Below are 71289 nucleotides of genomic sequence, written 5' to 3'. Positions count from 1 at the left end.
TTTTTCAGACTTTTACGTGCAGATACCGTCCTAAACCTCTCCGATGGAAACGCGCCGTCAGTTTTGCCCTCCCCCCGCGACTTTCACTGCCTTCCCCTGAGACTTTCAGCCCTCAGGTTTAACCTCCGCGGCCGCCCCCCCCTCAGCTCGGGTTCGGCCAGGACCCGCGGGGTCCCGGCGCCTCGCCCCCCGCCCGCCCGCCGCCGGGTCCCGCATGGCGCAGGAAGGAGCCTGGAAAGCCCCGGGGCGGAGCGGGAAGCACGCCGACCTCGGGGCTTTCCCCGCCCGCTAGGAAAGTACCGAGCGTTCCCGCTCACCCCGGCGGGGACCGAGCCCCGCTCCGGGGGGCTGAGACGGGGCCGAGGGGCGCTGAGGACCCGCAGCTCGGCGCCTTCCCCCGGACACCACCACACAGAGGGAGGCGCAGGAAGCCCCCCGCCGCCATCTCAGGCGGGCGGGACGAAGGAGGAGGAGGCGGTGGCCGCCCTCTCCCTTCGGGCAACGCATGCGCTCCGCCGATCCCGGGGCTTTACCAGCGTCGCCACTGCCGTGGACGGAGTTCCCCGGGCCGGGGCGGTGCCCGAGGGGGCTCCGCTCCCCCTGAGCCCCGTGGCCGGGCGCCCCATATAGGCTGGGGCGCGCAGCCCGGCCGCCTGCTGCGAGGGGCCCGAGCGGAGGCTGTGAGTGAGGGGCTGCGGGCTCGGGGGTGCGGGACGCGGCCTGCTGCGGGGCTGGCGGGGAGCTGGGGAGCCGGGGAGACGCCTCACGGAGCGGGGAGGACGGGGACAGGGACGGGGACAGGGGCAGGGGGGAAAGGAGAGGTCCTGAGGGGGCTCCGGGGCTGTGTGGCAGCTCCCCCCTGCTGCGTGTCCCCGCTCGGTGCCGGCAGCGCCTGAGACAGCTCGCTTTCCCCTTGTGTGGTGTTGGGCTCGTTAAATATTGCTTATTTGGGCTTAATTAACTTATCGGTGTCGCTGCGGGGTAACCGGGGGGACACATGCGGTTTGGTGGCCGGGAGGTTGTGGGCATCGAGGCTATGTAGGGATATAACGCACGGTAATACTAGAGGAGTGTTATCAGGTAACAGCCCGAGCAGTCAGTGATTCCTAGGGATACATCATCGTGCTGTGATATAACTCGCTTATTTTGGCTTTTCCCAGTCGGGAGACGTTTTGGACTAGCGTTGTGCACAGACCTTGACATCTCAGTCCCAGCTGCACGTGGCCTTTGTGCCATTGTTAATCGCTTCCTCGGGATTAGGAAATTAGTGGGAGCACTAACAGGGTGGGTGACCGTGGTAAGCGCTAGAAAATGCAGTTTTCCTGTAGGGGACTTTTCTAAGGCTGTGTTATTGTGACATATACATCCATTTTGAGTCTTTCCTGGAAGAACTTGCAATAAATTGATACTGCAGAACAGGTTACTATATATATATTTATATAATTATAATATATATATATATTTAAGAACGTGTGAACTTTGTTCTTGACTGAAATTTTTGGTGAAGTTCCAAATTTTGCTGAAGTTACCCTTTAAATATAGTCAGATCTAGCTAAATAAGAAATTTCAATAGCTGTAATATAAGCCAGTGTAATAAAATGGGATCTTTATTGGTTGAGATTCTGCAGCCTTAAGCAAATTTAAAGGGGTGTACCATCTTCTGTACAAGATTTTCCCTCTATTTATGCTGATACAGCTTGTGATCGTGCAGCCTGATTCATCCATCTGCCAAATGCTTCTGCCTGTGGATTAAACAGTTTTGCATATGTGTCAGTAGCAGGGAAGTTGTGTAAAATCCATTCCATGTGACAGTACATAAAGTTGACTTCCTGAAACTAACTAGCTGACATCTCAAAAAAGCTTCCTCTGCGATTTTAGTGCTTCAGTTTGTGTAGTTCGTTTATGTAGATATTACGTGCACATCGCTTTGCGTTTTTTGAAACACTACTCTTTCTTCTTTACAGGTTTTGTTCCACCCAGAGGAGTTCATTGAGGCTATAGACATTTACAGTTTCTTCTTGTGAACAGTCATTATCAAATATGGAGACGTAGGCACCTTAGAAGGGACTTCAGTCTGAACTCTGGGAGGTAGTTCTGTGCACAATAAAGAAACTAAAACTTTATTTTTTTCCTTTGTTTGAGGTTTGCTTGTTTTATAAATATGGCATACAGCAAAAATTTAATTTATTGGTATAAAGCATTAGAATGTCCTGACACAAAACAATTTATTTATGTTAAATGCGATAAGTGCATACTTGTAACTAAGGCACCAGGTTAAAACTGAAATGCTCCGTTCAGCCTTTGCTGACAGTGTTACAGACAGAAAAGCCTGAGGCTCATTAAGGCAGTATGTTCTTGTCAGAGGCAATGCATGGGATTTATGCATCTCATAGCTGAATATTTGATACACTTGAAGTTGAGTAGAAACTGACTTCTTAAGTCTTAACAATCGCTACAACAATATGCAGATGTTAAGGGTGTTTTTGTCAGTTCAGTAGTAGCAGATACACCAGATCAATCGGGTAATGTCAGTTCAGGGGCTCTTTTGAGCGTAAGAAGCTGTTACTTTCAGTTTCCTAATGAGAGTTAAAAACTAAAAGTTTGCATGTGTATAGTTGTCTAGGGCACAGTAGATCCTAAAGCACTTGACATCATTTTGAACTGTAACATACTATTTCATTTTATTTGAAGCTTCCCCCTCCACCCTCCAGTTTTAGTTTCTTTATTGACAAAGGATTTTGATAAACCCATCTGAGGTTTTGCCCTCTGGACCCAGCCTCTACTAGCCTGAGTAATTGGCGCTGCTCTCCCAGATACAAAGAACAAGGAAAGCATGTGATGCATGTGTAGTTCAAGGGGCAGTCCTTGTCCTTTTAAACATGCTTTCTTTAATTGTTGATGGGATAGATCAGCTTTTGTGCAAAAGCAGTTGTGTAGACACAAGTACAAGAACTCAGCAAATGTTTGAAGTCTATTAATCGTGGCTAATTCTATTCGTACCTGTATTGAAAGTTGCACATAAATATTTCATTTTCAGGTTCTTACTTTTGCACAGGCAGGGGTTATTCAGAATTGCCTTTAATGCACACAGCTACCTCCCAGAGGAAGACTTGTCCCATTTTTCCAACAATACTCCATTATGAACATAATGGAAAATAGCCCTCTCTTGGCTAGCATGATGAAGCAGAGCGCTCTGTGTGGTGAACTGAAATACGACGTATCCTGTGAACTCTACAGAATGTCAACGTTTTCTACTTTCCCTGTCAATGTGCCAGTGTCAGAACGGAGTCTTGCCCGGGCTGGGTTTTATTACACAGGTGTGCAAGATAAAGTTAAATGCTTCAGTTGTGGCTTGGTGTTGGACAACTGGCAGCCAGGAGATAATGCTATGGAAAAGCACAAACAGCGGTATCCTAGCTGCAGTTTTGTTCAGGACATGATTTCAGTGAACCACCTCGGGCTGTCCTCTCATTCTGCCTTTTCACCTCTGGTCACAAGCGGTCTCTCATCATCTCTACATTCCATGACGCTTTCTCCAAGCTTTGAACAAGTTGGCTATTTCAGTGGCTCTTTTTCCAGTTTTCCTCAAGACCCAGTAACTACTAGGGCTGTTGAAGACCTCTCACACTTAAGACCTAAGCCTCACAATCCTTCAATGAGTACTGAAGAGGCTAGGCTACGCACTTTTCATGCATGGCCCCTGATGTTTCTCTTGCCCGCTGATCTGGCAAAGGCTGGACTTTACTACCTGGGGACAGGAGACAAAGTTGCTTGTTTCTCCTGTGGTGGTCAGTTGAGTAACTGGGAACCAAAAGATAATGCCTTGTCAGAGCATCGGAGACACTTTCCTAACTGCCCTTTTGTGGAAAATCTCACCCGAGACCAAACAAGTTTCAATGTTTCAAATGTGAGCATGCAGACTCATGAAGCACGTGTTAAAACATTCATAAATTGGCCAACTAGGATTACAGTTCAACCAGAACAGCTTGCAGATGCTGGCTTTTACTATGTAGGTAAGTAAGAAAACCTGGTATCTCTGATTTTATTCATACTGCTGTTTCAACATTTGTTTTAAAGTAACCTGTGTAAATGTTTGCTAGATATTTCGCCTTGTTTTTTAAAGGCCGCAACGATGATGTGAAGTGTTTCTGCTGTGATGGTGGGTTAAGGTGCTGGGAATCTGGAGATGATCCATGGATTGAGCATGCAAAATGGTTTCCAAGGTAACTTGCAAACTCTTTATCACAATTTGTTCATATCCTTACTGCTTAAGTACTTTTAATTTTGGCAGCTATATGCTGCGCTGAATGTTCTTAATTTTGCCATATAGTGTACAAATTCATTCTATCACTTGGATGTATTTCATGTTCATCTTTTTGAAAGCTCTGAAGTGCTAAAGGTGTCTTAAAATGCTTCTTCGTTAAGCATGATACTTAAGTCTTTCCCCTTCATAACTAAAAGCTGTGTGCATCCCCAAATCACTGTTAGCAAGTGATACTGCATTCTTAGTGAGCATATGCAGATAAGGGAAGCACTCAGAAAGCAGGCGGAGGAGAAAAAAAGCTTCTGAGCACTGAGGTAGAAAGAACTTAGAACTTCAGTCTAGTTCTGTGCACACACTGAATGTTCTTTAAGGAGCCTTTCGGCAGGTGTGGTTTAGTCTCCTAGGTGTAGGAAGGATTGTGTAGAAGGTTTCAGTGACTGTTAACACATCTCTATTGGAAAAATGACAGAAATAACTTATGGATACATTCCCTATAATTAAATGGCAGTTGCATACCTGACTGCTGTCTGAGCCTGTGGAAATCTCCATGTTCATTAATGACAGAAATAGCTGCACTTAATTTCAGGGAAGTGAATAATTATTCTTTATGCTCCAACTAATCTTACAAAGGCAATTTACCAGCTCCTGTTGGATACAGGATGTTTTTACAGTTAAATGACACCTTTGTTTCCCTCTGTTATGCCTGGTCAATAAATGTACTTAAAAAGAGATAAAACTCTGCGTTCATGAAGCAGATCTGGCTTTGGTAGTGGTGTTGAATTTTGATAATTTTTTTAAAATGATTTGAGTAAGAGAGAGAACAATAAGAAGTTGAGTTACAAACTTTGTCACTGCACTTTGCAACGAAGCTGACATAGTATTTATGATGTGTCGTTTTGATTAAAAGTGGTAGCAGAATGTAAAGCTGCTGCATTTATGTACGTAAGACTACTGACTGCTGAACATCGTGGAAAAGCTTTATCGAAGTGTTACCAGGTACTAGGCTATATCAAGCTTCCAGTTAAGAAAACTCATCTCTTCCTTCACTCAGCATGAAATGTGCATTTAAATTACTTTGTGCTATTGTAGATGGTTTCATTCTTTGTTTTTCTTCTTATTGGGAAATAGAAGGTATAATTGAATACATTTTTGCCAATGTTTCAGGTGTGAGTATCTGCTTCGTGTAAAAGGAAGAGAGTTTGTAAGTCAGATTCAGGCCAGGTTTCCCCATCTGCTTGAACAGGTAAACCTTACTGTTTGTTTTGCAACTTTCCTTTTTCCCATGTTGAAGAGTGCTGTGTTCTTTTGGGGAGTTCCATACATCCTTCTGCCTTACTTCTATATATATTTCTACTAAGTTTCTCACATGGTAAATGCTCTTTATGGGCACAAAAAAATAAACTCGGTGCTGAACGATGGCTAAAGGAACTGAAATATTGGAACTTACCCTGTACAGGTTACTCGTGGTAGGAGTTTCACGAGAAATTATTAAGTAGGTGGTATAATATTATAGTAGTAATTCAGGGGTTATAACACCCAGTCATTTAGAGACAAACCTTTGCTCCTCATTATGAGGCAACGAGATCCTTTGAGCCTCCGTGTCAGGAGAAGGAAGTTATGATTATGTAAGTTTTGGTGAACAGTGCAGATCAGCAATTGGTATTTCAGAAACCAGTCACAGGGAGTTCTTAATTGTCTGTGCAGCTCCTCACAGCTGAATTATCGTTATCCATACAAGATATGATAAGAATAAGCCAAAACTCTCTTAATAGAAGTAGTCAGCACTAACTTTATATTGGTTATGTAGTTGAAGAAATTGAGACTTGTGTAACCATACGTAAAAATACTTAACTGATATCATTCAGATAAAAAGCTCAGCCCAACTTCTTGAGACAAGAAGTAGCTAGAAAGGTATGTAGAAGGAAAAGCAATTCGTGGATACTAATGCAATTCCATTGCATTTTACAGCTCTTGTCAACTTCTGATACACCTGTAGATGAAAACATCGATCCTCCAAGTATGTATATTAATATAACATGAAAAGCATATTTGTGAAGACCCTCAGCACTTTGCAGACTTAATGATAAACTCTCCAAAACTAATTTATTTAGCGAATCTTAGGCTTTCTTGGGAACAACAATACTATAACTGTCTATGTAACATTAAAGAACAGACTTTACGGAAGCTCCTTTGAGACATATCAGCTTTCATTTTCCGTATTTACATACTGCCATATCCTGCTTAGATTTTAGTTTTGAATGCTTGGCACTTCCTTTATTTTTTGTTTCATTGTTGGGTTAAACAGAAACAAGTCAAGCTGGAGTTTGCTAAATCGATCTGTGGTATCGACCTTGGTGGAGTAGTTGCTGAAGGTGTCATGCAGTTAATGCAACTCCATTTTTAGGCACAGAGCTAGGTAAATTGTGAGTTGAGTGGCAGTAGTTGGAGAAAGGGTAGGACAAGCTGTTAAAGTGAAGTCTTTGAGTTCCATTGTGAGTGGAGCTCCAGTTACGGTGGCAATAAACTCCTCCCACAGGCTAAGTAGGAGATAATATCGTAGTCCCTGCTGGTTGAGGATGATGAGTCAGTCTCATGTGCCTGGTGCTTAGTAAGATGGATGGATTGATCAAGAGCTGAAATAGAGCAATTGCTTGCACTAGAAGCCCCGAATTTTGAGTTTCTAACTCGAGATTCAATCAAGATGCTTTTTAAGGCTAAAGTTAAACATGACTATAAGTGTGTGTGTATGGGAGGGGGGAACGACAACCTGAAGACACAATGGGAGTCTCTGATCTTTCTCTGGATTATCCTAGACTTTTTTTTTTTGTGAAACCTGACATGGGTCAAAGTTTATCATGGATTCAATCCAACTGAATGCAAGTAACTAGTTTTAAAAATGGAAACCAATTACTAAAAAAAAATCTCTTTAACCATTGAAATTACCTAGCTTTTTAGTGTTAGGTATTGCGTGTAGATAATGTTGATGTGTTGACTTGTAGGTTGTATGAGTATTCTGTTCTTTACCTTATACACAGTGATTTTCTTCTTTGATTAGTCATTCGTTTTGAACCTGGAGAGAATCATTCAGAAGATGCAATCATGATGAACACACCTGTAGTTAAAGCTGCCTTGGAGATGGGATTCAGCAGACGGCTAATAAAGCAAACAGTGCAAAGTAAAATCTTGGCCACTGAAGAAAACTACAAGACTGTTAATGATCTTGTGTCCGATTTGCTCACTGCTGAAGATGAGAAGAGGGAAGAAGAGAAAGAGAGACAGTTTGAAGAAGTGGCATCAGGTATGCATAAGGCATGAATAAAAATGAAAGCAGAAGTGGTTTGTATTGTTCTGCTTTCTGGCGTGATTTTTATAATTGTTTTTATTCACAAAGTGATTTAATTTACGTGCTCTTAGGATCAACTTCTTTAAGAGCATTATTTGGCAATCTGTATAGCTAGCAGTCTCGTAATTATTTCTTTCCCTTTCTGGAAGATGATTCATAGAGGTTCCAAGAGTTTAGAATCACCTTATTCTTTCCACAGGAACAAAGCCATATTTTTTTAATAACTGTGTGCCTTTATATCACTACTAATTAAATAAATTGAAACAAAATACTTTAACATACTTTTTTTCCTTTTCCTTCTAAATTTGCCTGCTTTTTAAGGTACTTGAACTGGTGAGCCAACATTTTCCTGTTCTAGGAGCTGGCTAGCTTTTACAAATTTAGGTTCTGTAAGATTGTCAAAGGTCAGCTTTTCTGTCTGAAACCACCATGTAGGTCAGACATTGAATGGTGTTTATTTGATGCACCTTTTGTGTTCCCTATTGCTACAAGACTATGTACATTTTTTGAAGACACCCCTTTCCCCCCCCGTGTTTTTAGAGTCTTTAAAGCAGTAATGAAACTTCTCAATTACAAGTTGAAATAAAATGGCTTCCTTCCTATTTGTATATTCTGCCACAAAAACAGAGATGGATTCAGCCATTAAATCTTCAAGAGACTTTGTTTTTAAAATTGTGATAGACTATATTTAAAAACTGAATCTAGTTGTGCTATGCTTCTGGCTTGCTTGCATATAATTCTGTTGGACACCTCTTAGAAAAGCTTGATCCCATCTGCACCTCAGTCATGGTTTTGACCGTCACTGACTGAAGTTAACCTGTCAATTGTCAGTGGGTTAGTATTTCTGTTATGCAGAGCTGTTCCACTTCTTTTCTTTGCAGTTCCGCAGAGAGCATGACCCGTATGAAGTTAGACAAGATCCCCTCAAACCATTTAATGTAGACATGGGAGCAGGAGGCCTTGTAGATGAAAAGGCTTCAGCTCCAAAGCTGCTTGTATGTGGTTTTCTTACGTATGTTCTTTATGTAAGTACCGCTAAAACTTCTTGAGGTCTTTTTAATGCTCTTTAGTAAGTGAACATTTCAAGTAGAGTTTATAATGTGTCGGTTACTAAGCAAAAATGCAGCTTGGAGTACTGTGTTCCTAACAAACACCCAATCCCTTTTCTATTCCAGATGATTTGACCTTAATCCGGAAGAACCGAATGGCTTTATTCCAGCGTTTAACATGTGTACTTCCAATCCTTGGTAGTTTATTGTCAGCTAAAGTGATAACGGAACTTGAGCATGACGTTATTAAACAAAAGACTCAGACAGCATTGCAAGCAAGGGAGCTGATAGACACAGTTCTAGTGAAAGGAAACGCAGCAGCCAGCATATTCAGAAACTGTCTACGAGATTGTGACCCTGTACTCTACAAAGATTTATTTGGTATGTCATTTTCCTTAAAAGGATGTAAGTTTATCAAAGACTAATTAGTGCTGTCTTTGCCATCTAAAGATAAAAGTCAGATGCTGTTGGAATGTAGATTAGTGAAATGACTTGGTTGTTCGTTTTCTTTTATTTTAGTGGAGAAGAGCATGAAGTATGTTCCCACGGAAGATGTGTCAGGTATCTTAAACTCCACTTTCTTACTTTAAAGGGTATTTTGGGACAATTGACTAACATCCTAAAAAGAGATTAACTTTGGTTAAGAAATTGATTTTTTTTTTTTTTTTTAATGCTTGACCCTCTCCCTGATTTATGTTGGCAGTTTTGAGATAAGCACATCTTAAGTTCATGCGCAGGCTTGCACGCAAGTCTATATGCCTTAAGCTATACATTGTGCCTTACACAGGACCCTTTGCACTAGGAGGTTGAGTTTTCTGGAGCTCGAGAAATTCAGATACATGCTGGGCTTGGTCCTGGTACAAGTTCTCACGAAGGCATTTGGTAGGGATCAAGCAGTGAATAATAGGCTAGCATTTCATAGGAGGTACCGTGATTTTTACTTTTCCAAAGTGGGTTATAGCTGTCCTAAGTTCTTGCTTGGCCAACAGCTGGATGGATAAACTTGTCAGACTTGAGTTTGAGTTAGCTCTGATTCTTACTCTTGTAGTTCAGATGCATATGAAACTTAATATGTTAACAGACTTGTGGAAAAGTACACAAATCTGAATATAGCTCACTTCCACCAGTCGTTGTGCTCTGTGCTTCTAATATCCAAACACAAAAAGTACAGCATATGCTGAAATATAAACATAAGTCTCAAGAACTATAGCTGGTCTCCAGTCCCTGAGCTGTTTGTTGTCCCTTAGAAATGGAAAGTACAGACTGGTTCCTTGCACGCTGGTTTCTGAGCTCTGGAAAGTGTGCTTATTTTCTCACTGCCATCTATATTTAGTGAACGTAGTCACATTCAGTTTCACCCTTTATTTTCCAATCTACTTTCTAAGTAGAATGCACATATATTCAGGCTGCTTAAAAGGTTAACTTTTTTCCAGGTTTACCTATGGAAGAACAACTGAGGAGACTGCAGGAAGAAAGAACGTGTAAAGTTTGCATGGACAAAGAAGTTTCCATTGTTTTTATTCCATGTGGTCACCTAGTAGTATGCAAAGAATGTGCACCATCCCTCAGAAAATGCCCTATTTGCAGGGGAACGATAAAGGGCACAGTTCGTACATTTCTTTCATAAGGAAGGAAACTTGCAAAAAGTCATCCGCCAGGCACTGAAGCTTAAGCCAGCAAAGTCTTGAGAATGGAAAATTGTGTTAAAGAAGATGATTAATCAGCTACCTAACACTGTTGTGTAATGAAGTATATCAACATTATGAATATACTGGGTCTTCCTTGCCAAAGACAATTTCTATTTATAAAACTAACTCACTACTAAGGTGATGTTTCTGTAGCTTTCCTTTCTAAGGAAAGCGACTTGATTAGTATGCCCTTATCTGTTTGAATAAAAAAAAAAAGGACCTTTCTTGTCAAGTTCCTAAAATGGAGCTTGGCATAGCTCGTCATGGGTTTCTTTCATCTGGATGTGGGGTGAGCTAACCTTGGCTGCTTGCCACGTGCCCAGCAGGCTGCACTTTCACTTACCCTCAGCAACATGAGGCAAGAAAATATGGAAAAGCCTGTTGAATCAAGATAAAGTCAGGGACATTGCTCAAACATCACTGTCATGGGTGAAACAGACTTGACAGGGAGCAAGACTAAATTAATTTATTGCCTATTAATAAGAGTAGGACAGTGAGAACTCAAAAGTGAAAAAAATACCTGCCTCGTCTTCCCAGGTTCAGCTTTACTTGTAACTCTTCTACCTCTTTCCTGCCCTTAGTGGGAGTGGGGGTTGCAGTCAGTTTGTACCACTTGTCTCTGCTGCTCCTGCCTACTTACGCTTCTCACCTGCTCCAGCATGGGTCGTTCCTGTGGGCTCCAGTTCTTCAAGAACTGTTCCGGCACAGGTCTGTACTGCGTTTCCTGGCAGAGGACTCGCACCAGTACGTGTTCCTTTCTAGGGTGACAGCTCCTGGTGGGAGCCTTCCTCAGTGGGTGTTCCATGGGCTGCAGCTTCCTTCAGGGTGCATTCACCTGCTGGGGCGTGGTGTCTGCCGCAAGCTGCAGGAAGGGTGGCTGCTCTCATGTGGTCTTCCACGGGCTGCAGGAGGACAGCCTGCTCCACCATGGTCTTTTCCACAGGCTGCAGGGCTACCTCTGCTCTGGTACCTGGAGCTCCTCCTCCCTTTCACTCCCTGACCTTGGTGGGCTGTTTAGTTCGTTTTCTCGTTTGTCTCTCACTTAGGTGCTGCTGTGCAGTTTTTTCCCTTTAATATGCCATCAGAGGTGCAACCAGGGTTGCTCACTGGCTCAGTTTTGGCCAGCAGTGAGTCCATTCTGGAACTGGCTAGGTCTCACAGAGGCCACCCCTGCAAGCCACCAAGATCCTTGTCTTGTACAGGATGTGAGGAAATAGTTAAGATGGCTGTTTATTAACAGTAAACTTCAGCTACCCGTACAGTTCTGTTTTGGCTTTCTTGTGGACAGGGTGGAGAAAAGAGGCTAACTGTTGCAGGAACAGTGAGACTTTTAAATTTTGTGTTAAGATATTTGTGTAATGTGTGTTGATAATAGTTTATATGAAGGCTGAATTAAAATATTTCTACTTCGCAAATGAGTGCTTGTTCATTCTGTTCTGATTGTTGGATATTCTCTTCAGGCTGCAGTGACTAAACTCTTCCTGTTAGAAGCGGTGGTATTTTTTTTTCCTGTGCTCTTTGGAAACAGAAACAGCATCTGGTACTTCCTTCTGTCTTGATTTTTTCAAAGAATAGAAATCCTGGTGAGATCTCAGGATCTTAGAGATGAAATGATGAAATGGAGGGTAGCTATGCAGCCACGTAACCTTTACGCTGAGGATTAAAATGTAAAAGCTACTTTTCTGTATTTGGAAGTTGACACTGATTGTGCAAATAAATAGTAGGATCTTCCAACCTCCTATGAAGTCTTGGGGCTTGTGTTATAAACTGGTAATCCAATGACTCCGGTTTCCTTAATGATTGGTTCTTTACCCTTTTCTGCTCTGGATACATGGACTTGTATATTAGATACCTACAGGGGGAAAGGTGCATCGGTATTTTTCAAGGACGTAGCGTCAAACAGTGGGAGAAGAATACTGCTGGGATAACTCCATCAAGTCACGGAGCATTGTCAATTTGTCAGACTTTGCGAAACCAGTCTTTCCAAGTCATGTTAATGCCCAAGTACAGGCTTCTCAATCTTCAGACCTTCCAGCAATAAGATGCGCTTATCGGTACTTCAGTGTCTTATACTCTAGTGTGATGTGAAAATGCTGAACCTCAGGTTCCAGGATGAGTGTGCACATGTAACTGGTTCTCATCACATCATGTGTGGCTTTTATCTGCACCCATTATCTTTTGTAAAAGGAGCACCTTGTGTATGAAGGTAGTAAGAAAGAACGTGTGCAGGCGATGCACGTTGTGCTGGTTGTAGCGCCTTACCCTGCGAAACGGTTGCTTGGTGTTTAGAGCAAGACGTACATTAAACAGGGAGGTGCTTGTCACTAGCAAATAAATTTCCATTCATAGTTAGAGATGTCACGTGGTTGGCACCTGTACACATCTTTCCTATTGTACATCTGCACTGTAATTTAATGAAAGCATCCCATCTAAGTCTCGAAAAGAAACCTCCGGATCTCCTGGCTTAACCAGCTGCTGTCTTGGGAAAGCTTCCTGTTGAGTTTGGAATTTAGGCTGCGTGGAGCTACCACTATGTTAACAATCGCAGCCACAGCATTGAATCGGAGTTCTGGCTAGCTAAAAAGGGAAACAAACAAACAAACAAACAAAAAAAAACAAAAGCCATGTCATTTTGTTTGAGTTAATGATGCAAATGAGACTGATTTTAGCAGACTGTGTGTTATTACACCAGTAGTCCTGTAAATCACTAAATTTAGTGGGGCAATTCTGCAAAGGAAGATACAAATGCATTTTGGTTTTCATCTGCTGGTCTTTGCCCTGCCTCCAAGCAGTTTGTAGAGTCCCTTTTAGGGCAATACTGGAGATAAGATCTTTGAAGTACCCTTGCTTTGCTGTCTGGGGGATTGAGGAGAGGGGACGAATCGATTGGTTCTCTGTTTTTAGTGTGAAATCGGTGACACTGACTTGTGGCTTCATCCATTCTTCCGTAATTTCTGCAGTGTTGTGCTTAATGCTGTGCAGTAGTTGGCACCCTGCTTCCTGTAATGCTTTGACATACATACCTTGCAGTACATAGGATTCTTTAACTGTACATTTATCCAGCTGTATTATATGTACATAACCTTCTTTTAATTTTGCAGTTTAAAAGTGAAAATATTTCAAGCATTGCATGTAGTTTTAAGCAGCTTTGATTAACATCCTTTCGCTTTTCTGCTTTTGAAGTTTCTAAAGGCACTTTTGTATTATGCAGCAACTTAAGTTGCAAAGGATTATAAAAAGCTTGATAAAGCGTAATGTGCATGATTTGAAATTTATGTTCAAATTTATGTTCATTTATTGCTCAGAAAGCAATAATAGTAGTACCATGTAAACTTTCTACCAATTAAGATGAGAGTTGGTAGGAGAACTGGAGGGGTCAGGCTCACATGAAGTGTTACCATGTAAGCCCTGTGCTTGAACAGGGAGCTGGGGAAGACTAAAACGTGATGCGTGGTGCCAGGACAAGAAGCAGTGGGCACAAACTGGCACACGGGAGGCTCCCTCTGACCACCAGGCTGTACTCCTGTGCTGTTTGAGTGATGGAGCCCTGGCACAGGCTGCCCAGAGGCTGTGGGGTTTCCTCCTCCACCAAGCACCCGAACCACTTTCTGAGAAGTGGAAGAACTTGACCTAGAAACTGCTGGGTAAAATCCGTTGACCTAGTTTTTGGCAGGGAGGCTAATGTAGGTTGCAGCTTTCCATTACTCCCTGCTGTGATGGTTGTGGTTGCCCTGATGGGTAATGCTCTACACTTGAGCAGTTACACTTGTAACTAGCAGTTACGCTCATAACTAGCTAGTTGTGAACTACTTGACCATGCTCACACTTCTTTCTGTGTCCATCTCCTTTGAAAGCATTTTCCAAAGCTTCCACTGGGAAAGCTCAAGAGCTGTGTCTTTTTGGCAGTGCTGATACAGTAAACGTTCGGTGACCAGCAGCTCACAGGAGTCTTCCAGGAGGCAGCAGCCAGCAGCCCTTCCACCCGCCTGGCTCCCTGCTGCCAGATGTCAGCGCTCCACATCCACCACGTGGCTCGAGCTGGCAGCAGGCATTCATATGGCTTACAGGTGGAAGGTGAGACCTTCAGCGTCACTGGTGTTCGGTGGCCAGGTCTGCGCTAAGATCAAGCTAGAAGGCAATATTCCCAGCTGCTATAAATGAGCAGTGGCTTTACTTGAGTGAAGCCACTTATCTGCAAAGGCTCTAGCCCAGAGCAGTTGCAGTTTACGATACTGGCTTGAGATACTGCAAGGCACAACAGCACAAGTAGCAGCTGGCTCTTTTGTAAAGCTAGTGCTAAGAAATGTTATAATTATTTAGGAGTTTCCTGCTGTTTTTTGTTTTTGGACTGGATGTGTATCTGTCTTTACTTGTTTTTAAGCATTGACCAGGAAGCAGAGCTCTCTTCAAATTGAAGATAGCATGCGGTCCTAGTATCCTAGAACTTGCCAAAGCTTTCTGTGCTCGTGTGCTTTCAGTTAGTATATGGACCTCTTCAGAACAAAGACCTCTTCCTTTCAGATCTGCACAGTTTGCCTTACCGATGCTCTACTCTTTCCACAGAAAGAGAAATGAGAAATACTGGGTAGTTATGGAGAATAGGATATTAGTTAGGGTTGTGATTTGGCCACGATAGCTTCAATTGTCGGTGAAAAATAAAGTCTTTAGAAAAGATTTTCAAGTATGCAACAATAGTAGTAAGAAAGTACCCCATTTGCACAGATGCTTGTTGGTTTTCTACTTTTATGAACCCTGTCTTCCTCAGTTTTTCTTCTAAAACTTCAGAAGCATCCTTCAACTGATTGCTGGCCAGATTCAATGCCATGGTTTCGAAGCTGCTTGAAACTTTCCATTGATAAGGTCAGAACAAATAACAGACAAATTCTTTTAAGTATCAGAGTGAGATTATATTACTCATTGGTCTTCTAAACAGGTTCTTAAGAACCTCCAGAACTTAGTCCCTCTTATTCTTTCAATTTTTGGAGTTACTGGATATGACATTTTGAAGTGTAGCGATGACCTGGCATTGAAGGATAAGGTTTGTCATTGTTCAAAGTGCCTTACAGTGACACAAACACTATAAATTCTAATTCAGGCCCACGCTTATACACTAGGATGAACACAAGGAATTGGCAGGCCCGCTCTGTGCTCTCTGTGAGAACAGTTGAATGCAGACCTAAATTCATTTAGGTTTCCTGTCTTTAAGACTGCCATCTCTGTCACGCACGTCAGGGTTTGCTGGTTTGCTCTAAATGGCTGAGTGTCATACAGAGAATGTTTATGTTCTCCCCAGGTCTGTTTTCATTCTTATCCGCTCCTGTAGACACTTACCTGTATTCTCCTTATTTTGCTTTTGGCAATACTTGATTTATAAGAAATTGTCATCTTGTTGCTTGTATCTTTTTCAATAAAGCATGTTAAGAATGCTAGGTCTTCAGGGCAAAAACTGAGAGTGGCATGAGACTGTAAGAGCTTTAACAGCCTCTGAACATGAAGGAAAATGTATGGAAGCAGGTTTACAAAGGGATGCAAGATCATGTTACTCAGATAATCTTAATAGACTTTTTTTGTTATTATTAAATAAATAAATAAATACAGCATTCCTGTATTTCTGGACTGCCTCGAAACCTTTGATACAGGGGCCTCACCAAAAAATTAAGCTGGAAAGGTAATGAGTTGGTACCAGAGTACAGGCTAAGGGAGCACTGCACAGAAGGAAATGACCTGTGGGAGGAAGGCAGAATGTTGAAGTCCTGAGATTTGGTCATATGGCTGAGCTTGACTTATTTTTTATTACTTGGTAAAGGCAAAAGTAACATTCATGATCTATAACCAAAGGTTTGGGCCCTGTTCTGCAGCTAGTGGATGACTTCCCAAGATTGCAGTAGTAAGTATAGTAAGTTTTAATATGGAATTACAAAAATGTGAATTTTAAGAATTAAAAATGAGCGTCTAGGTTAGTGTGAAAGAACTGTAATCGATGTCTGGTGATGGTACTAAGCTACGTCACTGTAAATGCAGTTCTGTGATGTGTCACCAGAGGGATACCTAATAAAAAGAGAGAACTATGAACCACATTGCTCAGGCACCAGTACTGTTAAAAAAAAACAATCAAACAAAACAACTATGGAGTCCTGTTGAGTGAATGGACAATAAAGAGGTGAATCATCTTTACCAGATAAAGTCTAGTTTAGTTAAGGAACTGAAAGATGCCAACTGTGGGCTAAATATACCTAGAGAAGGGGAGAAGCAGCATTCACGCTAAAAGGTCTGTTACATAAAACGAGTATGCGCAGATGATAGACTTATGATGGAATTTAGATGAACTAATCAGCAGGGAAGGGGAGAGAGTTCAATGAGGAAGTTGTGAAATGTATCTTATCATAGGGATTATGGCCCAGTTGCCTGGGATAGTGCTAGACCTTGGTCATATTTGCCTAAGATTTCCAGACTGCTGTACCAAATCCTTTGAAATCCTTGCAGAAATAAGAAGTGATAATGTTCAATTAACATAATCAGGATTGCTGAATGCTAAGTTATTATTTCAGTTATTACATACAGTTGACCCCTCTAGAGTATAGCTAAATTCAAATCCACTGCTTGTTCCACCCCTGTTGAACAACCTCTGGGACTGAGGCCTAAATAAGTACTTGGTGGTACCATGGAGCGTTGAAAAACTGACCTATTCATCCCCTTTTCAAGTCACATACATCGTTTATTGTTGGAAAGCAAATGCAAAGTTAAAGGTAAGACTTATCAGTTGTACCTCACTTTGTCTAGTATCCAAAGACATGGAAGGAAGTGAAGTTTTGTATTTGCACTGATGCCTCTGAAACCTTAAGCAAATAATTTTTGCTTTATTGTAGTAGTAAAGTTACAAAATGGACTACATGTGATTGGGCTGGGCAAAAGTGTCATGGTTCCAGTATTCTGTCATTTAAAAGTGTATACAGTGAATATATCTTACTCAATTGTTATGATTGTGGAAGTGGTAATTATAAAAAACTATAGAAAACTTTTAATAAAATAAAAATCCAACTGAGACTGATATAGTAACTCCAAAGATTTCACTTTATTTATTCATCTGTACAACAGAGGTGAGGCAATCCCAATAATGGAGTTGAATTTAATTCTCTTAATTTCCACAAAGTAAAGAATTGCAGTGCTATGTAACAATCCTTTCCAAATTGTTCAAGTTAAAAAAAAATAAAAACACCAAACAAGGCAATTAATTAAAAAAAGAAAGTAATCACAGAAGTTACTTCAAGTCACTCCTCTGCTGTATCACAATAAAAAACAAACAGAACAGCCATACAACCTCTGTTTCAAGTGTGGCTGGTACTACTTATAAACCATGGCTTGCTGGACTTGATTGTGCCTCGGACAAAAGCTTTAGTACTCCATATGATAAAAGAAAAGAAAATCCATCCACCCATTTTAGCATGGTTAGCAAGTGTAAGAATCAACTGCTCTTTGGAAAAAAATAATAATAAAAAAAAAATCAGTCTATGCCAGAGCTGTAGTTCTACTTCCCCTATGTTGTTGCACCCCTGACCAGTGACAGACCCGCGTGCACTTCCCTTCACGACCTCCCTCAGCTATCACCACCTCCCTTCTGGCACTGCGTGACGGACGTGTCCCAGCAGTGACCATGAAGCCAAGTCCCACCGCACCAACCCTGATCTCCAGGGAGAGGTCTACAAACGGAGCCTGAACAGGACCCAACAATTTCTTGGTGCTGTAGAAGAGGTGCATGAGAAGCCTTTCTTGATCCTCATTCTACTTTTTTACACCAGAGTAAATCAGGAGCCCATCTACTGAAGGCAGCAGTTTTACCTCAGTGTAAATGCAAAAGTAACATGGAAACAGCATCAGCTGTCTTGCGCACGAACCCAGCGTAACCTGGAACTTAATCCAAAGCTTTCTGGGAGATGCCCTGTTGCCTTCCGTGGCATTTTGACCAGGCTGCTGTACATGGGTACAGCAGTACCAAGTTCAGCAAATAGTTCTAAAAATGGAGATTATATTCTTCTAAAATGATACCCTACAGATTTTCCATTTCTGTGTAACTTTCAATGCTTACCAAATGCTAAAACATTGTATGCAGCTTTCTCATAATAATAAAAAAAACCTACAGGTGAAGTGATTGCTACATTTAACTTAAAAAAAACAATTTTAGCAAGAATTTTCGTATTTAAGATGGGGACAATTCTGAGTTTATCTTCAGAACACTAGGACATGCTATAAAAAAGAAGCTATGGATTGCATAGTATTTTTAAAAATTATTATTAATAATAAGGACCCATTCATAAAAAGGGGTTGTGAATAGGTATCTCCAGTCTTCCTGTTGTTCCTGCAGCTAGTTTCATTGTGTAGCCTGTTAAGGGAAGTCTCTACAGGTCACTGTGAGCTAATGACTGAAGTTTAAAGTACTCCTTATCACTTTTTATACAGCTAGCAAAGCAAATCATGTCCCTTTACTATCCTAATAAAAGTTAACCGAATTGTTCAAAACCCCAGATTTCCAAACTAAAGTTCACATCAAACTTCAAAATAAATACAATTTAATGCAAAACACTAGGAAAAAATATTTTACTTGCCTATTCTTGGTCTCAAAGGCAGTCTGTCCTATTTATCCTACTATATCCATTATGGAACACAATGGATTTGTTGGGCTATGTGAGAAATAGTTGAACTTAAGAAGGTAATGATGTGATCTCTGTGCTAGTGAGTAGCCATTTCAGAGCCTTGTGTGTGTACCTGCAAACAACTCAATACGCATATTTCTTTAAATTTGGTTACAAATACTGGAAAAAGAAGATACTTCCTCTAAAAAGTGCTGAGCTCCTCTTGTTGTTATCAAAGCCAATGTAAGAAAATCAGGTCACTTAGGGGATTCTCAACATTTTGCAGGATCAAACCCACAGTTTTAGAGATGGTGATCATCTTTATGAAATAAACTCTTCCCAGAAGTAAGTTAAGACAAGTGTGATAGGATGGGTTTCCATTATTGTCTTCCCTGAAGTCTCTTTAAATGATGGCATCATGTTCATCACTGTAACAGAAACACAATAATTAATGTTCTGCAGTACAAGCATCAGTCAACGTAAGAAAAAGCCACCCAGTTGCTGCTAAGAAGGATATTTTGTGAACAAAGGCCATCTTGCTCAGAAGGCCGAAGTACACATTAATCTGGAATCACAGGCCTCTCTGAGCCAAGTCAGAAGCTAAAATAACTTAATTTTGTCAACACTCCTCAAGCTTCACTAGCGTTATTTACTTGAATGAAATATGGAAGTCAAAATATTAATACTTCCAGATCAGTAGTTTATTGGACATTTTTATTCCGTCCTACCTATATCCAGTAGTAACAGCTGATCAAAGGCAGCTTATGAGCTCAGCTATAAGTTCCTTTGTTTTAAAGACGCTGATCACCTGAATTCTATAATATCTGTTCAAACACTGCTGTGGGTAAACATGCACAGTGGGGACTTGTTGAATCCCATGGCTAGCCAACGGTAGTTAAAGATGGAGAGAAAACGTAAGTCCCAAACACTAGCTTCTCACTTCGTCTAATGACATCACCTCAGTTAAAACAAGCTCCTACAACTGATATGCATTGTATCGAATAGGAAAAAGGAAAGCAACCTAGTTACAAAACCTCCCAGTTCTTAAACTAAATATGTGACAAGGAGGCAAGCCTGGAAGAAAACTGAGTAGAACTGGGTGTTAACAGCAAATGAGATAGTTCTGCAGCTCTACAGTAAGCTAAACAGCAATTAATTTTTATTAATCACTTGAAGCTGATAAGCCAGTAAGGTTCAATCAAAATCGCAGCATTCATTGCAAAAGTAGTGAGATAAAATGTGAAGTCTGTACACAAATGTGTTTTGCTCTCAAAAGCGAATGCTGTACAGGAGAGGAAAGGAGTAGCTCAACGAGGATGAACTGTGCCCAAGACAAGAACACCCCCAATCTCCTTTCACAAGTCAGTTGCCTGGATGAAATTGGTTGACATACACTTAATTTAGACCACCTGGGAAAACACCTAGAGAAAATGTTTAAAATTGTTGTTTTCCACTTGTAGGCTATATGCTGTCAGACAACTTCTACAGAATCTAAAAGAAAAGCAAGCTTGCTCTCGGCAGGTTTGTATCTGCTCTGTAGGACCTACCCTCCACAGGGGAAGTACCAATGGACTGCAGCTCACAGAAGGCTGAAAGTCACTGGTGCACATGAAACGAACAAGTGACCTTAGGTGGAATCCGGCCCATACTTTTTGACATATGCTTCTCTATCTGAGGCTCTTATCTGCCCTCACAGTGGATGAATAAAAACAAGCATGGGTAGGTTGACTCATCTAGCGGATTTTAAGTGCCCACTTTAGGGTAATAGAAATGATTTGATAGATGCAGATGCTTATATTCTGTTAGAATGAATTCTACCTCATTTCACAGACTTGTGAAGAGTACTTAAAAGCACATTCAGTGCATACAATTCTATGGACAGGTTTCTGGAGATCTGAACATGATAACACAAAAAGACATGTTAGAAATCAACCAGCTGCCCTGCCTATATTGTGAAGTGGGGCAGAAGTTTGATTTCATGTATTGACAACAATCAAATATTGTGCTTTAAAAACACGAATAATGGCACTACTGCAGTTGCATGTTTTCTGTGATAAACAAATTAATTGTTTCAACAGTGGTGGCTTAAGAAAGTGGAATATTAAATGTCTGGCTTGAAAACTGGCACACTAAACTTTGAGGTATGTAAAAGGTGATATGAAAGAGAGATGGTGACAGTTTCAATAAAATACCATTTAGTAACAGAAACAATGGGGTGGGGTGGGGTGGTGGTGGGGTGGTGAAGGCAAATCAAACAGACAAATTAGTCCAGGAAAAAGCATCAGGAAGAATCAGAAGTCTAGCAAATATAGCAAAAAACTCACAAATATTGTTGTAAACAACACAGGGAGCAGAAGCTGGCAGAAGTATTTACAGTGCTAGCAAATAATTAGGATGAAAGTATGCATGCATTTCTTACTTATATGCATATGTCCTTAAAAATAAAAATAATAATATAATAGATGACAGTGAAAAAAACACAGAAGAGTCATAAATTGACCAGAAACAACTTCTCTGAAACTTACATGGTTCTGTACTGGATGCCTCTTCTGGAGTGGTATGTTTTGCACCCAATGTAGAGAATAACTAGGACACCAAGTGTCAGCACAATGCCACCTACAAAACTGCCCACGTCAAATCTGGATGTTTTTTTGTCTACGTCAGTCTCAGATTTTGATGTGGCTGAAAGAAGAAAACAAAAGTCACTTTTTACAAATTTTGTTTCAAGGGATTCCTTTGTCTCCTGCATTCCCCAGATGACTGACATGTCATCTAAAGACCCAGTTGGACAAATTTAACGTAGGCCAACTGGCAAGGTACCAACCAAGCACACTGAAACCTAGAGCTAATTTTTAAAGTGACAAATTCTGGTGACATGGGAGCAGCTGATCCAACTGCTTCCCCTCTCTGAAAGACTGATAGCCACTTCTCTCCAACCCTCTCTTCCCCTGCTCTCACCTCCTTCCATGCATGCAGCTCCTGCCCTTCTTACACACCAGTCCCAGCATTTTTCAGACTCTGTAATTTAACTTGCTAAGTTTGTCCTGAAATTACCCAGCAGAAAAGGAAGTTGGTTTTAGTCAGATGAACATACTGGGTCAGCCTACAGAGGGGCCAGCAAACACCAACTCATTCAGCATAGTTAACTGGTGGGAGTAAAATATTTTGGTGGTGACGAATGGATTGTTTTACTGTGTCTCATGGGTATGCATCCTCACTGCAGGAATAAGCAGCCAGACTGAGATCAGCTCTGCAGCCCAACATGAGCTTCCCCCAAATATCAAATATTGACATAGATATCATGACCTTCAACAAGCCCTAGTAGTTTCCATGTGAGAACTGGTTTTATTTGCCATCAAAAGACCCAGTTTGTACTGGTTTGTATTTGCTAAAAGGAAAATTATGTAGCCAACAAAGATCTGATGACAGCTCCACCTACCCAATAATGCTTCACTTGTAAGGCAACAGTGAACTCAACAGGTACTGTTTCTGAATTCAAGGGTACCGTCAAACTGAATTTTACAACGTTCACATGAAGTGTGACTCATTCATAGTCATACCCTATCCTCCATTAGGGATAAAATTCATTACATTACTACAAATGGGGCTAACAGATCTCAGACTCTCTACCAAGCCAGCAGGCGTATTCTGAGCCACAGGTTGGCTTGAGAAAGGAAGTAGTAGAGATGAGTTCGTGTAAACCGTAGAAGAAAGAATGCAAGAACTACAGAAGTTGCACTCAGAAGCCTAGTGCAAAGTCTCATAAAAAACAGGCTTTCTCCTAACACACTAATCTCCTCACTGGTGGATGCTGGTTCAGACCATTTTTTTTTTTTTCTTAAATACATCAGGTCACTCAGGGTAAGTGAAGTTTTATTGAGTATGTGGAGTGTTCACAGGAACGTTGCTGTGACCAACTAAATAAAAAGTCACTCTTGCTTTTCAGCATGCAAATATATTATTTCTTTGCAACACTACTGCGAAACTAACAGTTCCAGAATTGTACATGTGTCAACGCATATACAAGCCTTAAAGAGCTTCTTGAGGTGTGAGCTCACCTGTTACAGAAGTGAGAGGGATCTTGGAAGTGGTCATTGTAATATTGAGATGTGAAGATGTGGCTGATGTGGCTGATGAAGTTGTAGTTGAAGTTGTTGTCCGGCTGGTACTGGTGCGCTGAGTAGTCACAGTGGTGGACATCGTGGTGTTGGTGGGCTGGCTGGTATTGGCGGGTGTACCTGGGAAATTTGTATTTTTGACATCACTCAGAAAAATATATAAAAATAATCAAATGCACACGCATTGAATAACACAAGATTTGTCACACCCACATAAAATGACAGGGTAACAATAAAACAATCATTCCACGTATATCCAGGCTTGCATACAGACCCTTCACTTGTGCACTTCCTTTAGAAAGACTTAACTCCCAATTTGTAGGGCTCAAGGTCAGGAATGGTTTTAAGGAAAAGCTGTAAATAAGACCTGGATAATATCTAATAACTTTTAAAAGTATCAAATCTTTTGGGCAACACTATTCAATTCCATAGAATCACTCCTAACTTAGAATATTTCAAAATGTCATAAAATTCTGAATCAAGAAATAATTTTCCAACTTTCCAGGTAACTAAGCTTTTCTATAAGAGCAGATTTTGCATGAAAACACCAGATTTCATCAATGATTTAATCTTTAATTTACTTCTGACTGAAAGACTGACTTTACTAAGGCTGCATGTATTTTAAACTTATCAGAGAGATTTCTGCACGTATATTAAACTTAAGGTTCAAACGGTTTTCCACACATGGTAAAAGTTCAACTAAATTAACTCTGGTAGCTTGTATCACTTATTTAATAGCAGCCTATATTGCCATGGTTAAAACAGAGGACTGGAATGCTGTTTCACAAGTTTGGTTGACACTTAACGTCTTTAACTTTTATTCTGCTTTTACCCAATATTTCCCCTTCCCATTTCACTTAAAGCAGTAATGAACTGTTCAGAATAAAAGTAACAGGAGGCAAAATGCAAGAGTAATAATAGAGGAGGTTGATATTTATAGCAACATCCTTAGAACCTTGATAAAAGGCAGCCAGCTAGAAAAATCTTAAGAATAATTACTTATTTTTCTAAGAAGGAAGTAACAAGAAACATGAGCCTCTTGTGTAACTAAAATTTCTCTAAGCAGACAATATGAGGCAAATAGCTTTTATGTATGAAGGAATTTTAAGGGGAAAAAGCTCCCTTTGCACTGTCTACTGCTGTATTATTTCTACAACCTCATACAATCTGGCTTCATTTTCATTATGGGAATTCAAATGTCCAATGACACCTGTGTTTTCTTGAAATTGTCTAATATTAGAACAATTGAATAAAAGGTAGTGTCATCTCAATTCCACTGTAAACCTGATATTCAGTTTCGGCTTATTTGTACAGCACCTGAAATGTTTCTTAACAATGAAACACTAAGACAATGTAAGCATTCAGAAAGGAACAGGCCTACATGATGCTTTTCTGAGACATTTAACATTAAAATTACTGAAACAGCCCAATACAGTCCCCACAGTAAATGTTATTTATCTTCTTGTTCTTTGATATTATTGTTGTATTTTGCCATAACCCTGGGAAACAGTTTTGAAATAAATATTGAGATGGAACATATGAAGTACCACACTTATGTGCTTACCTTGTTATAATTAGGAAATTCAGTTCCTCTATGAAGCATGTGTAAAATACATCAGATAAAATTCAGGGCACATTTTAATACTGGCAGGCAAGCTCCCCAAATGTACAACGATCTATAAATATCAAATGGTTCCTCATTGTAAGAAATAAGTAAGATATGGATGTCTATGTGGAAACCATCTACAGTCACATGACATGAAATCACACCTGGCCACTACATTCTTAATATAAAGAGACACCTACAGTGAAGAAAGACTAATCTGAATGCAAGCGTCAATCAATAACGATTTTGGTTTTTTGAACCATGATTTCTGAGTGTCAAATTGGCTCATGTTTCTGAGTAACATAATGGCTAACATGGTTGTATGAGGCCCTGGGCAATCTGCTCCAGTGGGTGGCATCCCTGCTCATGACAGGGGGTTGGAGCTGGATGATCTTAAGGTCCCTTCTACCACAAGCTATTCTATGATTCTGTGATAATGGTTCCAGGCGTATCATTATTAAATGCTATTACACAAAGATGGTACTTACTCTATGGGCATTAAATTACCCTGAAGAAAACAAGAGTCAGTGCAAAAAACATCCAAACAGCTATCACAAGGAAGTTTAGCAAGTTTGTATATTACCTTCTCTCCCTTTCTTATTAATGATCCTTTTTTCTTACTTTATCAAGATTACAGCACTTGGTGATGGAACTTCTATATTACAAGTAAAGTGTAGCTTCTCTATTAAAAGTAAAGCCTGGTTAATCTTCTACAGACTTATCTTTCATGATGTATTTAGTGCCAGTCACTTCAGAACATCAGTGGGAGGCCTTCAGAGGCATGTGGGGAATCTGGGAAGCTGATATGAATTGGACACCAATCTGTTCTTCTTTGTCTTTGAGAAATCTTAGCCGTACTATTTTACCAACAGAGGTAAGATGAAAGAACATTTGCTAGGAACATCTGTCCTTTTATCTTTTATTTCCCTAATTACTTTTCCCCCCAGAAGACCAGCTGGGCTTAATTGAACATGCTAAATAAACCCAGGCTGCATGAGTTAATTTTTATTATTTGAAAAGGATGCATGCCAGTAATATAGTTCAGGTTTATGAAGCTTTATTTTAAGAGACAGGTATTTTACTTTGTAAGCTACCTGTGTTTAAAGAATAAGCAGCTATCTTATACGCATCCATCAAACTACATGTACAGTGTATAATTCTTAGCACCATGCAATACACCATGTGTGTTCTAACTCAACAGGGAAGAGCACAACTAACTGCTCAAACTGCACAAGCACTGTGCTAACATACAGAATAATTATTACTGATCATCATAAAATAAATATTTCCTTTTTCACAGAAGATGGTTTTTCTGAAGAATGAGGTTTTCACTGCTGCCATGGAAAAAAAACAACCAAAAAAAACACAAAGCAAAGACTAAGCAAAAATCTCTGAAGTTTCTAACAAACAAACAAAAAGACAAAACTTTGAAGGATGTGAATTGTAAACCAGGTGAAGCAAGACATGGCTGTCTGTTAGGTTGGTACCGTGCCTAATAGTGCAGGGCTCAGGACTCTCTTTACTATTATTATCTATACATAATAAATCACAGACCTCTGCAAAAAGTCCACAGTCAGGGCTGGCGAGCAGGGTGGATTAAACACCTGTGTTTAACATTGGCTTTGCACATGGGGAAGGCCCTAAGGCAACAAAGGGATTACAAAAATCTCTCCTCTCCACTTTCCAAGCTAGGCATGCTTAAACTGGTATATTGCAGGCAATGGAATGAGAAACTTCCTTGCTACACAAAGCTCTTTGCAAAGATTATTTTTTCCCTGATGAGTGTTTTATTCTTAAATTAATTGCAAACAAATCATGGTAGCTCAGAGGTTATCTGGAGACTGCAGATGCACAAAGTGAGAGTTGTACTGGAAATGCAGTGACTCAGCTGGGACCTTATGATCAGCATAAAACTCCACAAATACACAAGGTATTTTAGGGTAGGCACAACATTTCTGCCCTTCTTTCACATGGCTGTTAGCACAAAGGGGACTTGATGTATACACGAAACTAGCTCTTCTTTTCTTTTCTTTTCCTCAGATACAACCTTTTACCTGTGCATCACAGACTGAATGACTGCATGACATTAATTCTTACCCAGTCTTTACCGATGTGGTGAAATATGCCTGCTCAAGCTCTTCCAGAAAAACATTTTCTTAATTTCCATTTTTAATAATCTCACATTAACATAGCCAAAGGTTGGAATACTGCAGATCCAAGTGGATGAACTGCTTGTGTCTCAGGTTAAAAATCTGCTTTCAAACTCTAGTAATTGATCTAATAAAGTTGTTTCTCATTTCTACAAAGATGTGTTTTGTAAACACGTTATTTGTGTTGGAGCACCAGAACTGCAACAGTGTTGAGAAATCATTTTTACCTACAGTTCTTTTGCCAAGGTGTGAAGGTAAGATGGTTGTGCTAGAACAGTACAAAAATACTGTGACAGACTGTCCTAGATCTGCTGCTCATGTCTTGCTTGAACTCCAGTGTTTCGTGCTATGAGCTCTACAAAGACTAGTTGCTATTGTATAAGGTGCCATGAGTCTTACCTAAAAGGAAATGGAGTCTTGAAACTCAAGTCCCAGTGCCTTCATTATGCCCTAACTCTATTTACTGTGAAATATCATAAGCAGATATGCACTGTTTACATAACAACACATTCAGTTTTACTACATGAAAATGGAGGAACTTTGCTTGGAGACAAAGAATAAGCATTAAAAAAAAGCGTTCCTTTCAACTCTTCCCTGAAACTTTATTTTTGATTCCTGTTATTCTGTGGCACTGCAAATGTCATTGCTTCCACCCATGAAGCATGCAATCTAAACTTTAAAAATAGTATAGTTTCATCTTAGACTTGTTTTACATGCTGGCTCCCAGTCTTCTAAAATTATAATGCCTCTCTCAAATACCCACTTTTGATGGATGTTCCTTTGGAATTTGGTATGGTTTGGGGGTAGTTTTGGAGCTATCTTCCAGATGCATAGGAAAGAACAGATGAACAAACACATACCTGTTGTATTTGATGTAGATGTAGGTTGTGCGGATGTTGTAGGAGGGAGCCTGGGTGAATTGCTGTTATTCTCTTCAAGGACAAAAGAAGACAAGAAAAGAAATATTATTTGTTTTCATTTGTAACTTACTATAATTAAAGTACTCACAGCGCAATGCTCTCCTTTACGTTTGCAGGCTCCAAGTGGGAATAGAGCAGAGAGCATTCCACCTCAAACCAGATTGTTTTTTCCCCTCTAAAGAATGCTTTCAGACTTCAGTGCAGCAAGAACATATTTACACTGTACGTACGGCAGTGCTCAAATACTCTGTGATCTGAATTCTTTGCATCTCATTCTCTTTGCTCTCTTCCATTTTCACATTACGGTCTAATCCAGCTGTTGTATCTGCCATGTTGTCACTGACTCTCTTGACCTACTCAGGCGTTGTGTTTTCTCTAGCTTTTATTCATCTGTTTCAGTTCCTTTTCCTCTCCTCCAATCTTTTATTTCATTTTGTTTCATCTCTATTACAAACTGGGCTCATATTGGAACATACTGTAGTTGTGTTACACAGGGATGGACTGACACTCAGTGAAGCAGCCTTCTGTGAGCTTGTGCTTTCTCTGCACAAAAAGACTCCTGTGAATGCACCTATTTCAACAGACTTTTAAAACATAAACTGCTTCAGTTTTAATGCTTTTCTCCTTCCCTCCTTTCTTTCACTTCTGCTTTTCCAGTTCTCTTTTTTCCCCTTCCCACTCATGCTACTTCAGTTTCTCAGGCACCCTAACACTCTCTCTTCAGTCCTCATTCCTGTGTCCCTCTTCAAAATTAGTCACAGGTTAATGGTCTCTCCCGCCTAGCAATGATTTCCTGGGCTGTTCTTATACTCCCACTCCTGACAAAGTCACTGTCCATACACACCCCCCCTCCAGTTCTGCTGTTTGCCTATGTCTGTTCTGTGATTACTGTTTTCTCTGAAGTAACTGGTCTCTTACAGCATCCTCCACATTGCAAGTGTTACGTAACTAGCAGCAGCTCTACTGCTTCTCATCATGGCTGGAAAATAAAGTACATAATAGGGACAAGAAGAGCAACTGCCATCAGAATCAAGCAGCAGGCATAACTCTTTGGAAAGGATCTCCTGTTCTTAACACTGAAGAAGGCTACTTTAGAACAGTTTTGTCAACCCTCTTTGCAATTGCACACGTTATGAGTGAGCTCAGGTTTATGAGCACCAATTTATACCATTGCATCATCTACCAAAACAGAGGAGGGAAAAAAAAAAAAAAGAAAAAAGTAGAGAATGATTTCATTGCCTTTTCCTTGGTATAATCATAGCCAACTAGCCCCAGTGTTAAGTACTAAACCCACAACTTTTATACTGAAGTATCTGGGATATTAGGTTGCAGATTTAATTGCCTTTGAGAACCAGTCTATGACTGTATAATTACGAACACATTCTTTCTTGTATATGTTGATTTTTCTATCAGTATAAGCCATGGATATGCCTGGGGCTAAACCTTTCCCACACTGGCCCAATATTGAAGCCAGAACGCAGCTTTGGGTTTTCCCCAGGTTCTGAGTGCTTGCTTCTGCAACCTTGGGAACACATCTGGATGTGGACTGCATGCTCATACAGGTGAAAAGAAGCCGTGTAGGTTACTTAGAATTTGGGTGTGAGTCAGTGATGCAATTAATACAATGACAAAGTGAGTCAACGAGCAGAGTATTGGCTATTCATCTCATTTGTTAGCCAACAGCAAATGAGACAAGCAAAGGAATACAGAGTTAAAATGACCCAAGAAAAAATCCCTTTTGCATGGGTGGCTTAAACATCATGCATTGCTTAAAGCCATGCACCTTAATGCAGTAAAAATGAGATCACACTACGAAATAAACGCATGCTTTAGCAATGAGCTCAAGCACGGTGGACCCAGAATCCACTTTGATGTTAAAAAAAATATTTAAATGAGCAAATGCCTTGCCTTTTTCTCAGCAGAACTGAAGTCAACAGCCTAGAAGAATTCTTGACCTGGTTCTCCTCTTTTTAACTGTAAATTGACGTTGGCAGATATTTCTAGTTCTGCACATACAATTTTCCCACTTAATATCATCTCTCTCTGGTAAGGAGTAACATCCTGTTGCTCTGGGGTACCTAAGACCATGAGAATTGACTTGTCTTCTTCTACTGTTCATCAGTTTCTCTTAAATATCTTTAGTCATCCTGGAATGGATGTGACAATCACAGTACCCCCCTCCTGCCCTACAGCTGTTCATGAATCAGTAAAGGGTCAACTATTACAAGGCAGTTTAAGACATACAGTGATACACATTACTTTTCTTAATGCTACTGAAAAGTAGAAACAGAAGCGCCAGGAGTATTACCTTGCTCGTTAGGGTGTGAATTCTCATTAAGGGTTGTATTACTGACGGTTGTGTTTGTCCTTCCATTGGTATTTCCAACTTAAAAAAAAAAAAAAAAGATGGTTTAGTTTAGGTGTTTTATTACCATGAAGAGAAAAAAGGAAGTTAGTATATAGTACAGCAACTGTTGTTTGCTTTGGGCATCTACACGACTAAACTACTGTGGACAGGAGTTAGGTAATGACGATATAAACGAACGGTACCACAACAGCCTGCTCTTAGCACATTAAAAATGACAGCCGCACTACCCAACCATCAAATGAGCTGGAACTCCTTCCCATCCTCAGTTTTATCTTCCCCATCATCATCATCCCAAGTTCTCTTCTTCCTTGAGATGCAAGGAGACTGAAAGAAGTAAGAGGCAGAAAGTCAGGCACCTTCCTTCAGTAACAACATACGATCCGCATCACCTACAGCAGAAGGAAGAGAACTTCTCAGGTAAATCTTTTCCTCTAAGGCCTATAAGGCTTTTGCCAGCAGACGAGTGCTTGCTCTGCCCCTGCATGGTGAGATAACTCCACTACGAAGCTGCGCTGCTGAGTTTGGGACTAACAGCATGTTAATGCATCCGCTGAGTGTTTGTAAGGTTAGGAGTGGGATGGAGACGGATCACATTTGCCAGCGAAATATCATCATACCCTTAAGATCGAGGCCTGTTTAGTCTGTCCTCAGGCCTGGTCCTACACACAAGTTGCAAGATTTCAACATAAACCATACAGAACTCAGTGTCTGGCATTCCCACACTCGCAAGAGGACCAGCTGCAGATCCTGCCTTTGCACAGCAGTGTCTAGTTTTGATCACTTAAGGCAATCTCACGTTACAAGCAAGCAAATAACTTGAACTAAATATCCCAGAAATAAGGCATTTCACAGTAGCTACAAAACCTTAGTCAAGAAAGAACTCAGAATGGTAAAGTTTGTGAGTACAAGTAATAAACCACTCATTGTATCTCATCACTGTGGCGGCAAGACTGAGGGCAGCGTTGCAAGATGCGTTAGAATATTTAATTACGAAGCTTAGGGAAAGACACCACACAGCCCCCTGGTTTTATGGAAGACAGCTAAGCTAAGCTTCGCCAGGAAGGTCCCAATCCTGCAGAACGTGACCCCCACCAGAGCCAGCACCCTTGCATACCAAGACATCTTCATATGGGGGTACTGCAGAAGTACAGGCCACACTGGAACACGTGGCAGTGAATGGGACAGGCGAGGAAAAGCTGAAAACACCACCATTTCTGAACTGTCCTGTATCCTCAAACCGTGGTTTTGGAATCAGGGGTGCATGTATCACCCTGGGGAGGGCAGGAGACTTCACCCAGGGAGACTGGAAGGACATCCCGTGTTACAGCCAAGGGAAAAGCAGCACGCCCTTCTGCGCAGCGACGGCTCTACTGACAGTCAGCAGCTCTCATTCATGACAACGGACTGCACGGTGCAACTGGCCCAAAGCAGAGCAGCGCGGGTTTCTGGGGTCACCAGGAGCAGAAGTGCAAGGGTTAGATGGCTTGAGAGACTCACATGTACACGCACGTGCTTGAGGACAGAAAAGAAGGGGGAAGAGAGCTGGCAGACAGCTGCAGCGTGGAAGACTGCACACACGCAGAGAGAAAGCTCTCTGGGTCACAGGATTAGCTGCAGTGTTGGGGCTAGAAATCTTGGGTAGAGAAAATCTGCTGATGCTTGCTTCTGCCGTGATCCAGAAGAGAAAAAAGAGAAGATCCTCATTTTCATGACGAAACAGAACTGAACCAAGGAAATACCCGATTTAAACAATGCACCAAACGCTCCAAATACCAGAAAAGGTCAGGGAAAGGGGATAGGCAGCATTTTTGTCAGACAGCTCTGTGCTTTCCCCTCTTCAAGGTCGGGCACAGATGCAGCTACAAACTTAACTGCTTGTGGCTGGCTGGGGCGCAGCTGAAGGCGAGCGTGCTTCCTGTGAAACACACGGCACAGTTAGCTACAACAAGCACTTTCAGGGCCTCTCTGTGGTTTTGTTGGTCTAATGCATAAGATGTCATGAGCTTGAGACAATTTGGATAAACAAACTTCTAAAAGGGCAAAATCACTCGAGTTCCTCCAGCTTTACAGCACGAACGCAGCTTCCAGGAGTGGTGCTCAGACATGGGAACCGAACACAGAGGCAGATACAAGGTAAATGTGAAAATACGCAGGACAAAATTTTAAATTGACTTAATTTTGCCATATCCTGGAAAAAAAAAAAAATCAACACAGTGGGTAACTCCCATTAACCCTTAATGTTAGAAATCTGCAGTCTCCAGCTCAGGCATGCACCAAATTGCTGTTCTCTGTAGACAAAGCCTGGCAGAAGACATGCACATAAACGGGTGGCATTGCTCATTCCATTCCCAGTACAGACAAAGGACAATCTGCCCACTCTGACACTCACAGCTAAGATAAACACATTTCTAAGGATTCGCAGGCTTTGTAACCAGTCTAACCAAACCTAGTGCTGCACAAAGGTGTCGGAATACGATTCAGGTTTTTTCTAAGCACAACTTCACATTCGTTTTGAGGACATTTCGAGAGTCATCTACTTAATTGTGTCTGAGAACCTTTTCTTTTCACACTGGACACCAAGCAGGTAAGTAGGTGAGTTTTATCTCTGAACTGTTGCGCTTTTATTAGTTTAAAAACAACAACATGATACAGAGGCACTGACAGCACACAGTCTATCAGACAGATCCCTGGTTTGCACAGTAGCCTCTAAACAATCCAAATGAGTAGAAGTCAAGGTGCTGGAACATTTAAAGCAGCAACACGAATGTAGCCAGCCCCCTGACAGTCTCCACCATTAGGATTCTCCTTCTTCCCAGTGGAAACAGATCAAACTCAAATTCTGGAGATTAAAACAAGGACAACCCCCTGGGCTCAAATCTTTTGCAACACTAACCAGACAATTTTGACAACTATAAATCTAAAAACCTGCTGCTATCCAGAAACTCCATATTTATTTTCCCTTTAACTTAACAAGGTCTTTTTGTGTGTAAGTAGTCTTGAGCTAGCAAGGTTATTGCTTCAGCCTGTGACAAAGATCAGGCAGGATTATCTCTGCAACTCTTTGGACAGGTCCTCATGCCTTAACATTGTGAAGTTATCTCACAATCTTGTACAGGAAAGCATGCATACCATTACACAGATGCTGAAGGAAACAACAGGGACGAAAGTAACTGATTCTCAACCTCAGTCTATTTGAGACTGAAAAACAATTACACATTTTACTGCCACCCAAGGATCTAAGAGAAGTATGGAGATGCACTGAAATAAAAATGCCATGCCCATTTTCAGGTCTGGAGACTAGTGCTGCTGCTCTTTTTTGGTGTCATGAGCAGTTTTGTACACAAGTAAGCTCAGAGGAGATGCTGAAGACCTTTTCTGAATGAGTAGGAAGGGGGTGGGCTTCCTGCACAGGAACATCAATTCTCCTTACTAAGATGTCATGAAACCAGATGGATTTTATAAAATAGTGGGAGTGATTTTTCTAGACCATACTATTTTGGTAAATGTTTCTTCCACTGATTTGACACACAGAAATAATCTTTCTAGCAGAGTAAAAGAATGGCATTATATTGAAATAACCAGTTTGCCCAACAATCTTGACTGGAATAAGGATAAATCTACTGCCACTTTCTCACATCACACCAATCCTTGCTGAAACCAACACAGACCTCAGCAGGAGTTTCTGGAAGTTGCTGAACGTGTGGGAAGAATAAAAAGATCCAGAAACAATTAAAAAAAAATAATTAAACGACATAGCAAATTATACTGTATAAGTGCTGTTCTGTGACTAACTGAAAATGCAAGCTTAAGTGACTGACGCATTCTTCACTTCTGTCTGAACGTGAAATCTGTACTTCAACCTGTTGTATTAAGGAACCAGACCTAGACTATGTGCATCAGAGCCTGACCCAAATGTAGCTGTTATTTAATCAAGTGTATCCATTCATACTGATAAATAATAACTTCTGAGGGGCTCCCTGGCTCATCCTACAGTAGACACCTCAATAGATACATTGAACCGAACTTAAAAGGGCACAGTTTCTCTCACCAGGTCATAAGTGGAACCTACACAACAAACTCAAGTATAAAAGGACTAAAGTTAGCCTGCCTGAAGTTAGATGAGACCAACCCTGCCCCAGGAGACAGCACAGACAGCACGCCGGGCTAAACCAGCATATAGAACCAGGAAGCAGCCCGACAAAAGGCAGATCAGGCCAATCTCCTATCAAATGAAATGGCAGGCTATCTTTGTGAAATGGAGGCCATAATCTCAGCAAAGCTGTAAACAGATTACAAGTAAGTTTCTGTTAAAAAAAAAAAAAAAGTGTAAAAAATAAAAGCTTTTTTTTTTTTTTTTTTGGGCAATAATGTTATTTTGTTCAAGTTAATCTTGGTACCCATCTTTTGGCTTACATACTTCTGAAAACTGCGAAGTACTGCACGAAGCATTTCAGTTTTTGGAAAAGGCGATGCTGGCAGCTCGGACTGTTGCCTCTCTCCTTTTATTCGAGCGCATTCTGCCAATCGCCGCCTGAATCCCGCCTTTCACCACCACAAAACAAGAAGCTCGGCGTTTAGGAGAGGCAGTCACTGACCAGGGACGCGCTGCTGCAGCGCGGGACAGAAACACCCCAAACCCCACCACCTGTCCCAACGGCGAAGCCCAAACACCCTCGAAGCCACCCAGAACCACTCGCCACAATGTCACCGCGACTCAGAGAAGGGCAGGAAAGGGGGGCACCCTCCCAGCGCGGTGCAACACACACCCGGGGCACCGCGACCCCCCGGGTCGGCCTGAGGCAGAGCGGGGCGCGGTGCTCCCCGGCTCCCCTCAACCCATCCCCGCAGCCTCCAGCCCCTTGCTCCCGTCCCCCCGCGGGTGCTACTCACGGGAACCGGGGGCGAAGAGCAGCAGCAGCAGCAGCACGCAGGCAGCACAGCCCCAGAGCCGCATGGCCGCGGAGAGAGCCGGGGGCCGGCAGCGGCCGCAGCACGCCAGGCGCTGCCGGGGCCGGGCCGGGGCGGGGCGAGGGGCGGTGGCCATTACAGGGCGCCCCGCCCGGCCCTGCCTCAGCGCTGGGCCCGGGGGCGGGTTGGGGGCTGTGGTGGTGGAGGAGCGGTGTAGTGGGTGCTGAGAGGAGAGGGAAGAGAGTGATGACCTGCCACGGTGCTGGGGTAGTAGTGCTGTGGGTCTGTGAGCGGTAGGGGAAGCGGGGGCTGAGTGCTGGCAGTCCTACATGCATGTCTTTCAGCTATTAATATAAATAAATGCATTTTCTGTGTGCTGTTTTAATAACTCTCGAGTCTCAATGGTGAACTTGGGTCTTACTCTGCTGTTGGTAATGCCTGTCTCAATAATATCTACTCATCAGTCCTCTGCAGCTTACTGTGCTTCTACTGTGACTGCCAGGCTACTCGCACTGGGTAATTGGGTACAGATCATCCATCGTACGGTCTCCACTCATGTTTTAATGCAGCTCTGTAACCTGAGTGGAGGCCACAGAGCTATCCTAAAATTTCCCTACATACCTGGAAAAGTTTTATACATCGTTAACAGCAAAGTCAGCTACAAAATTGACTACGAGGGCAGTAAAGTAAAAGAACTGATTACGTCTGTTACTGTGTAAGTTTTCTTGCATGCTACTAACATTAAAGTTGGTGTCAGAAACTTAGTAAAGGGAATTTATGAACGTATTCTTAAGAATTAAAACAGCTAGAAAAGCCTTTATTGAAGGAAAAATGACTGCATGCTGCTACAAATTGCATTCTAATAATCTGGAGGAAAATACTTTCAATGTGGGTGATTGTAGCATCCTCATCAAGGTCACAGGAGGATGTTTAACGTGCACCACTACGTTTATGTCCCCTGTGGCAAAAAGATATTTGCATGCCAAGCCAAAGAAAGGGACTGGCCTGAGAGCAGAAGGGCAGGAAGTGACATTGTACCGAGGCACTGCTCGAGACCTGGGTCACTTCCTTATAATGGAGTTACCCTTTCACATGCATTTGCTCTGTAAGTCTCAGCAAGAGAGTGGTAAACTAAAATGTTGAATAAAGGCCTTGCATTTGGTGAAAGTAGGTAATATGTGTTATACTTTGGGCATTTTCTTATGCCTTTGTTTCGCGTTGCTTCCCATGTAGTTCTCCTGAGTAAGGTAACTGAAGACCAACGTGAGCCTTTTTCCTGTGAATTTTCTGAAATGATTCCCTCAAAACCCCAAAGCTTTTCTTTTTCATGGCAGTAGGAATAATATCTGCAGCTAGCCTGACTCCGGTAAAGCTAATAATACATATGTTATTAAGTATAAGGGCTTGTGGTTATAGAAGCAAAGCTTGTAATGAGAGTTTTTTATTAATCTAACATGTATTTAGAGGATAAAGGTATTAATTATGTAAGTCCTCCTTCAGCTCTTGCACAACTCTGGCAAACATCAGACTTAGAACAGACTGGAAACAATTTATTTTGGGACTAGCCTAATTAACATTGCTCAACTTGTATATCTGCAAGAGAAGAGTAGTCAAAATACATAGAATAAAAAGAAGTCATAGACTTGTGAAAGATAGAAATATAACTCTGGAAGAAGCAATGAGTTAGCAGGAGCTGAGATGCGCTGAAAAATAGCGTGAGCTCTGCTGTGTAAAGACAGAGGTGGTGGAAAACTTGGTGTTTGTCATTTTGGCTTGGTCAAATTCTATTTGATGTTCATAGTCCTGTGGGAAGTGAATTTCTGACAATATGTCTGGGGGTGGCTGAGAACTGTTCATGTGCTGAGAAGAAAGAAATGTTCTAGGAAAATCTACTGAAAGTTACCATCTTCTTTTGGTACATGGTGTGATAAATGATTTCTCATCTAGATTCCCAAATAAAAATAAGTGAGGGTTTTCTTTTTTTCTCTTCCTAAATTTTGTATGTGGTATTCCATGTCAGGGAGCAGCAAGAACAGGGCTATCCCTAGTGCAGGTAACGGGTGCTATGGGTGACCTCAGCACAGGCTGGACCTGAGCAGGGTGGTGGTAGTTCCAGGTGATCAGCCCTGGTCTCAGATGAGGCAACGTGATGAGGTGATGAGCCTGATCCGGGGAGCCCAGCTGGGAATGGACGTGGCTCAGAAACAAGGCTATGACAGAGGTCCGAGGTCAATGCAGGGGACAGGGCCAGACATAATGCTGCCCCCGTTGTCAGTCACTGAGGGTGGCTGGGGACAGGCACAGCTATCAGGTAGGTCTAGCAAGGACTGATGGCCCAGGCCTGAGTTGAAATAGAGGTCCTGAATGAATGAGCACATGGCATGTGGATGGGAGTTCCAGGTGAGGCTGGTCAGGGTTTGTTGCCATCAGTTAAGGCTCAGTAGTGCACTCACGATTCAGGCAGGTGTAGAACGACATTTCATAGACTGTCATGTCTCCTTGTCAGCTGTCTTCCTCTCAAGATCTTTGAAAAATATCAGTTTCCTCTTATTTTAAAGTTTTTCCATGCAGATCAAAACACTTTATGAAAATCAAGTGTGGTAGACTTCTTAATTTGACTATTTGGTTTACAGTGAAAGCTCACAGGTGCTTTGGTGGTGAGTGGGAGTTTAAGATACATGACTTCTCGCCGCTGTGTTGTGATGGAAACATGGGGTTGTTGGCTAAGCACAATGCAGCCACCTTACGGAGATGATGCCACAGCTGTTTGTAAGGACCTAAAACAGCAAACTGTATTCAAAACCTTGGACTCAGTGTTTACTCGATGAAAGCTTTATGACCACTGTAGTTTTCCTACATCTCATAGAGTGTCATCTCTCCTGGTTAACATACTTAATCAGCTGTCTTCCTCTCTCGCAATGCTTGAGTAATACTAATTTAGGTTACACCTAGAGCAGTCATTCACAGCCTGTACTTAGTTTGATGTCTGCTGTGTCTGGATCCAACATGTAAGAGTTTTTATTCCCCACCCCCAAAGGTGTTGTTCCAAACATAATAGATGACACCGTGCTTTACAAATCCTGTTGCTTTTGTATTCTGAGACATCAGAGTGACATTGCTAGCTCAGCAAAGTGTTTCTATTTAGGAAAATACAGGAATATGCAACATGTTTTGCTGAAATACTAGCAAGAGTAACTTTAATTCATGCTTCTTGGTGTTGCAAATGTTACACTTATGCTCTGTAGAAATCTACTTCTTAAGTGAGGTAAGAACCAAGGTAGACCAAACTATTTAATCAGTGTTAGCCAATCTGCATTTGCTTGGGTTTCTTCATTCATACTTTTCAAAGAGTAAGGGATCGTGTTCTTAATTATATCGATGTTATCAGGATTAGCTGTATTTTGTTGAGCAGCAGTTCCCACATGAAGCAGCAGCACACTCTGAATGAAAACGCATTTCCCTGAGCTCTCTGTTGGTCTAAGAGTGAACAACTGTGACGAAAACAAACCATAATGCAACTATTTCAGTCAGAAAGATCTGTATACATCATTGTTTGGAAAGCCTTTTACTCCATGAAGTTTCTATTCCTGGATAGCCTTAAATTTTCCAAGCCATGCAGCGGATTATTCATCACTGCATTATACTCAGTATAAGTATGAACCTCCTGCTGGCTTTTCTGTTCTGCAAACTCTATGATGCTATCTCATATATGGATTTCTGTACTAACACCACATTGTTATATCTCAGTGGATCCTGTGCCTGGCAGTTAGCTTTGCATGCAGGTCCTGATATATAGATCCTTTCAACCAGAAATCTGGTACAGGTACATGGAGCCTGCTATGGAGGATGCTCAGGAGTCTTGCTTATGTATTACCAGGAACATGGGAACCACACCTGTTTAGTTCTTATCCACTTTTTGCTGTTGTTTTACATACTGATGAGTAAGATACTGACTGCAACAGCTAGCTTCCTCTTGTATAATGTACTGGCTTATCAGAAGGAAAACATTTCCAGTCATAACTGATGGGTAATTTTAATGGTAAAAATACATCATTACAGCAGTTTTTCTGTACAGATCACAGCACTTTATAAAACTCAAATGTAGCAGATATCTTATTTTGACTATTCAGTTTACAGTGAAAGCTCACATACTTTGGTGGTGAGTGGGAGTTTAAGAGAGGTAACTTCTCCCTGCTGTGCTGTGACGGAAGCAGGGGGTTGTTGGCTAAGCGCACTGCAGCCACCTACAGAGGTGATGCCACAGCTGTCTCTAATGACATAAAACAGGAAATATTAAAAATAAATACATGTAACTGGAACTTCAGGTGAATTTCAGTGGTACAAAATGTAGTAGCTGATTTTGGAACCTGGCCAGATTGGTGGAGTTGAGGAACAGCTAAGAACGGCCCTTGGTGCAACTGTACTTTGGTTCCACACTGTCCTGGACAGCGAGGTTTACCTATCTGGCATGGACAATGGTGCTTCCTTCTGTTTTGGGCAGGTGCCTCTTGAGCATGTCTGTCCTAGAGCTGGTTAAAACTAACCCCACCTGGCTTCTGGGATCTGATTCAGACTTGGACATAGATGTGTGTCTACATAGATGGAAAGAGAGGAAGTGTATCAGGTTTACCTGGCAAGGTTTTGGTAGTGGGGGGCTGCAGGGGTGGCCTCTGTGAGCAGAGCCCAGCAGCTGTCCCAGGTCAGATCAGAGCCGGCTCCAGACGGCTCCAAAAGGGACCCGCTGCTGGCCAGAGCCGAGCCGTGAGAGATGCTGGTTGGGCCTCTGGGAGAGCAGATTGAAGGAAGGGAAAAATCTGCCTTATTAGCCAGAAGCAACAGAAGCAATGCAATTTGTAAAACAAAACAAAAACCAAAACAATATTAAGAGTAGCCTTTTAAAATTTAATGTCTAAAATTCAGTACAAGTATTGGAGCCTCAGTTTAGAGTACTATTAAAAAAAAAAAAGTGAGAAAAAACACCTCAAGCATCCTCAGCTCTCCTGAGGCTGACTAGATACTGACCACTTCTGAAAGTCAATGCTTTAATGAGCTAACTGACAATCAGTCAAAGTTCCTTTTTGCTGAATGGGTTTCATAATTTTAGAAATTCTAGTAAGTCATAGTTTCCTCTTCATGTGGGAGAAAGATCTATGGGGAAGTTCTTTTTCCCCTGAAGCAGAGCTATTTACAGTACATTAACCTTTTGGAAACATGGGAAGGATAGGCAATGTGACACATTTGATTGTACTGAGATATGTTTGAATGGACAAAAAAAATTCCTTGTAAATACTTTAAAGTATAGAATAAAAATGTCAGGAAGTGTTGTTTTTATTATCAATATTATAGGCTAAATTTTATTCTGTGTTGTCTGTAGTAAATCCAGGATGACTTTTATAAATCTTACTGGAGTCTTTCTGGGCTTACACCAATGTGATTCAGGGATTAATTTGTCTGTCTCTGTTTTGGTCAGATGGTTTCTGTTTGGTACTCCCATGAAATATAATTGTTTTCTTTTCTCATTTTGATGCTAATCTCATGATACATATACTGGAGTATGCTTATGTTTCTAGATAAACCTTAAAAATATATTTCTAATCACAGCTTCTGAGAAACTGGCTGTACTCCCTCACAGAATTTACTGTTGTATGATATTTGACAAGAGACTAATATATCCAAATGCTTTTCCTTCTAATTCCAGTAAGTGGAATTCTGGACCAGAGTACTTCTGTATAAAATATTAAGGGAGTCCATCATGCCTTTGTAAGTGATGTTTGAAAGATATGTATGGAATAAAGGGGTCCCTCAAAACATTTTAAATCCACGTTGATTTGATGCAATTTAAGCAGTAATATTTTACTAAAAGAGGGACTGTTGCTGGGAAGCATTCAGTCCAGTGGAGTGAGGCTGCTAACAACGGGCATCCATTGCTAGAACTGTCCTGATTTTCTCATAAATCTATTGGTTTGCCTCTGCGTTATTACAGCATCATGAGATAAAAAGTGCCTGAGCCCTCGTTGTGGTCTCTGTGGGTCTTGTGTGGCTGCTGCTGTTGCAAGGAGCATTTCACTCTTCTGTATTTGTACCGGGGCTGGGGCTGTCTGCCCTCAGGGGTGCCTGCTTGTGCTCAATGGTTCATTTTTGGCTGCTTGTGTCATGTTCAGGAAAGGGAGGGTGCTAGTTCTCTCTTTGTTTCCATTACACATTCATACAGGCCTGTTATGAACACACTGTTATGTTAATTTTTATGAAACAGATGTTCCAGAAAGTTAAATATGATCACCATATAAAACTAAACATGTGAAGAGATCCTGGTTCCAGAGACACTAACCTGACCTCATAGCAAGCATGCTAGAAAATTAGTGCCATCAAGGACATTCACTGAGTAGAAATCTCAAGATTAAAATAAAACAAAAAATAATTTGAAATAGAAACAGAAGGAGTGTGCAGAACACACTTGAATAAAAATGAAGCTTTTTAATATTTCTGTATATGGCATGTTCTGTAAAACAATACAGTATCTTTCTTTCCACAGTTCTTTCTTTATACAATTTTTTTTTGTATCTTTCTTTATCAGTATCTTTCTTTCCAAAGCTGAATACTGTGATGATCATGGCAATGATTTCTACCTTTTATTTTGAGCAATCATATACAGAGTTGAGGAAGTAGTAAATAATAAATCATTAAAATTAAATAGTAATAAAGTAAGAGTAGGTTATTTTAATGATGTTTAATAAAAAGAAATGAGGCAAGTATCTTTCACTGATGTCAGAGTCCAAAGGAGCTGGCTAGCTGCAAAGGGGTGTGCTGGTCATAGGAACCGTTTGCTTTGGGATACTCTTTGCTTAATATGGCAAGGTCTCCCTGATGCTTCTGGCCGCTTTTTGCAGTCATCCTAGTGACATAAATCTTGATTCCAAACTACTTAGGTCCAGAGTTCTTGTTATCTCAAACTTACTATGAACTGGAGCATGTATCATCTCACAAGTTGGCATGCCCTTCCCTTTAAAGAGCAAAAAGCAAGAGTATTTCATAGCACAGTTTTGAAACATGATTAATATTGATCATGATAGATCCTTTTATAAAAATATTCCTATGTTAAACCAATATTTTTTCTTGACACTTTGAGGAGCATAAGGATGTCACACTTGGCTTTGCAAACATGACTTCTATGCACTTCCTTTATAAGCACTGACATTTTTGGGAGAGGTCTGGCTCAAAATATCAGAGCAGAGGGAAACAATAGCACAGATGTTAAATCACCCATGAATTTAAGGCTCTGAGTCTCTTATAGACAATATTGTAATTCTGTAGTTAGTTCCATCTTATTATTCAATTAGTGGTCTCATTAGTTCAAATAATAACAAAAAGAACTGTAGAAAGGCAGCAAATGAGATCCCATTCTGTAGGAATTAAAAGGGCACTGTGCTGGCTGTCATGGCATGGCCAACCCCAGTGACATCTGGATCACAACAAAATGGCTTATATACATTGGTTAAACTAAGATTCTACCATGACTTTGAGACGTTATTAAGATATCATTAAGACACCGGTACTGTATTATTATTATTGATTTGGACTTACAATTGGCTGAGAAGCTGTTTTTTTTTTTTTTTAAACTACATAATGAAATATTGGGACGCTCACACAGGACATTTCCATACTGCTCTCTGGCTGGCTGGATGCCCTGTTTGGAAACTGTTATGCAATTGTGATCTCAGAGCACCTTTTGATTGTCTTCCCACTCCTTGTACATCAGTGTGTGCTCACCCACAACAACATACAGATTTATATAGAGATTCTTCTGTACATATATATATGAGTATACAGTTATGCACAAATAGATATTTTAATACAGATACACTTTAGATGTGTTTATACATGCACATACATCTATATTGCTATGAATAAAGATATCTTTATATATGTACATACATATGTGTATACAAACATACATAAATATACATATATATCTATCTTTAAATATATGAAGATATTTAAATTGAATATAATACAGAAATAAGGAAAGTAAGGGAAAACCCCAAAAGGTTTCCTGAAAAAGACCACAAAACCAGAAGAAGTAGCCAACAGGTTCATGAACTAGAATATATATATATATATTTTTTGAGATGCATTTCCTTTTCAGATTCTTCATATAGAGAAACAGTGAGTGTGTGTGGCACGGAGCTCCCCTCATCCATGGCTGTGGGACGCGTGTCTCACACCTGTGAGCCCATGGTGCGGTGCAGTCTGGGGCTGTGTGTGTTCCTCGCCCTTAGGTCCAGGACACCACAGAAAGCTGCAGAAACCTCTGATTGAGAGGGCTGAGGAAGGGGGGCCAGGAGCGTGCCATGGCCCAGCTGTGTCCCGGCCTGGGCCTGCGGCTGCACAAAGCCGGGTAATGCCGACAAGCACAGGTAGCACATTGGCCACCACCAGCCTGCTGCTGTGACATGGGCACTGCATCACTGGGGTTGGTGCCCAGAGATAACATTTTGATGCTTTATCTTGATGTCGGTGTCCTTGTAGAAAGCAGCAAATCCCTTCAGCTGAGTGGCTGAGGACAGGAGTGCGCCATGGTCTGGTTGTGTCCCTGCGTGAGCCTCCAGCTCTAGAGGATGAAAAAGGAACAGCCACCACCTGACCCACCAGGGACAACCCCTGCATCCCTACCCAGCCCCAGCCCTTCCTGTCCTTGTCCCCCTCCCCACCTCAGCCCTTGCTCGCCTGCTCCTCGCCTCCATCCTGGGTGGCTGTGTCATCTGTGACATGGGCCACAGCCAACATTCTGCTGCTGTGACACAGCCACCACATCACCAGGGTGGGTACCAGGAGCTGATGGAAGGCTCAGTCCTCGACTGCCCAGAGGAACAGGTCTGTCGCTCTTTTGCCTTGCTCAAATGTAGTGGGAAGGACAAACCCCAATAACTCATGCCCATGAGGAAAATGGCTGACGCAGAGAGCTCTCTGTCACTCCTGTTTGTGGGGACAGCCTCTTGACCAGGTTTGTGATCACCTTGTGGCCCTTCACTGCTCTGTCCCATCTCATGCCACCTCCCCTGGGTCTCCTCCTTGCTGTCAGGGCCAGGGCAGAGGGAGGTGAAGCTCAGCATGAGGCTGCAGACTTCATTAGTAAAATAAATAAATGGATTGTCTAAACACTGGGGGGCAATTTAGGTGTTTAATACTTACCTAGTGGCACTTTGGCCGTCTTAAAGCCTAATACCCTATGAATATATATGAATATATATGAATATAGGCTGGCTCACTGAGCCAGCAGTGTGCTCAGGTGGTCAAGAAGGCCAACAGCATCCTGGCTTGTATAAGAAGCAGCGTGGCCAGCAGGTCTAGGGAAGTGATTGTGCCCCTGTACTCGGCTCTGGTGAGGCTGCACCTCGAGTACTGTGTTCAGTTTTGGGCCCCTCACTACAGGAAGGACATGGACGTGCTCGAGAGAGTCCAGAGAAGGGCGACCAAGCTGGTGAGGGGTCTGGAGAACAAGTCTTACGAGGAGCGGCTGAGGGAGCTGGGCTTGTTCAGCCTGGAGAAGAGGAGGCTCAGGGGCGACCTCATCGCTCTCTACAGTTACCTTAAAGGAGGCTGTAGCGAGGTAGGGGTTGGTCTGTTCTCCCACGTGCCTGGTGACAGGACGAGGGGGAATGGGCTAAAGTTGCACCAGGGGAGGTTTAGGTTGGGTATTAGGAAGAACTTCTTTACTGAAAGGGTTGTTAGGCATTGGAATGGGCTGCCCAGGGAAGTGGTTGAGTCACCATCCCTGGAGGTCTTTAAGAGACGTTTAGATGTAGAGCTTAGTGATATGGTTTAGTGGAGGACTTGTTAGTGTTAGGTCAGAGGTTGGACTGGGTGATCTTGGAGGTCTCTTCCAACCTAGAGGATTCTGTGATTCTGTGAATATACATGAAACTGGCAGATTGGACACTGGACCTGGGAATAATGCATGCCTGTACATCAGCCAGGAGGGGTGCACTAGGGCATCTCATATTTCATTAAATATATATTTTAATCCCAGTTATAACACCTAGAAGCCCACTGGCTTCATCTAAGGCCACGTAGCTCACCCCTGCTGCACAGAGCAGGGCTCAGCTGTCAGGACCAGGCTGTGCAGCATCACTTCAGGGGTTGTGAGGAACTGAACACTTGTACAGAATAATTTATGTGCTTAAAGTTAGGTGTCCAGTGCACTTCAGATATCCTGGGGTATCTGGTCTGATCCCCCATGGGCACTCCAGGGACCTCCCATAGATCCTTTGTCATGTAGGGCAGCTCTATGGCATGGGAGTGTGAAGTTGAGCCTGAAAAAGGATGTGTGGTGGGGGGAAGGTGTTTTAATTTTTGTTTCTCGCTACTCAAGCCTATTTTAGGTGGCAAAAAAATATTTTTTCCCAAGTCAAGTCTGTTTTGCCCATGACAGTAACTTGTAACTGATCTCACTGTCATCATCTTAGCCCATGAGCTTTTTCATCCTATTCCTTCCCTGTCCTGCTGAGGAGTAACAGTGAGTGGTTGGCAAGTGTCTGGTAGCCAGCTGAGTTCAACCCATTGCAATATGTAATGTACTGAAGTAATGCTATTGTTTGGAGAGCATGTATTGTAGGTATAGGCGTTTTTGTCATTTTAGTTTATGAACTTTTCTGCAATGTGGTCCTGAATTGGTTCATGCTTGTAATCCTGTAAAAATTTGAACACATATTTGCTTCCATGTTGTTGATTGCATTCCACTGGGAAAATACAAAAATGGTTGAACCAAGAAATAAAGGAGATGGCATAGATTCTCCAAAGAGGAACATCTCCACAATATTACCTGGGAGGACTGAGAACAGGGCTCCCCTCTTTTGTTGGGAATTTGTGTCATTTACCCATGGATGTAAGCTACGTTTAATGGACTGACTGGTAGCTCTTTAACAGTGTGTAGAATTAATGCTCATCATCTTTTTAAATCAATGAACAAAGTAGCAAACATGCAATAGAAACTACACAAAGCATATCAATAAGGAGGAATGCAACACTGGCTTTCATTCCACACTGTGAGAAGCTCAGGCAGTTCCAGTTCAAAGAGTTTCTGGCCATTCATTGCTAAAGCTGTGTTGCATGTCTTAACCATTTCTATGCTATTTAGGGAGGTTGTGCCACGCATCAGATCAATTTAATGAATCCTATCTCTTGTGAATAGGCAGATTCAGTGTTCTTGCATTGGGGATGTCTATCTAAAGATGGCACTCTCTTTTAATCTCCTCCAGCATATAAATTTGGATTCTGTGGTAAACCTAAGGAGAATCCATCGAGATTGCTAAAGAATTCACAGGTGAAATATATTAGGTAAAAACAGAATGCAGAGTTGAAGATCGCCACATATGATGAAGCACAGTGATGAGTCCTTATCCTCCTTCTGTAGGTGAATAACAATCAAAAGAGATAAAAGGTGTCTGAAACCAAATGCTATTTATCCTTTCTTTTTAGTGACTACATGCTTGCTAAATGATTTATTATTATTATTACACAGCTATCCAAATACAGATTTTGAAAATAACTTTATTTTCAAATACATATTTTTCTCCTGAAATATTCAAATAATTAGCCTGTCAATTTGTAAACAGAACAAATCTTCACAACAGCAATTGGTAGTTTCTGTTTCATCATTTTCAAGTGGTTTAGCCTTTTTTGCAGAATTGTGTAAAGAGTCATGGATTCCCCTGCTGCATGTTTACATTAATGCAGTATTTAGGTACATGGCTTCAGCTGAGCAAGCGGGTTCAAGTTAAAAAATCTCCAGTACTAAGTTTTGAGCAGTACGCATGATTTAAATGAGCTTAGTATCAGACCAATAATGTGAAAAGCATCTGTTACAAAGACATTGTAAGAAAGATAGTAAACTAGCATAAAACATTATCTTCAAATTCTTTGGGAGCAAACTTAGCTGAGTATGTCTACATAAATCTAAAGTATGTATAAAATTTGTTAAGACTTGAAGGGAAAAGAATGAAAATTCAACGTGTATTTTTATAGGACCATAGGAGGCTTATCTGATTTAAATATGATATTTACTGGATGAAATTTAAAGAGAAATTAGATACACTGAGGTAGTAAAAATAATGAACATTGCTTGTTTTAAAGGCATGATACAATTGTATCATTCATTTTCAAAGCAGTCATATATTGTCTTCTAATGTAACGTACACAGTTTGTGTAATGAAGTTGCATGGTATACAGAGAAAGATGGAGAGACCCCTACCACATAGATTGTTTGCTGGAGAGTAGTTTTTTGTTTGTTTGTTTGTTTTTTCTTTTTTTTTTATGTAATACATTTAGACACATACCTGTGCTATAATTTCTCCTCTCATATTTTTAGGAGACATACTATTTGAATATAATAACAAATCCTCAAATCCAATAAACTATTCACAGCCATATGCAATAAGCATGCTTTGCATTCTTTTGGCTTCATACAAAAAAAAATGCTTGCAGATCAGTAAAATAGTTTCCGTTTTTAAATAGCCCAACTTTCTAGATCAGTTACAAAGAATTCTTATCTTCCGACTTTATGAATTTAGAGCCTAGCATTCTCTGACAGTGCATTGTAATAAAGACAGTGTTCAGTGGTCTACTTCAGTTGGTCAGGGCTGCCAAGTTTTATTCCATTTTTTAAATTTTATTTTAATGTTATAGAGTATCCTGAAATGATGGCTTTTCTAGTACAGTGCATGTATATTTTTGTTTATTCTTATCTCTGTTAATGAAAAACTGTCAAAGCAGGTGAATCAACCACTGATATAGAGAAAACAAAATGAACCCTTTCTAAAAGCAACAAATACTCTTTGTGATTTAGCAAAAGAAAAATCCATAAATGATGTCTGTCATATATCTCAACACTTTCACTACTAATGGTCTTTAAATGGTTTCACCCAGTTTAGCAGATACTGTTTGAGATCCTAATTATTACTGATGTCTTCTAAGTGAACGCTAATCATATGTCTGTAATTGCTATGAAAATGCCTGCGAAGTAGGTCAGTGCTGCAGTATGCTAAAAGCTAACTCTTCATTGTGTAAATGTTTTAGATTCCAGAGGCTTCTGCTTCTGTTTTCTCTAAAATCTACATTAACACTGATATGAAATATTTATACTGGAGTTAGTTCAAGCAGATAGTCATTTTGTTTGGTAGATTGAGTCACCTTTGGGGGAATTAACAGCTTGTTAGCTGCAAACTCACATGAGGCTTTGACACACTGCTCATTGTGAGCACCATGATGTTGGCACACTCGGGCAAGTACTCAAACAAGGCCACAAAGCAGCTGGGAACCACTTTCACATAAGCAATGAGGGTGACAAAGTAACGGGTTTTGATCCTGAGCTGAAAAAAATTGCTGTAGAACTTAAGAAGGCAAAAGCAGATATAACAGAAATTGTTTTCCATCAGTAACTCTTGGCATTTTGAAAAAGCTTTACCAAATATCTGGACTTCTCACTATGGGTACCTATGCGTTTGTATTTGATCCGTTTGATTTCTTTCATTTAAGTCATTTGCTGAAACAAACTCCTGGGAATCCCCAGGTTAAAAAAAAAAAAAAAAAAGTAGAGATTTAAGCACAGGGTATTCATAGAGTATAAAAAGAAGTTTCACTCTCTTCAGTGATAATAATTATTGCCTCTGTAGTAAGGAGACAGCTGAAATTGGTGACATTGATTTTCAAGATGGAAGCCAAAAGTCAGACAACACCTTGAAACTTAATTCCCTATCTAAATCATTAGTGAACATCTCACATCTCAGCTTGGCCTGGGTTATCACATTTGTGGGCCGTGGGTTGTTTTACAGTGAAAGGGAACTCATTCATGCACCTCATATAAGTTGTCTAAGGTGTACATCAGTTTGTGAGTTCACTTTCAGATTGGAAAGATTTTCATGGTATGATACCTGAAATTAAGTTTGAAGTCATTAAAATCGTATTTTTTTGATATTATATAGACATAACATAGAAGTAAGGTACCTAGAGTAACTAATATTAGATTCATTATACCTTTCTGGTAGCACAAATTACCATAAGGAGAAATACTTCTCTTACATTAAGCAAAGGCATTTTGAAAAAGGTCTATAATAGATTTACAAGTTTCAATGTTTGATTTATAGTGGCTGCAAAGATGATGTTTCTGCTTCAACTCTTTAAATGGGAACGCATTGGGAAACCAAACTTAAGGTTTGGTTTATAAAAGTGCTGTTTACTTTATGCAGGTTCTTTGCATGGTTTACTTAGTAAGAGCAAAACATTTTGAGTTTACATGTATATTTTTCCTTTTCCTTTTTCATGGAAACTCTTGTGGATGTTATCATTCTTGCCTCAAAAGTGCACATTAGACAAATGGGGTTGAATTCATGAAAGAACTGTGGTATTTTCAGAATCAGTAAATAGAAAACACTGCAATATATCTTATGTAAAACAAAACAAAACAAAACAAACAAAAACCGCCACAGTGGAAACATTTTACAAATGATGTACAGAAACTAGAGTTACCTGGAGGAATGACAGGAAAAGGGTCCAGACAGAGGATCCTCTTTGAAGCAGTATGTTTGGTCTGATATGGCACATCCAGGATATTCACACTGAACTACTTGGCAGGTGTTTTTTTCTATTTTCTCTGTACAGGTTGTTGAACAAAGTAGTGCTAAGATACTGCCTAGGACAGCTTCTTAGCAGTCATCTAGATTGCTAACAATATCTAGGCTCTGCAGCATTTTTAACTGAGGTATAAGCAGAAATATTATTATCAGTTATGTAAGTGATTCTAAATTCTAGTACATAGAGGTTTGGGGGAGAGGCGAGAGTATTATTTTATACAATTGCATCTTCTGTAATTATAAAGAGGCTAAACACACAGGACTGAGGGCTGGTTGTATGAGGTAGTGTATAAACAGGATGAAAACATGGTTAACAGCTGAAATATTTTACAACACAAATAGAAGATAAGAGATAACAGTGCAATAAACCTCTCAGGAAGTCTGCATGCAAAGGTTAGGATTAGTGCATAAAGCAATAGGTGTCTGGATCCCTAAGCACTATGGAGTGTTTTGGAAAAACCTCAGCAGAAATAGTTAAGCCAAAATGTGAAGATGGACAATGTAATAGGTGGTGGAACTTGTGTTGGGCTTTTCTAATGCTTAAAAATTGTATAGGGAACATGGAAAAAATAGTTGGTCACATTTCTCAGCTTACATACTTAGAGCATGTGCAATGTCCAACATCCAAAGTGTTTCTGTGCTGCAGTCGCCATATTGTGGGATTGAATAGCTCAGTCGAAAGTACTGACCAATATTTATCTGTCTTCTTGAGCACAATTTGCAACCTGAGTTAACTCTGAACAGTTTGAACTAGCTTGATAGTGACGTGATATCAGCATTCTGCTTTGTAGCCATAGCAAACACAAGTAAGAGAAGGAAATGATTTCTTCCTTGATTATTCTGGCTTCTTATAAAAACTGGTGTCTTCCTTATTACCATACAATATTCTACTCACTGCTAAATGAAAATTAGATCTTTTACATGGTTTGTAAAATTACGTTAAGGGGAACTCAAAGTGATCAAGTTTTATTTGCAAGATAAAGCACATTTAAAAGAATATTGAGCTGTTATTGGTGCTGTCCCAGCATTTAATTTACATGACTTCTGCACAGATTATCATCTAACCTCTCATTTCCAGGGTGTAAAACCATAAATCTTATAGAAAGATGAAATTCTTATTTCATAAGTACCTAAGTCAAAAAATAAGAATGAAGGAAAACATATGGCCAGAGAGAAAGTTACACCATTTCTTCACCACATTATGATTCTTTCGCATGTCTTATATCACTCTTTCCATCCATACTCAGAAGCATAAGAAAATATTAAAAGAAGCTTGTTGCAAAAATGTTTCTAATAATCCCAGTTGATGACAAACCCACTATTCTCACAAACATTTCAACTGTTCATTTTTAAAACGATGTTCATACTGCATGTTTCCCCAAGTACTAAATAAATACAACAGAATTGGGAGCTTTAAAGAGCTCCCATTAAGAGACTAGGCAGTCTCTTAATGTATTTTGCAATAATTTCCCTTTTCATCCTCAACTGCTACATGTTTTTTTTTCATAAGTGTCATGAGAAAGAAAGGCACCGCTAGTCATAAATGGTATGAACCCTCATTCCATTTGCATGAATTTGCACAATGGAATGTTTCCTGAGTTTGTACCATGTGTTTGTAAATTCAGATATTTTTTCCCCTGATCTTGTGTTCCAGATCTCACAAATTCTTCCTTAAAAGAAGACAAGCAGCTGATAATTTACCTCTCTGTAGTAACCATAGTACATGGATCATTTTGATTCTCTTATCTACAGATCCTCAAAGTCTAAACAGATATATTTTAGATATTTGTGCAATGGCTTAACATCAAATTTTCAGCTCTCCTATAGCTGATTAATTAGCTTCAAAGTGGCAGTTTACTGCCTTTCTTTTTTTACATCATATTGTATACACCTATGTCTGGATCTCAAAGTCAAAGCTCAGTGTGAAATGTCTCCCTGTTGAAATTGTGGCTAAGGAAATAATTGCATGTCACAAAAGACGTATAAACTACTGACCTGTAGTTAAAATTCATCCATATGCTTTATATGCATAAGTATATTTGTCTAGCTGATAAATATGAATATACACACATGCAGATATATTGTACACATAAGCATAAATCTTTACATTTTGGAGCCAATCACTGTGGCCAAACTCTTGCACTAAATACTGCTCTGTACAGGATTGCTTTATTTGCCGTCTCTTTATGCTATTGACTGTTCTTGCACTGTCCTTGGTTTGCCCAAAATTTTGTAATGCAGAAGCTGAGCTAGAAAAATTGGGGAATAATAGTTATCAGGTAACTGTTGATGTCAGAGTAACAGTTAAATTCCTAGTGAATTACTTGTGAGGAGTAGTACCTCATCAAGAATACCACCACAAGACTTTACTGTAGTTGAGAAACAAAAGATACTTAACGTTAGACACTCCAACTTATCTTCAAAATGCTTGCAAAAACATTTAATGGAATAGGCAAATGCTTTTGTCCATGTACTCTATTTTGTAATTCATGCCTGAACTGGGTAGATTGGTGTGCTCTGATGTGTTGAACGCATGTTATTTCTGCACCACCTCAGTTTTGCTCCTAGAGCTCTCTTCTTAGAGTGCAAAGCTCCATCTAGAGAAAACCCACAGTAATACCACGTATCTTTTTCACCCTGACATGACCTTTAGAGCAGGATGCTGTTGTCCCTACATGTTGGGACACTGATTGTGTAAAGTACTTTACATGGTGCTGGACAATCTGCTCCAGATTGGTGTCTTGAGCAGGGGTTTGGAGCAGATGACCTCCAGAAGTCTCTTCCAACATCAACTGTTTTGTGATTCTGTGACTTACAAGTCTTGGTAGATAACTAGTTGCACATCGTCTTCCAGTGTGAGACAGTAACTAAAGCATTTCATATACCCCAATGTATAATGTATAATGTAAAATGTATAATAAATAAGGACGTCTCAGAAAGAAGCAGGCGGGGTTGATAGGGGTTTCCTTTTTTTTTTTTTTCACCATTTGACATGATAAATAACTACTTGAATATATCCATTTCTGGGGCCTACAATTAAAAAAAAAAAAAAAAAGGTGTTGAATGGGAGAGGACTCAGCAGACTGAGTAGAAAACTGGAATGTGTTCTAAAGATAGAATTTGTTTTGTTTAGCTCAACAAAAGGCAGGCTCTAGAGTGAAGAGAGAAACCATCAACAACATCATGAACCCGTGCGAAGGACTAGGGATGCTGGCACCTCACCATAACTCTCCTCTCAGACTGACACTAAGCACTGTAGGATCCAGAGGGGCTGGGGAAGGGTGAACACAACAACAGAGAAAGGATTAATTAGTGAGAAGTGTATGTTAATTATTTTGGCTGTATCATTGAGACTTTTTCTGTATTAGTATTCTTTATTTTCCTTTTTTCCTCTGTAATATTTAAATCTGGAATAATAGTAATTCTTTGATTAGGCTGCTAAGTTTACAATTCTTGGCTTTGCTGGCAAGGTGTTTCCTTTCACCTGTAGCAAGATTTGCACCATTAACAAAACTGGGCAAATTTTAATTGATTCTTCCCTTGGTAGTCAGCAAGGTAGCGAGTCACCATTTGCCACCAGACCCTCATGCTTAATAGCTCTTAGCCTACACGAATACGGCTGAACCTTCCAAAATCCGTTTATAATTTGAGCCCCCACAGTCAGTAAATATCTTGTGCTAGTGAATTCCACAACTGAGTCATTTGTTATGTAAAAAAAAGTACTTCCTTCTTCACCTAAGATCTCCCTGAACATTTAATTGGCAGTGCTTTACTTGTTGAGTTACCAGAGAAGAAGAGCATCTCACTACACTCAGCATATCAGCTCTGTCAGCTCCCTTCATGTGGCCAAGCTGAAGACCTCTAGTGTGTTCTGTTTTTCTGTTACAGATGGACTTCTGTATTTTCCTGTATCTCTGATCCGCCCTTTGCTTTTCTCTATTCTTCTTGTTCTATTATCTGTGAAGTTTATTTTTAGAGCTGACAGAAAACAGTAACAATTTCCACCCCCAAATAATTTTCCTCCGTCTTTTCCAACAGTGATTATCTGTGGTTCTCTGGCTTGTGATGGTTCCTGCTGTAATAATAATCAAAACAGATAATATTTTCTCTAGTCCTTTGCTAACATTTACTCTTACACATAAATCCAAAACAATTCCATTGACGTCAATGGCACTACTTCAGATTGACATAACTGAAATTGAAAAAATAATTATGATACTATTAAGAACATCCTGTTTGAGGTGGGTTTTATTGAAGATATTATTTTATAAAAACAGAGAAAAAAAGCATCTTCAGATTGGATGAAGTTTCCAGTTAACACTATCAAAGAAAAGCCAAGAGCATGATACTGTGACAGGTCATAGCTCATACTTCTGCGGCTCACCAGCTCTTTCCCATCACATATTTGTGAGCTTTTTACCTGCAGCATTGTTAGTATGCATTGCTAAGGCTGGACTTGGTGCTGCTGATGTCATTAAATTTGTGCTCCAGAGGTCTCGTTCCCCTGTTAATACCCAGTATCACTGGACCTCATCTAGAGTATGCAGCAATTAAGCCCCATTATGGAATTAAAAGCTGAAACAACAGGAGCTGTTGTGTGAAGCCAGGCTCCACGCAGGGCTGGGCTGGGAGCTCAGCTGGTTTTCCCTGTGTCGGAGTGCATCACAGGAGGTGGGGTGCCAAGGGCATACCCTCGTCTCTCAGGAACAGCAGTCAGTAAAGACAAACATATTTTTATTATTCATTTGAAGAGGAAAAGGGGCCCTGGATGGATTTGTGTGTAAATGAGAAATAAAAGGAGAACTATTCGGGAAGCAACGAGGCAGACTGTCATCAAATAACCAGATGAAGACAGGGAGGTCTGGTTGGCGAAATAAGCTTGCAAAAGAAGGGTATGAGAGAGCATTTGGGCAGATTGCAAAGAGGCTTGAAAAAACGGGTTGGGTTTAAGGATATATCTTGTAAAGAGGAAACAAAAATAAAAGAGTCAAACATACGGACAGTTGTGCTGAGTCCAAAAAAGATCTGTGTAGCTCAGTGTTTCATCTCCCATGAGGACCATCTGGATGAGAATATAATAACAGGACAAGCATACAGTAGTAATGCCCCATGCTGGAGAATACACGGACTCCAAGTACAGAGTAAGACAAGTACAGCTGAAGGCAGGTCAGAGAGAAGCTCAGTGCACTCTGATCATAGTGAGAGATCATTTGGGCAGCAGGCCCCCCTTTGCTCCCCTCTTTTCTGCCAAGCGATTGCACTTTCATACTGCTTCAAAAGAAAGGAAGAGGTGAGGAAAAAATCATTCCAGTGTTAACAAAGCCAGGTGTGGGAGCCATCCTTGAGAGGGACAGACTCCAGACAATCATTTATGTATTAGCATGGCCAAGCATCCATCCCTGGGAGCAGTGGGCTCCTTAAATTGCTTGTTATCCGCCACAGCTGACAGGATGGAGAGGTGGCTCTTGGTGGAGCCGTAGCAGCAGTACATCCAGTATCATCTTGGTTCAGAAGTGAGGAGGTTGGAAACAATCAGACTGCTAGCTTTTAGTCAAAAGGAATGTGCTTTTAGTCAGGATAACTTCTTAGCCAGACCTCTCGAATCTTAAATATTAATAATTTTACCACCCCACTCAAAAAGATGGTTAGGGCTTAGTAATTTGTGGGTAGGAGTGTTGTATTTACTTATTTACTTATTATTATTATTATTATTTCCTCCATGAATTTCTTCAGGCAGTATTTGAAACATGTAAAAGGACTCTGATTATAATATAAAGAGAATTCTGAATCTTTTGTCAGCTTCTTCCCTCTCCCCTCATTGGCTCTCATTAATTAGCAGAAGACCACAAATACTGTTTTTTTGTTTGTTTGTTTGTTTTGGGGTGGGGGTACAGACAAATAGAGTAATAATATATATATATATTTAATTCATTCATAGTTATTATTCATAATTTAAAATGAACCCTGATCTGGCTTCAACAAAGAACTGCAAATGCTAAAGACAGTTTCGTTAGCTCAGAGTGAGATTGCATTAAGAAAGTGAATGTACTGAATTCTGTTCACAGCAATAATTTGAAGTGTTTCTCATTAGGGTTTTCAAAGTATCACAGTATCACAGATTTCTAGGTTGGAAGAGACATCAAGATCATCGAGTCCAACCTCCGACCTAACACTAAGTACTCCACTAAACCATATCGCTAAGCTCTACATCTAAACGTCTTTTAAAGACCTCCAGGGATGGTGACTCCACCACCTCCCTGGGCAGCCCGTTCCAATGCTTAATAACCCTTTCGGTAAAGAAGTACTTCCTAACATCCAACCTAAAACTCCCCTGTCGCAACTTTCGCCCATTCCCCCTCGTCCTGTCACCAGGCACGTGGGAGAACAGACCAACCCCCACCTCTCTACAGCCTCCTTTAAGGTAACTGTAGAGAGCGATAAGGTCGCCCCTGAGCCTCCTCTTCTCCAGGCTGAACAAGCCCAGCTCCCTCAGCCGCTCCTCGTAAGACTTGTTCTCCAGACCCCTCACCAGCTTGGTCGCCCTTCTCTGGACTCGCTCGAGCACGTCCATGTCCTTCCTGTAGCGAGGGGCCCAAAACTGAACACAGTACTCGAGGTGCGGCCTCACCAGAGCCGAGTACAGGGGCACAATCACTTCCCTAGTCCTGCTGGCCACACTGCTTCTTATGCAGGCCAGGATGCTGTTGGCCTTCTTGGCCACCTGGGCACACTGCTGGCTCATATTCAGCCGACTATCAACCAATACTCCCAGGTCCTTCTCGGCCAGGCAGCTTTCCAGCCACTCATCTCCCAGCCTGTAGCTCTGCTTGGGGTTGTTGCGCCCCAGGTGCAGGACCCGGCACTTGGCCTTGTTGAACTTCATACAGGTGACCTCAGCCCATCGCTCCAGCCTATCCAGATCCTCCTGCAGAGCCTTCCTGCCCTCGAGCAGATCGACACACGTACTTAGCTTGGTGTCATCTGCAAACTTACTGAGGGTGCACTGGACGCCCTCATCCAGATCATCGATAAAGATATTAAAGAGGACCGGCCCCAGTACCGAGCCCTGGGGGACTCCACTAGTGACCGGCCTCCAACCAGATTTGACTCCATTCACCACAACTCTCTGGGCCCGGCTATCCAGCCAGTTTCTAACCCAGCGAAGCGTACGCCAGTCCAAGCCCCGAGCAGCCAGTTTCTTGAGGAGAATATTGTGGGGAACAGTGTCAAAAGCCTTACTGAGGTCAAGGTAAACCACATCCACAGCCTTTCCCTCATCCACCAAGCGCGTCACTTGGTCTTAGAAGGAGATCAGGTTCGTCAAGTAGGACCTGCCTTTCATAAACCCATGCTGACTGGGCCTGATCGCCTGCTTGCCCTGCAAGTGCCGCGTGATGACCCTCAAGATAATCTGCTCCATGAGCTTTCCTGGCACTGAGGTCAAACTGACAGGCCTATAGTTCCCCGGGTCTGCCCTGCGGCCCTTCTTATAGATGGGCGTCACATTGGCTAGCCGCCAGTCAACTGGGACCTCCCCCGATAGCCAGGACTGCCGATAAATGATGGAAAGCGGCTCGGCCAGCTCCTCCGCCAGTTCTTTCAGTACCCTCGGGTGCATCCCATCCGGCCCCATCGACTTGCGCACATCCAAGCTCCGTAGCAGTTCGCCAACCATTTCCTCATGGATAGCGAAGGCCACATCCTGTTCCCCATCCCCTTCCACCAGCTCAAGGCACTGGGTATCCAGAGAACAACCGGTATTGCCGCAAAGGCGGCATTAAGCACCTCAGCCTTTTCCTCATCCTTAGTAACTAGGTTTCCCCCCGCATCCAGTAAAGGATGGAGATTCTCCTTAGTCCTCCATTTCGCGTTGATATATTTGTAAAAGGATTTTTTGTTATCTTTAACGGCAGTAGCCAGATTGAGCTCCAGGTGAGCTTTGGCCTTTCTAATTTTCTCCCTGCACAGCCTCGCTAGATCCTTGTAGTCCTCCTCAGTGGCCCACCCTTTTTTCCAAAGATTATAAACCCTCTTTTTTCTGCTAAGCACAAGCCGCAACTCTCTGTTGAGCCAGGCCGGTCTTCTTCCACGCCGGCTCGTCTTTGGGCACGTGGGGACGGACCGCTCCTGTGCCATCACGATTTCCTTCTTGAGGAGCGCCCAGCCTTCCTGGACTCCTCTGCCCTTCAGAACCGCCTCCCAAGGGACTCGGCCAACCAGCGTCCTGAGCAGCTCAAAGTCAGCCCTCCGGAAGTCCAAGACAGCAGTTTTACTGGTCCCCTTCCTGGCCTCGCCAAGAATAGAGACATGCATGTTTTAAAACATGCAATCTGGCAACTGGTGAAGGAAATTTACCTGGTAAATCAATGTGTGTTTTTTAGTTATGGTTTTACTTGCTGCTTATAAATAACTAACATCTATATATACAAACAGATTTTCTGAGGCAGTCACATTTTCAGGCTACAGTAAGATGATTTACATTATTTTTCTTTTTGAAATGTAGTTTAGCATCAACTATGGCAATGATGTAAAAAAAAATATTTAATAGCAAAAATTTCAGAATGAGTTAAGTAATTAGAAAGCTGTACTGATTGCAGTTACTTTCTAGAACAGGGGCTCGTTCATAAACCAAGCTCTTCTGGTGAACATCCATTACCTTTAAAAAATCAGTTCTCATATCATACACTACTACCTGGTGTAAAATAATTTTATTCCAGACTTGAGAATTTCCTCAAGAATGATGGCCTTTTAGGATGTAAAAGGAGTTGGACCTTATATTATAACACCAGGACTGGATTCTCATGTGTTGAAATCAGACAAGCTCTACTGAATATCACTGTTAATACTGCGTGCAGAAACATCCCACTGAAAAACAAAGCTCTGGGAGCATGTACTGTTCAGGACATGACCTGAACATTTTATTTCTTTAATCTCAGGCATGGAGAACCAGAAAATGAAGAGCTGTAGGCTGCTAGATGAACTTTAGAGCTGGGCTTATTGTTATTTCATGTGTTGGCAAACAATCTTCCTGAAGTTGACAACTTGAACCAAAGGTGTATTTCTTACCTTGAGATATTTCAAATAGTATTCTGCATTTATCTGGGCAATGTCAAAGTGTTCCTTCATTCCTGATGCACTGTCTTGATATCTTTTATTCCACTAATATGTCTCTTTTTGGTAGGATGTTCTTTAAGAAAATTAATGCATTAAAAGACAAATGAAAGAGTCCCTATGCCTACTATAGTCTCCTTCCTGGCTTTCTTTGTAGAATTAAATGCTTTAGTTCCCAAGATTCCAAAGGAAACGAATTCCAAAAGACACAGTGCCACACATTTCACAGAGAAGGTCTGGATTAAAGACGATTCTTCACTGTGTATCCTTCTAGACTGAAAAAAAGGACTGAGGTCACATTTGAATGTGCATTACCTCAACATAGCCAACCACTGTTACAGTCACCAAAGAGAAGAGGAGACAATGCCAGACGCATTAATTAAATAATACCTAAAAAATATCTGAAAAGAATATGTTATCTAACCTGATAGAGAAGGGAAAAAGCAGTGACTTAAAACTAAAAAAAGGAGATTGATAAATCTCCCTCCCCTCCTTGTTTCCAAATGACAAAGTGATGGCTCAGGAAACTACAAACTTCCTCACTTCATTTGATGTCTTTAGATGTACAAACTATTTAAGACTTCTTAAATAATAAATATTTAAAATCTGGATAATGAAAAAAGAGCTAGAGCACAGTAGTATTACTGTGCTTTTATTCAAAGGAATAAAATAACTAACTTGTGATATTGTTTCAATTTAAGCTAATCAATTTTGATCTGTATTTATATCTACATGTACAGATGAATTTATATAAGACAATTATACTTAAAACCACTTCTAAAAAGAAAGAAAAATGAAAGGATGGTACAATTAAAATTATCCAAACATACATTTTGTCTTAAACTTTTATTAGAGAGCAGATGCTATTTCTAATGAAGTAGAATCAATAATGTAGTGTGAATTTAAACCATCTTTTTTCCTAGATGTCCTTGTACTTCAATTCTATCACAAGTATATCAACTTTGCTTTCTCAGAATGTCACCCTGTGTTTGAAGAAGTAGACTCAGGATACCTGAATAAGTGCGTAAAGTCCCAATAATAGCTTCTCTAGGGTAGGAACCATGACTTTTTTATAGGAGTAAGGATTATCCTTTATATGTGTGTGGTCAAAGGACTCATCATAAATGTAGACAGTTTTCTTTCCCAAGGCAGACTACATTTGCTGCTCATCATACTATCTGGAACAGCAAAGATGCATTTTAATATCTTTTTATTTAACAGGACCATAATGCAATCTACTCAAGAAAACTGTAAGTCCTACCAACACAAAATACTGTGCAATTACCCACTTCTTCTTATATATAGAAGAGGAGCAAGCAGATGCTATTTAAAAAACAAAATGAACTTAGAAGTCCTCAGGTTTGTAGCAGAGAGATCATGTAAAAACTTACACAGAATGCAATAGAACAAAGTGAAGAAGGAAGAGGCAGCGGCCCGTTGCTAAAATTGCTCTTGTCCCTAATTTTCCTTTTAATTCAGCTGTATCGTAACTGCTATGGGCTTGTGAACAGGTTAGACACCTTCATCAGGGTGTAGTGCAGAGTTTGCCGAGCTGTACCACTAGATGGAGGCAGATATTGCATAGTTGCATCTAGTAAGCAGGACGAGGAGCATACTGAAGGAGAGGTGAGCCAGTGGCAGCTGTTTTCCCCAAAGCAGAGGTCCTGTTATGAGACTGGAAGCACAACAGGAGCGCAGCAAGCGGTAGGACGCTGACCTTTGCCCTCTCTGAAGCAGAAGATCCTGGCTCCTACTATATTCCACATGCTATGGATGTGTTGGATGAGCGTTCCTGCCCCTCAAAGATGCCTCCTTGAAGATATGAGGGTGCTTCTCTCCCACCATGTGCTGGCCCTGTTGCAGGGCAGGCAGCTCATGCACTTACTGGATGTGGTCTTTCAGATGTGTCCCATGGCCAGGATGGTCTTCTGAGGAACACACACACCTCTGGAGGGTTATCCCATTCACCTCAGTTCATACGGAAAGTAACTGCACACTAGAATATTTCTCACCTTCAATATTGTGTGTGGTTCTGGGCTCCACAATATAAAAAAGATGTTAAGGTACTTGAAAGTATCAAGAGGAGGGCAACAAAGCTGGTAAAAGGGCAGGAAGACATGTCCTGCAAGGAGAGTCTGAGGACCCTTGGGTTGTCCAGTCTGGAGAATAAGGCGGCCTCACTGCTCCCAGCAGCCCCCTGAGTAGGGAAGCGCTGAGAGAGGCACCAGTCTCTGCTCCCTGGGACCGATGGCAGGATGTGTGGGAATGGCACAAGGCTGCGCCGGACTGGGCATTGGGAAAAATTTCTGTACCATGAGGGTGGTCAAACACTGGAAGGGGCTTCCTGGAGAGGCGCTTCATGCCAAATGTCTGTCAGTGTTGAAGAGGCATTTGGATAATTCACTCATCAATAGCCTGTAATTTTTGGTTAGCCCTGAAGTGGTCAGGCAGTTGGACTTGATGATCCTTGAAGGTCTCTTCCAACTGAACTATTCTATTCTATTCTTGTTCTGTTCTGTTCTGTTCTATTCTGTCCTGGAATAGGCTGCCCAGGGAAGAGGTTGAGTCACCATCCCTGGAGGTGTTTAAAAGACATTTAGATGTAGAGCTTAGTGATATGGTTTAGTGGAAGACTTGTTAGTGTTAGGTCAGAGGTTGGACTGGGTGATCTTGGAGGTCTCTTCCAACCTAGATGATTCTGTGATTCTGTGATTCTGTGATTCCGTTCTGTTCCATTCTATTCCATTGTATTCTATTCCATTCCATCTGAGCAGCACTAACAAACAGCTTGAGCTCAACAAAAAGCATGGTGTGTGTCTGTTTTGTGCTATGTTCCCTGTGGGGACCTTGGCGAAGAGAACAGGCTACATTATGTCAACATTGTATCTTTCCAGGAAGCATCAGGTCATCGTCCACTGTCACAGTCATTTATTTATTTTTTATTTTTTTCACTTTTCTCCAAGTGGGAAGACCAGTCTTGTGGCTAAATGTACCTTCTGCTATGCCATCTGATATGCTGCCTTTGGAAGTAGCTACCTGAAAGTAGCTGTTTGCTGCCTTTGGAAGTAGTGCCTGGAGTACTGTGTTCACCTCTGGGACCCCCAACACAAGGACACAGAAGTATTGAAACTAGTCCAGAAGAGGTCCATGAAGATGATCAAGGGGCTGCAGCACCTCTCCTACAAAGACAGGTTGAGGGAGTTGGGGTTGCTCAGCCTGGAGAAGAGAAGACTCTAGGGAGACCTTACAGCGGCCTTCCAGTGCTTAACGGGGGCCTACAGAAAAGCTGGGGAGACTCTTTGCCAGAAATTATAGTGATTGGAGAAGGGGGAATGGCTTTAAACTAAAAGAGGGTAGGTTTAGATTAGATATAAGAAAGATATTCTTTTCTATGAGGGTGGTGAGGCCCTGGCACAGGTTGCCCAGAGAAGCTGTGGATGCCCCATCCCTGGAGGTGCTCAAGGCCAGGTTGGATGGGGCTTTGAGCATCCTGGTCTGGTGTCCCTGCCCATGGCAGGGTGTTGGAACTGTGTGATCTTTAAGGTCCCTTCGAACCCAAACCACTCTATGATTCTACGAAGTTAGTATTCATATGTCTTCCTCTGTGATGGTGGTGTGTGAGAAGCGCTTGGTGCTACTGTGAGAGTATGGAAACCCCGTGTGACCCAGCTTAGTGAGTCCCAGTGGGGCCCAGAGGATGGCTGTTGCTGAAGGCACTGCTTTAGTGTGAAGGACTCCTGTGTGGGAACTGGAAGTGAGGCAGCACCAGGGTTTGTAGCTCCAGCAGTAGATGCACACAGGCCATTTTGGTAGCTGTACCTCTATTCAGAAGGATATTTGCCTGCCTGTCTGTGTATTGCACATGTAGGAGTTATTTAATACACCAGCGAAATGCCAGAAGAAAGAAAAACATTAAACAACGGAGTATACAAGGTGTTTTTTTTTTTTTAATTGTCAAGTGAAATTGTATAAAGTATAAACAAATCTATGAAAAGTTCAGGATAGAAGGTGGCATTCAGAAGTTTACCACTTTAATTAGCCAGAGCATTAAAATGGTTTTGGAATACCAAAACCACCAGACCTGAATTCTTAATTTTTTTTGAAACACTTTCTTCAAGAGTTTGCTGGCTTGCTCCCTGTGGGAAAGAAGCACAAAACATAGAGACCATGTTAGAAACAGACAAGGCAAACAACTATGTTTCATTCCTAGTGTTCCTCTAGCATGCCGTGAGAAAAATGGTGCCTAAAGAAAATTAACTCTGGCAAAGTTTATCACATGTATCCCATGGGGTCAATTCTAGTTAAGCCCCACTATTACTGCTGGGTAGTTTCTGCCTTAACTAAACTGTCCCATTGACTTGGTAAGTGGGACAGTAGCTCTTGTTTTCCTAGGGAACAATATATTACTTAGCATGTGACCCCACTTGCTGAAACAGCTCATTCCCTCAGATGTGTTTGGCTGTGCACAGGTGGTGTGCCAGGCTGCTGCACTGCTGCTCCGTCAGCTCTTGGTTGCAATGGGGGCATGTTACAGAGGACACATACTGGATGGAGGGTACAGGAATGTGTTTTTCCCAGGTTACTCCTCTTCTTTCTTTTTGGTATTATGAGGAAGCCCTTGCAATCAGGGAGAGCAGTGAAACCTATATACCAGTAGGTTTTATCTTGAAAATCAAATCTTATGAATTTACCATATAATTTCTGAATTCCTTGCCTATCGTCCTTTGAAAGTGTGAAGGTTTCTGGGTTCACATATGAATAGAGAGGGTACATCAGAGCTCCACGGACATTTGAATGGCCGAGTCCCAAAGAATGGCCAAATTCGTGAGCAGCAACAAGGAACAAATTAACTTCTGCACCATAAAAACACAGAAAAGTAAGTTAAGTTAGGACATTTTTTTTCAGCATACAAAGAGTTAAGCAGTGAGAGAATTTATGTCTTTCCTTGGTTTGTCCTTGGAAGGAAACATTGGAGTGTTGATCACTTATTAATCATTTACTACTGAACTTTCTCGTTTAACTCTAATATTTTAATCAAAATATTGCTTATTCTTTGCATACACATGTAGACACCCTGAGTCTCTTTCCAACTCTGATTTTAGTCAGCCTTGCTCCTACAAGCAAATCATAGGACCTTTTCATACTTTTTGTAGAAAACAGACAATCATGGTCCTTATTTAGCCTTTGAAAAGTTCTTTAAAATCCATACAGAACAGGCATTATATAGGTGCTTATGATAAGGAAGCAAAAGCACTCAGGTAGTTGAAAAGAAGGAAAGAAATTTTGGTACCAAAATGGTACCAGAGCATGAAGTGTTATGGAAAATATTTCCTATGGCTGTGTTCTTGTGACATATACAATATTTGCCCTTCCCGCTTCATACACAAATGTGGGTTTTACCTTGATTGTACCTTGACCATCTTTCATCATCATCAAAATGAGCATCTCCACCTATCCCTTCTCCAGGTGCAAAGGCATGAGCTAATGTGTTACCTCTTCCATCAAAAGGATATCCATCACCGTGCTCTATATTTGAAAAGAAAGAAATGTCACCTGATAGCGTCAGCTCTAATTCTAAAATTCAGCAAATTTTAGCATGTTGCTTGTTTCTGCTACTTTTGTTCATTACTATTCCTTGAAAAATAAAAATCCTGTGTTAACAACAAGCTTGTAAAAACAAGGAGCAAGGCTTTAGGAAACACTCTCCAAATTCCTGACTGAAATTCAAGAATTAGACTTGATAATTGAGGTTTCTGAAACAGTTTCAGAGACAGCTGAGCCTTTGCCAGAAACGTTTTTCTGAAGGAGCATTCAGGGATTATTTCAGAATAAAAACTTCATGTCTGACAACATTATAAGCACCTGAATGTTTTTATTGTTGGGCGGTGCTGTGCAACTTTAGTTTTAGACACTCACTTTTACAGATTATAGTGGAAGCCAATGATTTGGGCTAGAATACCATGTAACTGAATATCTGAGTTCTTTTGTCCCCAGCCTTGTTGTAGGCTATATTATCTACTGCTATCATCTGCGACTGATTGAGGGTTTGGGGGAACTCGAATGCCGATTTGTGTCCTTTCCCCCAGACCACATGGACGGACCTTGGGGCAGACCTAATACAGGCAGAGGAGACCCTAGTCCTAGTTCAGGACAAGGTATTAATACCTGTTCCTCTCTTAGTTTGGTTAAGCTGAGTCAATTTAGGTGACAGGCACAAGTAAAAGGTATGCCTACATTCATGTATTAATATGGATCACGAGCTTCTGAAGTGATACTGCCAGTCATCCCTATTTACCATGCCCTGACTTGCCCCTTTGTGCAGTCTTGGAGTGCACTAGTGGGATTTCCTTCTAGAATAAAATCAACCAGAAGATACTCTTTGGGGCCAAACCTAATGTACCCCAGCTTCCAAAGGTTTGCTCAGTCCAGACAACCAGACTAGAGCTATCCCAAGGTAAAGCTCCCTGATACTGCCTGACTCCAACCTGTGGGTGCTGATTCTTCAGCATCATCTGTTTTGCTCTGCAGACCTCTTCCCATTAGTTTGCACTGCTTGTCAAGGCAGACAGAGCCCCAAACATCTCAGTTTAGGTGTCTCAGACTGCAGCTGAACTCTGCCTCCATTTCACAGCTGTAACTCCTGAGGGATTTTCTAATGTTTGCATGGGAGTAAAATTGATTTATGATATATAAAACTGGTGGCATGATAAAGAGATGATAAACTCCATAGAAACTTAATTCCAAACACCTTGTTCTTTCTTAAACTTTTGGCTATAAAAATAGATCCTGCAAGTCAAACCTATGGAGCACTGCATTTTAAAAATGATGTAGTCTCACCACGACGTGCAAATCTAATCACGATGTCTGCATATCCCCAGGGAACTTTTTTGAACTTCAGTGGAGTCACATCACTCCATACCATAAAAGCCCTTCTAATTGCGTCATCCACATATTGTTGGGGTAGATCAGGTGTATAATTAACAATCCTGGCAGCAAAAGGAAACAGAAGAATAGCATTTAGTCTGTGAAGGAAGCCTGCCTAGTTAAGCACAAAATAACCCCTTTTGCCATAAAACCTGAAACATCACTAACTTGTAAGTCAAAAGTTTCTTATTCCATCTTGGATTTCCAGGAAATGTTCTGTAATCTGCTATATCAGGGATTCCACATCTGGGTTGTTGCAGTATTTTTTTTGTTTCTGCATTTAATTTTCCAGTTACAGTCAGGTGGAAAAATTTCTGCATTTCTTTAATCCTCTCCTCTAAGCTGAGTTTAGGGGCTCTATCAAGAATTGGAAAGAACTTATTGAGATACTCCTGTAAAAGGAAAAGGAAAATAAACATTAATATTTATATCTGTGATTTTTCAGTAACTGCATTTTACATTTGATTGAATTGTTTCATTGTCCTGCAGTCATGGCTAGTTTTAGATGTATTTTTTTCTTTCCATTTCAATGCAACAAATGACATTTTCTCTGTAGCATAGATTAACATACAAGAAAATAATTTTATTAGCAGCACAACACAGTAAACAAGGTATCCTTTTAAATAAATGCAATTTACTCAGCATTCAATCCACCAACCTCCAAAATAATATATAAAATATTGTTGAGGTGTTTTAAAATGATGTGTTCCCCTTCATTTGACAGTTGGAATTTGGTCTCTTTTACAAGTTAGGCTTAGGGTGTCTAAGTAAATCAGCAAACCTAAATAGTTTTATGTCACCTCTGCAAAAACTGTTGCAATGTAAGATAAGATAAACAGACAGGAAAGGAATGTAGAAGTTAAGTTAAAAATCAGGTTATTCATAATGCAGTTACATTGTCCCCCTAGTAACATACCTTTACAGCCTCTAAATCAGTGTTGCTCCATAGTTCTGTGTTAAGTTGTATTGGAAAAGCAAAACTCTGAGGTAGGAGGATGGCAGCACAAAGAAGGAGGTATTGCATAGTCCCCAGCATTGGCAATGAGCCTTGCTACAGCAGAAAGTGTTCGACCTTCTGTCTCCCAAGACCACAGCTAAAATGCTTATATAGATCCTGTTAGCTCCATGCAGCAATCATGTACGTGACTCAGTTTTTGGTGGTGTTAATGTAATGGCATCACTATTCCAAGAAGTAAAGGAAGGCACGTTAAACAAATCTTCCCTTTGACTTCCCTGTTGATGTCATGTCACAACCAGCAGCCAACTTTGGCTCTCCCTTTTCATATTATTCTAGCAGAGAAATCACAGGGTCACAGGGAAGTTCACCCTCTGTACCTTCATCAATACAGTTACTGTATAATCACTTCTTACAGTGCCTCTCTCAAAGTTCCTTATACACAAAGACCTTTTGCAACATTTTGGTCAGACAACCTGCCTGTGTTAGTTGATGCAGGGGCAGAGATGGGATGGATGGCAGTGCTATCTCACTTTACAAGAACGTGTAAAAGCCCACAGAAAAAAGAGAGAAGAGCTTACCCTAACAAATACGTAGCCATCTTCTACCTCTGGCTCTACCAGTGCAACCTGATGAAGGTTCATGGAGCACTGGTAGAGAAAACCAGAGGTGAGGAGGGCAGCCACAACCTCCGTCCCCTGAGACCAGCACTGGTCTCAGCTGCTTTCCACCAAAGCCCATTGGAAGTGGCAGGTTTTGAGGGCTGGAAACACCAGTCCACAAGCAGGCTTGCGATTTTTAAATCAGGCTGTGTATTTTTGTGGCAGTGTTATCCTTAACCCAAGTGGAAAGGCACATAAATGGGAAAAGACTGTTACTGTTTCTTACAATAGGACAGCTCAAAAGGGAGTAGGTGAACATACATGGAAGAGTTTGTGGGTTACTGGCTTAAGTCCAGTGCACTCCTGACTGATAAGAAAGACTTCGGATTTCAGAGAGAAATGATCTATGCCAAAACACTAATGAATCATGCAGGAGAGAACTACATTACACAGTAAGGTCTGAAACAGTTGTTAAAGGAATGGGGCTTCTACTTGATATTGGACCAGGGTCTGCGTGGCAGGTGAGATGAGGATGTGTTTAAGCTCCATGAGTCTTGTGCGTGGTACTGATTATTTCCTCACATATTGAGTGGAATTTGAAGGCCTCAAAAGGCATTCCAGCTGACTATTGAACATCTACTTTGTGTCTTTAACTGAGCCATGGACAAAGCTGAAAAGGAGAGTGTAAGTGCAAGAGTTTGCTGAGAAAGGACAGACTTTATGCTCCATTTTATCTTCTGATGGATATCTGTCAACTTCCCCCCCCCCCCCTTTTTTTTTTTTTCAGGAGAGAGGTTTTAAGTGAATGTGGGGCTTGAATTGAAACAAAAATCATTCCATGAGAATAAACTCATTTTATTTGGGCTCAAAACCATTGGGAATCAATCTAATTCTGGTAGGAAGATCAATATTAAAAGGAATTGAATGCTAATTTAAAGACTTTTCTGTGTGAATTTTGCACACTTTATATTTTTACCTTGGTTTTGAATGACAAACTGTTGTGGGTCAGGAAAAACTAATTTACTGTCCAAATGACATAGTCACATCATTTGCATTCAGCAGAGAACCTGTGCCTATGCCAGAGTAGAAGAGATTTAAGGAAGTCAGAAGAAACACTGTTAGAGACATTTAATAATTAATAGGAATAACTGTAGCCACACATTGAAAATAAAAGTGTTTGTATATATATGACGTAAAGATCTATTAAGGAGGCTCACAAGGTTGCCACAGAATTTTTTACACTGTGATATTTTATGAGGTGAGTAATTCTGCTGTGAACAAGGATACTTCATGAAATGATGTCCTATGAGGAACCCATTGATGGGCACCAGTCTCTGCGGTCTAGGAAAAAAAATATATATAAAAATCAAGACCTGAGCCTCCTTTGGACATGAGCAGTTTTGTGCCCTGCAGTGGGATGAAAAAGTGAAGTAGAACTGAATGATTCAGTGGTGAATGATCATTGTCTCCTGGTCATTTGACTTGGACAGAAGGCTCAGCTGGACTCTGGCCAACCTGAATGCAGCAAACAGTGGAGTTAGTGCAGGTCAAGAGTTGCTAAATTGTCTTTGTGAATGCATTGGGTCTGTCTGGGATGGAGTTAACTTTCTTTGTAACAGCCTGTATGGTACAGTGTTTGGATTTGTGGCTAAAAGTGTTGATAACACATCAGTGCTTTGAGTATTGGTGAACAGTGCGTGCACAGGGTCAAGGCTTTCTTTGTCTCCCACATTGAATAGACTGGAGGTGGACAAAAAGCTGGGAGAGGATGTAGCCTGGACAGCTGACCTGAATTCGTCAAAGGGATATTCTGTATGATAGAGTGCCATGCTCAGAAATAAAACTGGGCTGCCGGAAGAAGAAGGTGGAGACAGAGGTTGTATTTTGAGGTAGTCATTTCTTGGAGACTGGCTGGATATTATCAATCTGCTTGTGGGAAGCAGTGAGTGATTGCCTTTGCATCACTTTTTCTTTTTTCTTCTGATTTCTTCACTTTATCTCCACCCATAAGTTTTTTTTTTTTTTTTTTTTTTTTTTTTTTTTTTTTGCGTTTGCTCTTCCTAATCTCTCACCCATCCCAGTGTGTGTGGGGAGTGAGCAAGTGGCAAGTGGCTGTGTGGTGATTACCTGCTGCCTATGGTCAGCCCACCATAGCAAATACCGTGGAAAACAAATGGTCAAAAATTCCTGGGAAATGTTTTTTTTGGGTCCCCTGTGAATTATGCAATATTTTATTTAAGCTCCAACCAAACCGGATAGACCTGGACTCTTATGGTCTCTAGGACAATCAATACCTTTTGTTCTGGTTATTTAATTTGATTAAAAAAAAAATCAGACTTGGCATATCTTTGACTTGGCTAATTTATTTTTTTTTCAATTTCTCAGTTTCTCAGGACTAAGCCCAGTGAGGCCCAATCTGCATGTAGAACCTTGCTGATATTTTTCCACAACCTCCTTTCATTCTCCTCATCACAACTTTGCATGGCACACTCCTTTTGGATGCAAAATTGCCTCTGAGCAACACAAATCTGGAGTTCCCTCATGGTTATTATTAGCCATTTTTCTTATCTAAGTCTATACTGCTGAGGGTGTCCCACCTCCATGGTTTCTGCACTCCTTTTCCATAGATTTCACCCCTGAGGGGTGTCTCTTCAATGGAGTCCCTTGAGACAGGGAAGCCAGGGCTACATATCCCTTTTGTGTGAAAGTAAGGCACTCCAGTCACTGCTGAGGCCTCTCAGCAACATGTCAGCCCATTTCTGGAGAGAGGCAACCCAGTTCTTCCCTCCTGTTTTTCTGGGTCAAGATGCATTGAGCTATTTCCCAGCAGGATGTACCTGATGCCCCACTGCTTTAGGGGAAGAAAGGCCTGAGGAAGGGATTAGACGTTTGTGTGCAGCACAAACAGTGTGATAAGAACTAACTGACTTAGGTTACTAGTAATTAAGCAGTTGCACTTAACATATCTCAACTTGTTGATTTACCATCTTATGGTTGTTTAGAGTTACTTTGCAATTAATGACTTTGTATTTAGAACATTTTGACTGGGTCATCATGTGGGAAAAAGATGCAAATGTAGAGAAAAGGTTTTACAATAATCACCTTGAGCAATAAACCACAAGGACGATAGCCTTCCTGTGAATGTTACATTCACGTGTTAGGTTTGACATCGTACCTTATTGAATTTGTCTGCTTCTCTGGTCAATGCCATGAATCAGGAATCTCTTTCCTCTGGGTAAAAGAAATATATGGATCTCTTAAAATTTTCCATATAATAAATTTCTTCATTCACTTTAAGTCATAAGGTATAACCTTTGGGTGCATGCAGTCCTTCCTTCCTCCAGAAGCCCACATACAGGACAGAGAGAAGGGAAGAGGGCAGATGGTCAGTCAGCTGCATCTCACTGCAGTATGGATCCAAATCTTGCTGGCACAGGAGCAGGGGCATGACCTCCTATAGCCACCTTTCATTTGTGAATTCTGTTTTTGTAGCTGGCTCTCCCCACCCATTTGTAAGTCTGGCTCAACAATGTCTTTAAAGGACTGGGTCAAGATGCAATTTAAAGCCTTGCTTATGTCTTGTCTTAAAAAACAAAACAAAACAAACAAAAAAACAACACTATATCCCTTCATGCAGGAAACCTTTAATTTCATACTTAGCTTAAGGTAACCTCAGATTTCTGTAATGCAGCAGCAAATCTCTGTGATAAGTGGCAGAGTCTCATTTAAAACAAACTGAGACTGATCATGTAGTGGTGCTGCAAGGACAGGCAAACCCTTACTACTCTCTTGCTGCTGTAGCAGCGTGGAAAGGCTGGTTGCATGGAAATGCTGCACTCAGTTTGTCCACACTAAACACAACCTGAAATAAGGAGCAATCTGAGGCAGTCCTGACTCACCCTGCGGATCTGCACACGTCCATACCTGCTGGGACAGCACAGTCAGTTTGGGTTTTGGTGATGACAGAGACTGGGTTTTGAAAGGCAGGGTAGACACAGAAAGGCAAGTTCTTGTATCTTGACCTGTGCTGAG

The 71289-nt window shown here is 41.1% G+C and overlaps 3 protein-coding genes and 1 long non-coding RNA gene across 4 annotated transcripts in view; 1 reads left to right on the top strand and 3 right to left on the bottom strand.

The window, feature by feature from the left end:
- Positions 1 to 45, bottom strand: part of LOC308188148 — a 1322-nt gene extending 1277 nt beyond the window's left edge. The window contains exon 1 of the long non-coding RNA XR_013945179.1: positions 1 to 45. This exon is cut by the window's left edge and continues 166 nt beyond it. This is a non-coding gene — a long non-coding RNA (uncharacterized lncRNA).
- A 465-nt stretch (positions 46 to 510) lies between these two features.
- Positions 511 to 11759, top strand: BIRC2 (baculoviral IAP repeat containing 2). Its single transcript, XM_080576837.1, has 10 exons — positions 511 to 680; positions 1965 to 2088; positions 3038 to 4013; positions 4124 to 4223; positions 5429 to 5507; positions 6233 to 6281; positions 7320 to 7562; positions 8783 to 9037; positions 9176 to 9217; positions 10090 to 11759. Exons 3-10 carry the CDS (start codon positions 3140 to 3142, stop codon positions 10281 to 10283), a joined length of 1836 nt encoding a protein of 611 aa, XP_080432963.1. The 5' UTR covers positions 511 to 680; positions 1965 to 2088; positions 3038 to 3139; the 3' UTR covers positions 10284 to 11759.
- A 5635-nt stretch (positions 11760 to 17394) lies between these two features.
- TMEM123 (transmembrane protein 123) lies at positions 17395 to 35195 on the bottom strand. Its single transcript, XM_080576851.1, has 6 exons — positions 35024 to 35195; positions 30074 to 30151; positions 27706 to 27777; positions 23030 to 23209; positions 21497 to 21653; positions 17395 to 19399 (listed from the first exon to the last, which is right to left on the bottom strand). The coding sequence occupies exons 1-6, from the start codon at positions 35175 to 35177 to the stop codon at positions 19375 to 19377; spliced, it is 666 nt and encodes a 221-aa protein (XP_080432977.1). The 5' UTR covers positions 35178 to 35195; the 3' UTR covers positions 17395 to 19374.
- A 27506-nt stretch (positions 35196 to 62701) lies between these two features.
- MMP7 (matrix metallopeptidase 7) lies at positions 62702 to 66834 on the bottom strand. The gene is made up of 6 exons (XM_080593561.1): positions 66617 to 66834; positions 65869 to 66092; positions 65614 to 65762; positions 64177 to 64302; positions 63468 to 63629; positions 62702 to 62912 (listed from the first exon to the last, which is right to left on the bottom strand). Exons 1-6 carry the CDS (start codon positions 66734 to 66736, stop codon positions 62890 to 62892), a joined length of 804 nt encoding a protein of 267 aa, XP_080449687.1. The 5' UTR covers positions 66737 to 66834; the 3' UTR covers positions 62702 to 62889.
- Between the last annotated feature and the right edge of the window lie 4455 nt (positions 66835 to 71289).

The sequence above is a fragment of the Anser brachyrhynchus genome, assembly GCF_964034855.1.
Source record: "Anser brachyrhynchus genome assembly, chromosome: 1".
NCBI classification, from domain to species: domain Eukaryota; kingdom Metazoa; phylum Chordata; class Aves; order Anseriformes; family Anatidae; genus Anser; species Anser brachyrhynchus.
Note: the sequence above shows the minus strand (reverse complement) of the source record. Positions and strands in the feature narration are given on the sequence as shown.

What these genes read in the sequence shown, in the direction of transcription:
- BIRC2 (XM_080576837.1), top strand. Translation starts at nt 3,140, where the DNA reads ATGAACATAATGGAAAATAGCCCTCTCTTGGCTAGCATGATGAAGCAG. An exon ending in CATGCAAAATGGTTTCCAAG is followed by an intron (nt 4,224 to 5,428) that starts GTAACTTGCAAA and finishes CCAATGTTTCAG; the next exon opens with GTGTGAGTATCTGCTTCGTG. An exon ending in TGAAAACATCGATCCTCCAA is followed by an intron (nt 6,282 to 7,319) that starts GTATGTATATTA and finishes TTCTTTGATTAG; the next exon opens with TCATTCGTTTTGAACCTGGA.
- TMEM123 (XM_080576851.1), bottom strand. Translation starts at nt 35,177, where the DNA reads ATGGCCACCGCCCCTCGCCCCGCCCCGGCCCGGCCCCGGCAGCGCCTG. An exon ending in CCCTCTCACTTCTGTAACAG is followed by an intron (nt 21,654 to 23,029) that starts GTGAGCTCACAC and finishes TTCTTCTTTCAG; the next exon opens with CCACATCAAAATCTGAGACT. An exon ending in GGCATCCAGTACAGAACCAT is followed by an intron (nt 19,400 to 21,496) that starts GTAAGTTTCAGA and finishes TTTCTGTTACAG; the next exon opens with TGATGAACATGATGCCATCA.
- MMP7 (XM_080593561.1), bottom strand. Translation starts at nt 66,736, where the DNA reads ATGCTGGGGACTATGCAATACCTCCTTCTTTGTGCTGCCATCCTCCTA. An exon ending in GATTAGATTTGCACGTCGTG is followed by an intron (nt 64,303 to 65,613) that starts GTGAGACTACAT and finishes TTTCAAATATAG; the next exon opens with AGCACGGTGATGGATATCCT. An exon ending in ATGGTCAAGGTACAATCAAG is followed by an intron (nt 63,630 to 64,176) that starts GTAAAACCCACA and finishes TTTATGGTGCAG; the next exon opens with AAGTTAATTTGTTCCTTGTT.